Source organism: Cryptomeria japonica, chromosome 7, assembly GCF_030272615.1.
Source record: "Cryptomeria japonica chromosome 7, Sugi_1.0, whole genome shotgun sequence".
Classification (NCBI taxonomy): domain Eukaryota; kingdom Viridiplantae; phylum Streptophyta; class Pinopsida; order Cupressales; family Cupressaceae; genus Cryptomeria; species Cryptomeria japonica.
The window spans coordinates 21676538-21748626 of NC_081411.1; positions in this window are offsets into that span (position 1 = coordinate 21676538).

Genomic DNA, 72089 nt, shown 5'->3' on the forward strand with positions numbered 1-72089 from the left:
GTTTTTGTGGAATTTCACAAGAGCATCTACTGGCTAGATTCCTCCATCTTTGTAAAAATGATGAAAAAGACTCTCCATCCTTTTGCTTGGTGTTGCACAAAGTAGTGACTAATATGTCTGTCTCTATGTTGTATGAGAAATGTTGGATAAATGCCTTTGCTAATTCACCCCATGACTTGATTCCAGGTGGGAGTTGGGAGAACCATTCCATAGCTTGATCACCTAAGCTCTATGGGAATAATCTCATCAAATATGTCTCTTCAGCTGCTACCTCAATGCAAGCTGTGAAAAACTGTCTTATATTTGCCTTAGGATCTCCTTTGCCTCTGTACTTATCAAACTTAGGTGTCACAAAGTGTGTAGGAAATGGAGGCATTGTAATGCTTTTGTCAAATGGATAGGGACAAATGTCTCTCATTGTATAAGTTGGCTTCGGTGTATTTATGTCTTCCATTTTCTTTTGTAAGTCCTTAATTTGCTACTCCAAATTGTTCTTAGGTGGAGATCGACTTCTTAGACCATACCCCATGCCTGAACCAGCGGGTAGAGGAGGAGCATACTGCATATATGGATGATATTGATCATACACATGTTCATATGGAGGAGGTCTATAGTGATGTTGCATATAAGGACCACTTAGTATAGAGTCATGATGAGGAATGGAATATCTATTTTGTCCATGTATACCATACTCTATAGGCATTTCATGTGTTTGTTCTAATGTGTTGCCCCCAAATTTGACGTGGGGTTTCCTTGTGTCCAAATTTTGATCATGCCTTTGGATATCCAATCGCTTTGGTGGTTGGTCCTTAGCATTGGTAAATGATTGAGTATATTTTTCTGCATAAGGTCTCCATAATGGTCTGTGAAGGTTTGTATCATAATCTTGACCATGTGTATGGGGGACCTCAGGTTTCTGAAATAAAGATGATGGTGATTCAGGCACCATATGTGGTCCTCTATTGCCTCCACTATTAGGCCTCCTTTGATCCATGTTGAGGTGAGGTTGTTGCAAAGGTCGATTTTCCATTATTTGAGACATGTCAAAATCATGAGGAATCTTGGCTTCACCTTGTACCATCACTTGTAAGAAGTATTGTCTATCTTTCCTCATTATTTCCTCAACCAATCGATTGAAATGGGGATCCATAATAGAGTCTTCCACTTCTGCTGAATGTACTGAAATGTTGTCCATATTGTCATTGTGTGTATCATTGTTGTTTGTGGTGTCCATGTTCTCCACATTTGGAATGTTTCTATAGGCATCCATGTCAGGTAATGTGGTATGATCAAAATTGAAAACGAAATCATTGTCATACTCATAGGCACTCATGTTTGCAGACTCTTGAGCCTCTTTAGCTTCTCTCCTAGATTTTTGGGAACGGGTTTCAACCATGAACTAGGTCTTGACCAAGATGTGTGAGACTAGATGAAGATGGAAAGAGTATGGAAGACCAAGAGTTGGATGGAATGTAAATGAATCTGAGGTGTTCTTGCAATGTCCAAAGTGTAAGACCAAGTATGTATGTAGTAGAGTAGGTGTGGCTTCCAAAGAGATGATAGTTTCTCTTGATGAGGTAAGTTGACCTTGACTCTAAGTAAGACCAAATGAGACCCAAAGGTGATAGACCTTGATGAGGGACCACTTAGCAAAATGTTGTTTTATGTAATGTGTTGAAAAAGTATGATGAGGACAAGCAAGTGACCTTTTGACTCAAGTTTAGACAAATGTGAATGTAATGCAAGGTGTAAAGAAATGATGAACTTTGTGAGACCCAAAGGTAGGTTGAATGCTAGATGAAACCCTGGAGAAATAACCTAGGAAGCTCAAGAATTTTGAAACTGATTGTGTTATTTTTTTTGTTTTTTTGTTTGTTGGACTGTAGAGTTTCCAATTCTGAACACAGGGGTGCCTGTATACTTCACAAATGCGATTTCCTAACACAGACGTGGTTCTGTTAAACACAGACGTGATTCTGGGATTTTGTAAATGCAATGTTGCTCAAGAGAACATAGACGCGTTTTTGCCCTTCACAGATGCGGTTATATGACACAGACGCTATTCTGTCAAACACAGATGCATTTCTGAAAACTTTGTGCAATTTTTCCAATCTGTGAAGTTGCTTGTTGTGACCAAATCTAAATGTTTGACTTTTTTCCATGACAAGAGGACACAATATTGATGAAGACTCAATGTTTGCAAGTGTTTAGACTCAAAATGACTCAAAAAAGTGTGTTGCTTGATGTAAAATTGTTTTGTATACACTTGAAGACACAAAAGACACAATGTTTTGATGTTTGGTCTTGAATGTTTGATTGTTCAAAATAAGACAAGCATAATTCTTATGGCTAGCCAGGACAATAGTTGTCGATCCCACATGGAGTTTCCCCCGAGGCTACGCTATTTAGAATGGATACTTAGATACTTGACCCCATAGGATCCACCCTCGGCACTCACTTCTCGAGGCAGCCAAGCAATAGTCCCCATGAAAACTCCCCATGGCGAACTTTGTATCTCTACTAAGAATTGTATGTGTGGGCTGCTTCTAGAGGTCCGACCTCCTGCCCCGACAACTAGAAGGATTTTGGCTTCTAAAACAAAAAGGTGCTAGTAAGGGCATCCGCTCATGTGGCCATACATGTGGCACTTTCAGCTCTATACATACAGAAGGCTCCCAGCTGGTAGGGGTTACGCCCTACAAATGATTGAATAAATTTGATCAAACGGGTTTATGGGGAGACATAGTGTCGGTATGAACTAATCAACACACGTTATCCATAGTTTTCACCATGAATACAGTTGTTTATAGTGGTTCGGAAGAGGTGGGTTTTCCTCGCTACCACTTGGGTCATTCTCTCCTCACTAGTAGTCCTAATGACCACACGAGGAGACAGGCCCTCTAAAGATTAAACAAAAAGAGCCTATTGCTCAAGACACAAAAGACACTGGTTCAATTTTAGTGCACCAATTGAAGTGTTTGATAATCTATGAAAACAAGGCACACAATAAAGATCAAAAACCCTTGCCAAAATTCTGCAACAAAGATTTGTTAGTAGTTTTGTAATAATACCCCTCCTGCAAGCACACAAGTTAGGTAAATTTTAGATCCAAAAGACTTTGTGAAATAGGGGCCTTCGACAAAATGATTTTTCTTTCAAGACAAGCTACACCAATTTCATTAGCTAGATCTGAAAATGTTAGCTCAATATAAACCGGATCTGAAATCCAAATGATGAAAAACTGAATTAACGAAACCAAAATGCAACAAAGATGAACACAGACGCAGTTATCAGTGATACAAATGCTATATAAACATGCAAACGCGCCTAGATCTGACACAAACATAGCTCTCGAACATAGATGTGGCCCGCAAACACAGACGTGCTTGGAAGCCTCGCAAACGCGATTAGCAAACACAGACGAGTTTCCTAGAATCTGTAAAAAAATAAAATAATGTCGAGGGCGCAGATGGGATTCCAAATGTCACAGACGCGACAGAGAATCAAAAACATGATCCGAAAGTGCACAGACGCGAAAATGCCAAAATGTTATTGGAAATGTCAGATCTACAACTTCAAAAGCACAAAATCTACAACAAAAGATGTTGAATGCAAAAGGGACAAGGGTCCCACCGGGCGTGCCAAAATGTATATGGTGAAAAGTGGAACAACAATATTGAAAGACTAAATGAATTCAACCACAAAACCCTAGCCTAACAATCACTAAAGATCCACCATAACATATGAAGATTACCTAAGACAATGCAAATCAAATGAAATCACAAAGATTATACCATCACATGTCCAATAGGGTTTGAATCTCCATTCTTCTTATCTCCATTGATCTTGCTTGATATATTTGCTCTCAGATTTTATGTGTGCACAAGAGCTCAACAAAGAACAGAAATGTGGTTGCAAGTAGGCTTGATCACATATGAAAGTGAGTGTTAGAAGACTTGATTAGAATGCATAGGTGATTGGGGTTGATAATGAAGGAAGCATCTCCTTATATAGAAGACACTATAAGAAATGGAGGGATAGGATTGAGAGGTGTAAAAGAGGTCAGCTATGATTAGAAGGTAGGTAAAGAAAATAATAAAATAATGAAAGGGTAGGTAGTGTAGGAATTAAGAGATGAATGGCATGTGTCATGGGTAGAAAAGGCTAATGAATTAATTAAATAAATAAAGATTCATTTAATTAATAGAAGAAGTGGGATGATTAGATAAATAAAATATTTATTTAATTTAGGACAATGGGAATTTAAATAAATAAATGTATTTAATTAAATGAGAAATAAAGCTAGAAGAGGATAAAAGACTTAATTAAATAAATAAAGATTTATTTAACTAATAGAAGAATTAGGCTAAAATAATTAAATAAATAAAGATATTTATTTAATTAGATAAGACAATTATAGGTGTCTACAGTAACAGGTATCAAAATGGCTATAGAATGGAATATTACACAGCTTCAAGTCTTTGGAGACTCTCAGCTCGTGATCAATCAAATCAATGATGACTATCAAACAAAAGATGACAAACTCATGCCTTATAAAAAGATGGTTGATGATATCAAGAAGTACTTTGTAGAAATAACTTTTGAGCAGATTCCAAGAAATGATAATAAAGCAGTAGATGTCATGGCTACACTTGCTTCTCTATTGCAGACACAGGAAAATCAACAACGTTATGAATTTCTAGTTGAAGAGTTGTTTCATCTTGCCTTTGATTGTCCTGATTCCCAAACCATCTGTCAACTTATTGGACACGATTCCTCCCGCTATGGCCAAACCTATACATACCTAAAAGACAACATCTTACCTCCTGACTTATCAAAGAACCAAAAAAGAAACTTTATTCGCCAATCCTCCCATTATACTCTTGTCACAGATACTCTGTATAAACGAGGTCTAGACGGTACTCTCTTATGATGTCTCGAACAAGAAAAATCTAAGAAAGTCTTACATGAAGTCCATAATGGCATTTGTGGCACTCATTCAAGTGGTCTTACCCTTTTGAAAAAACTCATACGCTTGGGCTACTATTGGCCGACTATGGAACGAGATTCTTTCAAGATAGAAAGAACCTACAAACAATGTCAGATCCATGGGAATTTGATTCATGCACCAGCACAAGAACTTCATGCTTTAGCAACATCATGGCCTTTTTGTCAATGGAGTCTTGATCTTGTTACTACTTATCAAATTGCCATTAGTTTCATATCCAAAGTCATACTATATTCTGGTCGGTTAGTATTATTGAATCATGCAGTCGGTACACACAAAGAAGTCGGTATGAACAGTCTAGTCGGTTACTAAAGAAAGCAGTCACAAAACACAGTATTCACCGAGTTGTTTACCGAGTAAAGTTTCATGGCTAACGAGTGGTAAAGTTAACTCACCGAGTGAAACATTTTACCAGATACATTGAACCTAGACATGCACATGAAAACATGTTACAAGATCGAGGCACATCTAACTGTTTTTGCATTGGAAACTGCACTATGAGATTGTGTATGATTACAAGGCCAATCTAACCTATGAGATATTTTGTTTAGTTATTCATTTGAATAATCTTTTTGTAAGATTGAAGCAATGAATTAGATCACCACTGTAAGAGATCTTTATATACAACATGATTCTAGGGTTAGAAAGATGAGATGATATGATGTGATATGAGATGCAATGAGATAGCAGTGTGTATGCATGAAGGAAGACTGTTACAGAGACACAAAGAGGTCACTAAGAAGGTTATCAGTGAACAGTCGAAGAACAGAGTAAACAGAAGGGTTTACCGAGTTTCATTATGGGTTACCGAGGTAGGCTACAAGCTAGGTAATCTTATTCAGAGCACATAGAATCTGCTTTAGCATTTCAGATGTAAAGTTGCAAATATTTGTAATGATTGTATTGTAATATTTTGAAGTTGTAAGAGAAACCTTTAACAGGGTAAAAGACTCTAACCAAGTCTATAAATTGTAAATCCTTTAACCAAGTGCTACACTTATATTGTGTTGTAAAAATCCTTTAGTAAGGTAGATCTAACTGATCTTAATACTCCTAACAGGGTAAGGTATTAGAAATAGCTAAATGTAGCTCTAACCGAGCATTCTTTATTATTGCAGTAGTGAAGTTGTGGGTGCCATCCCCACCGCAGTTTTTCTCTCTAACCAAGAGTTTCTGCGTGACCAAAATATATGTGTTATGGAGTGAATCATGTATGATTGTTATCTGTTGATTATAGTTTTATTTTATGTTACTACACTATTTTGTTTATGCATAACAGTAAGGCTATTATCAAGGAAAAGTTTTGAAGTACTAATTCACCCCTCCCCTCTCAGTACATTAGCTTTCTATATTGGGCCTAACAGATCTGGTGGGAAAGATAAATCCTTCTTCATCTAATGGACACAAATTCATCCTTGTAGCTACAAAATATTTTACAAATGGATTGAGGCAGTACCTCTCATAAACATCACAGGAAAACAAATTGATGCATTTATCTTGAACTATATCATCTGTTGCTATGGAATACCAATGACCATTATCACTGATAATGGGTGACCATTCAAGAATCAAGATGTATAAGAACTATGTGAAAAATTCAAAATCCAGTACAGATTCTCCACACCATATTATCCACAAGGGAATGGGCAGGTAGAAGCATCTAACAAAACCATTCTAAAAATCCTCAAAAAGACAGTGAACGATGCTGGCAAAGATTGGCATATCCAACTAAACCCTACTCTCTGGGCCTACCACACTAGTATCTGCACACCGATAGGTGCCACACCTTTCTCTCTTGTATATGGATCAAAAGCCATATTGCCAATTGAAGTAGAGATACCCTCTCTACGTGTATCATTGAAAGGTCTCATCCTAGATGAAGAACAAAGAGTATCTAGACTGCAAGAGTTAGAACTAATCCATGAATGAAGACAAAATGTCTTTGATCATCTAAAGGTATATCAGCAAAGAATGTGTTGGAGCTACAATCATAAGGTTAAACCAAGAGTCTTTCAAGTTGGAGAACTAGTGCTGAAGGAAAATCCACACAACCAGGCAGATCGAGAAAAGAAAGGAAAATTTGAACCAAATTGGTTAGGTCCATTTGTGGTCACAGTGGTAATTGGGTCAGGAGCATATCAGCTATCAACATAGGATGGGGATTAGCTCAAGGAACCAATGAATAGCATACATCTAAAGAAGTTTTATGTCTGAAAAATATGAAAAATCAAAAACACTAAAAATCAAAAAAACATTAAAATATTTTAAAAAATCAAAAACAATGAAAAAGCAAAAACAAAAAAATCAAAAATCAGAAAAGGTGCAATAAAAATAGATGGTGAAAACCTAGCAAACAGGCGCTATCTGTTAGCTAGCTCTTCCATCTATTAGTTTTTTCGCTTGCATTCATGCATTCATTATCCATCAGCATCCATCATAAGAATTTGTACATACGTAAGCATCGCAACTGCTCTCTCACCATGGTTTGGATCACTAAGAATATCATAACAAATTTGTTTCTAGGCTTGGGGAAAAATCCTACACCTAGCTGTGGGCAAACCTTTCAATCATTTTGAGCTTAATCAAATAGGTAAACCAATCATTAGACAACACTTATCAAGCGAAAACACTAAAACACATCCAACGTTGAACATGACATCACATTGTTAAACTATCAAGCTATCACACGTCAGTCTAAGCACATCAAACAAATTTTAATGGATGATATCTCTTGGAGGTTGTTTTCAGCACTTTGATTCAACTTTATTATCTTGATTTTCGCTATCATGATTTCTGAGTACCTCCGGGATGTCTTTGACTAGAGGAACAAGGAAGGAACAGGATATTTTTCTTGTTTGTTTTCTGTAAATTAATCATTAGTAGGTGCAAATTTGTCTCAGGACATGATCATCAAAGTGTCATCAAAGACATTTCCGATTTGCATATACCAATGGTTAATACTGCCTGTTTTACTCAAACAACACTCAGGTCATCTTGATTCAATTATACCTCGATGCTTGTGTTAACTTGCAATATCAAAATCTAGGAAAGAAGTGCTCAGGTCATCATGGTTTAATTATACCATCGATGTTTGCACTCACTTCCCACATTTCAAAAGCTCAATGATGACAAAAACACAAAATAATCCAGTGACTGGTCGAGTCGTAGCTTTGCATTTCATTTGCATTTTAGCTTGCATTTCATTCTTACATGGGATCTTGCATGCTCCTTTTATCCAAGGTCAAATATATCGTAGGAATCATCAAAGTATCATCACAAGTGTATACGCAATCGGGGGAATGATTCAGATATTATCAACCCAGCAGAAATCTTATGCTATCTCTCTCAACGGAATCAACATCAGCATATCCGAATATTTCTACAGCTTGCTATCAACAAACTATCAATTCTTTATCTAATCAATCTTATCAAATCAAATCAATCAATCAAACCTAACCGATTTTATCATGTCTTATACAGGATGAATCCTTCCTAAAACTAGATGTTATGATCATGTCTTATACAGGATGAATCCTTCCTGAAACCAGACGCTTTGATCATCTTTGTCTTATACATGATGAATCCTTCCTGAAACCAGACAATTTGATTTTGATTCATGTCTTATACAGGATGTATCCTTCCTAAAACCAGACACTCTGATCATGTCTTATACAGGATGAATCCTTCCTGAAACCAAACGTTATGATCATCTCTTATATAGGATGAATCCTTCCTGAAACTAGACTGAATCTAATCAATCAAGATTTTTCAATCTTACCAATCTAGGCAATCAAGCTAATCAAAGAATTTGCATTTTCATCAAACAATAGTTGCAGAAATCAAATCAAATCTATCGGGACATCAATCTCGCAACACTCCAAAGATCAATTATCTCAATTGATCTCCCGAGGGGGCATCATCATACTGGGATTTAGCAATCAAGAGCTGGGGCATCCTATCAAACTAATATCATCAAAATGAGATTATTCTTTGAATCAATGCATCATCACACCTCGCTTCAAAGAGGGGCAAAATGTATACACCCAAAAATGGTCGGAAGATAATTAATTGAATAAGCAATTATTTAATTAATCTCCCTCCCCAATTTAATTGAATTCACTAAGCAATTTGATTAAATCCTCCATTTTCATCTACTTATTAATAAATCTAAGGATTTATTAAATAAGTTCATTTCAATAATCCTCTTTGATTAATTCATTCAAATTAACTAATTCTCCCCATCCAAATCATTATTCCAATCCCATAATTAATTAAAACAAATCAAATCAATGAGTTGTTGAATTAATTAGCCGTTTTCCTATTAATTGAATTTCTAAATTCAAATTCTCCTAACTTTAACCACCTAACCTAACCATTCCTAAACCTAACCCATTCTACCTACCCCCATGTCCCCTTTCATCTAACATCTTCTAGAACCTTTGTGACACTTGTCACTAAGTGTTCCCTTTAATCCAACCCCCTTTGCCAACCTCCTCCAATTTAACCATTGATATCTTCAGATCAATCTTAACTGTTGAATCTTGCCACCTCACCCCAAGCCTTGGATATCCTATAAATAGACCCCATTTTGGAGCACAAAGGGTCCCAATTTCATATCATTTTTTATTGTCCCAATTTGATTTCATCATTTGCATTGTTATTATAGGCATCTAGCTTATAGTTTATCATTCTTAGCAATGTTATCATGCTCAATTTAGCTTAAAACTTAGCTTAATCATGCTAGATCAATCATTCATATAGCTTAATCATGTTATTCTTGCTAGATCATGCATCTTAATCATTCAAATCCTCCATCTAGATGTAGTCAAGTCACTGGAATTTGCCTAATAAGATCTGAGAGCATTTTTCATACTCGCATTTACTAGGAGGCAATAAGTCGATTAGCTATGGTTTTTCATTTCATTGATTATATCTTCTAACCATGTTTGTAATGATTTATTGAGTGCATTGTGGTTGCAGGTACAGGTACACTTCATAGAGCATGACACATAGAAGCAATCAATGGTTCATATCTGCAGCCCCTGTCTCAAATACCATCTTCCTTCGACCCTAAATCATCGATAAATCAGAAGGCCCTTGAGCAAGGTATATGAAAATGCTCAATCGGTTATGAAGGAGTTGGAGACAGAAATCACAGATTGGAAAAAGGAGGAATATAAATGGGCAATCGTAGTAGTGCAGATGTAGGAGGTACAAACATATGGGGTGATGAAATTCTTGAATGAAAAACCTGTTCCAAGTCTTGATGATAATATTATTTATGTATGCAAAAAGAATATAGAATGGAGAAATTTTGTAATACAACGAGCATATGACAAATTAGCTAAATTAATGAATCATCTTATGGAACTGATTACATCAATGCAAATTGACCTTAAATGCATAGGGATTAAGTGTTTAAAAGAAGATGGGAAGACCATTGAAATTCTTTAAGTCATAACAGAATAATTTGAGGGTAAGATAAATTATATGAAGGATGCTAAAGCATTAGTTTCAAGTGATCTGTCAACCACAACTAAAATCGAATCACCATTTTTCCTCTGCATTGAACTCTTGGGCAACCACACTAATTAGGTGGAGCAGGTTTGCAGAGAGAAAGAAGTGTGGAAGCAGATGACTATTCACATCGGTATATACATTTTCATAAGACTTTGGAATGGTCTGGAAAACCTTTAGATGGATTAGTAGACTTTGTTTTCTTTTGGGCATGTTGTGGATTTTTAATGAAGACCTTTTATCTATGAATGAAATGATATAGTTTTTGTTGTTTTCAAATCTATGTGTTTGAATTTGAATAGTGAATCTCTGTTGGGATTTATGTTTATGTGTAGAAATTGTTACCTCCTTGATTATCCATTTATCTGTATGAACGAATAAGTCTATGAATGAATCTATTGAATAGAATCCGTTGTTAGCTCTTTGCTTGGATATTTCGATCCCCCTTGTCCTTTGAGGCATGAGAGAGACTCAATCAGAGTCCATGATATTTTGATTTCATTAGTAAGTGTACTTCCGTAAAAATGGAATTTATTTGATTGTAAGTCTGTGGGCTTTGCATATATAAGTATTTATCTTTGCAGCATTCATATGGTGTTGACAAATGAATGTGGAATGTATTTCTCTCTTTCTCGTTAAAAGTGAAATTAATGTTAGTTTGTGTTTAAAAATTCATTGAATATTATACGGGAAGTTGCACCCTTATGTAGAGGGTAAACCAATAACTGGTTCACCCAACTCTTGGTTTCATTTGCCTTTAAATAAGGGCATACATGAGTCATTCGCTGTAAAATTAAACAAGGGAAAAATCTATTAACCAACAGATTTTTGGCGACTCTGCTGGAGATTCGAACATCAAGAGTAGTCACCTAATCATAGGATATTTATAGATGTCATGTGAATTACCTCTGTTTTGTTCTGCTTTACAGGAATTGTGAATTGTGAATAGATTGGAGCCTAGAAGATACACTAGGTCCCAGAGGCATGAGAAAGTTGTTGACCCAGTCTTCTAGGAGTTGCAAAATCTGAACTTCCAATTTTCCTTTACACCCAAGAGACAAGCTAAAAGTATAATTCCTTTCCCATCTTCTCCATCACCTATATCTTTTATTTGTCAAGCCCTAATACTAGATGGTGTTACTTTACACAGTGTAATCAACCCCACACCTCTTAATATCATTTTTCCAATGGTTGCCAACAATCCTTTGGGACCTATAGTGGGACCACTAAATCTTGGTCTTGATTTGAATGCTTTACCTAAAGGAGCAAGGGATCATTTGCCTAAGTTTAGTGGTGATGAGAAGGTTTCAACTGATACGCATTTAAATGCACTTAATGTTGCATGTGGTGTGTTAGTCGTCTAGCATGAAGATGTGGTAGTGAGAATATTTGTGCAAACATTAACTGAGGCAACGGTTGATTGGTTCTACTATTTTCCAATTATTGCAATAACAAATTGGCAAGATTTGAAAACTAGGTTTGACGCTAGGTTTAAGGTGGCTAAGGATGAACATTCCCTTTTAGCCCAATTGGCTCAATTAAAGAAAGAGATTCCTAAATCTATGAGAGATTTTGTGGCTAAGTTTGATAAAATTATCAATAAAATTCCTAGAAATCAGAAGCTTTCAGATGACAACCTGAAATCTTTCTTCATAATTTCCATGCCCTCAGAAATAATCTTCTTAATTTGGAGACAAAGAGTAGCAACTCTAGCAGATGCCAAAATGTTGGTTGTTGAGTTAGAAGATGACCTAATTACTGCTGGAAAATGGAAGAGAGAAGTTCAAGTGGCTAGTACACAACCCTCTACCTCCTCAGACCCTATAATACAAACATATAGTACTTCCTACCCACAACCTTATCAAGATATTCCAAGGAGGATTACTAATCAGTCTATGAGAACTGGGAACAAAACCTTACAATTTCCTCTAGCTCGGCAGAGATTAGCAATTGAAGCTCCACCAACTAAGGGAAATATGTGTGTTTTCCACCTAATCGATGATCATGATGGTAGTTCTTGTCCAAAAATGGTGCGACATGCACAAATGATAAATACAAGAGAAGTAATAAGTAAGGTTGGTCGAGAAGAGGAAATCCCTAGGCAACCTAGCGACTCTAGAATACACTTTTTGGAGTACGAGTCAGATTCAAAAAGAGGAGGTGATATATTGGTGACCCTTGAATATCCCTCTTGCACAATCCTCACTAGGAATCAGTTCCAACACAAAAACATAGGTACCTCCACATTTCTTGAAACCTTGGCCAAAGGTAAAGAACTTGTGAACTGAAACTCAAAAAACAGTTCAAGAGGTTCAGATATTGAAGCATCCTGATCCTAATACTTCTTTTGATATTGTTGAATTTTGTAAGGCTTCTAAAATTTAGATATCTCTTGTTGAATACCTTAGGTGGAACCCTAAAGAGCTAGATAAGTTAATTAAATATGTACAAGGAGAAACTTCTCAGTCGCAATCCAATAAGCTATCATTGATCAATCTTGAGTCCTCACAGGTTGAAAAGGCTGTTGAATCTATAGAATCATCTGGAACTATTCTAGAGGTATTAGATAATGAATCAGATGAATTACCTTTAGTACCAAATCAAAAGCCTGAACCATTCTATGTATCTTTGTTCATTAATGGTTATAAACTCAATAATTGTATCATTGATTCAGGGGCCTCAGATAATATTATGCCTTCTGCAGTTGCTAAAGCATTAGGTATTTCTCTCACTAAAACCTTCGGTAAATGTTATTCAATGGACTCAAAGAAAATCCCTTTGCTAGGTCAAATCAAAGATTCTCAAGTTTCTCTGGCAGTACATCCTAGCAAAAGAGTGAAATTGACTATTTTGGTTGCTGATATTCCCACAAGCTATGGAATGTTGCTAAGTACAACTTTTTGTAAATATCTGGGAGGAGAGATTAAGATAGATTGGTCAGAGGCAATAGTTCCTATTGTTAGACAAAAAAATGCTCTCCAACCTGAACCAAAATCCAAATATACAGTTTTCCCCTCTGATGACGCAAAATCCCAAATATTGTATCAAGAATGCAATTTTGGCAATTACTTGTTTTTCTCTGACGACATGAGAGAAACACCAAAAGATGTGTTAGAACCTGTCGTTGGCCTATGGGTGATGGAATTTTATGGAAGTTGTGCATCAGATGGATCTAGTGCTGGAGTGGTGCTCATTTATCCAAAAGGTGAAAAGATTCATTTTTCATTCAAGTTAGAATTCAAAAACACTAATATCACTGTAGAATATGAGGCCTTATTATTGGGAATCCAACAAGCTAAGAAAAGAGGAATCAAGTTGTTGAGTGTCAAAGGTGATGCAGAATTGATTATTAATCGGGTGGTAAATCTCTTCTCAATAAAGAATGAAAGGCTTAAACATTATAGAAATAGAGTCTGGGATGAGATAGAATATTTTGATGCTTCCTCAATTGAGGCAATTCCCAAAGACTAGAATTCTCATGCAAAATCCTTGGCAGTTTTAGCGTCTCTATTACTCCCACATCCAGACTTTGGTGTAGATGTTTATAGGATTGAAGTGGTATATCACCCTAATTTTCCAGATAACTCAAATTTCTAGTAGGTGTTCAAGAATGACAAACACATCAATAATTTCTTGCAAAATGTTGAGATGTTTGTCTCCTTTCTTTGAAGGGTCTGAGAATGAATGTAATGAATTTTGCCTAGATTCAGGAGAAGGATCTAAAAAGGAAGTTATTCGTTTGAAGGGAAATTGAATTCCAAAAGGTCTAGTATCCTTAAAATGGCTCGTTGATCACAATGACAGGTATGTTGAAAAAAATAGTTCTTAGACTACCAGTAACTCAGGAGAGTATGAAAAGGTTAATATAGGTGATGAAACTAACCCAAAGTTGGTTAATTAAGGCAAGTGTTATACCCCAAAGGAAAGATGTTTGTTCATTAAATTTTTATAGAAGTTCCTAGATGTTTTTGTCTGATCTTATGAGGATTTGAAGGATTTTAGAAATGGCTAGTTTCAATATCATATTCCTCTCAAACCTGGGGTGGCTCCTTTTAGACAGAAGTTGAGAAACTATAATCCCAAGGTTGCAGATACAATTTTTCAAAGAAATAGATAAGATGCTTCAGGAAAGGATTATCTATCCCATTCACCATTCAACCTGGGTGGCAAACATTATTCTGATTCGCAAGAAAAATGGAGAGATAAGTGTGAGATTTTGCCAAGATCAAGAGCTCAATGAAAAGTACAATAGAGAGACAAAATATAGGACAAGAATAAACTGTATTCTCATCAATAGATAAATGATCAATTGTTCCATTTTCATACAATGTAGATGAGCCTGCTTATATAGGCAAGGCTTATGTATATGTGAGCACACAAACATGACATGTGGCTCAATAAGAAACAAGGGTAGGTAGGAGAAACAATATAATAGTCCACACGAGGTGGATCACCCACTGAATGTGGAGTGTAACAACAAAATCAACACCATAAAAGGTGGAAATTCTCCTACACATACTATCCCAATGTGGCACAAACACCCAAGTGTCTCATACCCAAACTACTATGAAATGCAATTCCTAAGTAAACTTAAGTAAAGTGTAATAATATCCATGATGAATAATTATTTACACCAACAATAAGGATCTGTGTGGATTTCTGGAACTTGAACCAGGCTAATTTAAAAGACAACTACCTGTTTCCAGCAATGGATCATATTCTCCAAACTGTTGCGGGATCAGAAATGATGTCAGTGCTCGACAGATTTTCTGGCTACAACCAGATAAGCGTGGTAGAAGCAAACCAGCACAAAATAGCCTTTACCACACCCTAGGGAACTTTTGCCTATAACTGCATGTCATTTGACCTAATAAACACAGGAGCAACTTTCCAAAGGGCAATGAACCTCTCATTTGTTCACCTCGTTGGTAAGATTATAGTTATTTATCTGGATGATTTGACAATTTTCTCCAAGAGGAGGAGGAATCACCTAAGATATTTGGAGACTATGGTACAATGGTTTAGAGATCATGGTATCTCCATAAATCCAAAAAAATATGTTTTTTGTGTCACAGAGGGGAAGCTATTAGGGCATATAGTCTCATAGGATGGGATTAAAATTGATCCTGATCGAGTAAAAGCTATTTAGCTATTGATTTTTCCATCAAACAGAAGCGGTGTCAAATCATTCTTTGGACAGGTGAGTTTTCTTAGGAGATTTGTGCCAGATTTTTCTTAAATCACCACACGCATTGTAGGTATGATGATTGAAAAGCATATTTTCAAATGGAAGGAAGAAACAAAGAAAGCTTTTGAGGAGGTGAAGGAGGCAATTTCTCGGGCTCCAACTCTAATTAATCTTGATTTCATAAAAAAATTCATTATGTATTAATATGCCTTGGAACATACAATGTTTGGCATTATTTTACAAAAGAATGAGTTGAATGAAGAAGTCCCTATCGCATTCATGAGTATCTCACTCAAGAAGCATGAATTGAATTATTCATTAGTTGAGAAGTAGGCCTTTGCAGTCGTTAAAGCGGTCAAACACTTTAGGTATTATATATGCATTCTCATTCAAATTTTTTTGTGTTGAATCCCATGGTGAAAAGTATTTTGACCCAACAGGAAGTAAGGATAAATAATAGAGCAGCCTAGGTTTCAAAGATTCAGGAATTTGATCTGGAAATTAGGCCAACCAAATTAGTCTGGGGGCAAGGATTATGTCGTTTGATAGCTAAAAATAAAGATGAAATAGAAGAACTGCCACTAACCCTGTTTGTCAGCTTGCAAGATGAATGGTTCACTGATGTGGCTTATTACCTGACTTATGGAGAATGCCTAGAGTGTTTAAGTCCTAAAGAAAAGATAAATCTTAGATTGAAGGTGGCTAATATGTGATCATTGATGATATTTTGTATAAGAAAGGCTTGAATGGAGCATTCCTAAGGTGTGTTGACAAGGAGCAATGGTAAATGTGGAGGACATTATTCATCAATAGTAACAGCTTTCAAAATCCTTGGGATTTTTTACTACTGTCCAGACATGTTTAAAGATGCATACAGATGGGTCGGAGGCTGTGAAAAATGTAAGTTGTTCTCAAAGAGGCCCTAATTAGTTGCATTACTATTAAGGTCGGTGGTCATAGATGAACCCTTTAAGCAGTGGAGTTTAGATTTTATTGGCCCATTGAACCCCCCATCAAGTGTTGGTCACACTCATATTCTCATAGCTACAGATTATTTTACGAAGTGGGTGGACGCAGTTCCCATTAAGAAGACTACTTCAGAAATTGTTTGCAACTTCCTTAAAGAGAATATCCTGACTAGGTTCGATATTCCCAAAAAAATTGTTACTGATAATGCCACAAAATTTCCCTTAGAAGAACTGAGCATGTTATGTTATGATCATAGTATTCTTTTGTCCCATTCTTCATATTACTATCTGCAGGGAAATGGCCAAGCCAAATCTAGCAATAAGAATTTGATCTTTATAATGCGAAAATTGGTGAAAGAGAATGAGAAGGATTGGTATAAAAGGCTATATGAAGCATTATGGGCAAATAAGACCTCACCAAAAAGGGCCATAGGTATGACACCATTTGAACTGGTATATGGGGTTGAAGCTTAGTTGTCTTTGCCTCTAGAACTATCTGTAGCCAGATTGCAGAAGGTGATTGAAGATAAAAAATTTCAGAGTGCTTTGGAAAAGAGAATTGTGTACCTTTCAAAAATTGAGGAAGAAAGGCAGGAGTTGGTTGAACACATCACTGCTCATCAAGCCAGGGTAAAGAAAATTTGTAATCATAGAGATAGACCACAAAAGATCATGTCGTGAGATCAGGTCGTGCTCTGGGATAGACGTAGAGAACCGAAGGGAGCTCACAAAAATTTTGATTCCTTTGGAAGGTACCATTCATGATTAATCGAGTATTGGGCCCTAACTCATTTAAACTTGAATATCATGATGGAACTGCACTACCCCTATCTTGTAATGGGCAAGATATAAAGATTTATCAGTTGTAAACAAGTGTCCTCTTGCTTTGTACATAGAATTTTGGTGTGTTGTTTGTTTGGTAGTGGCTTGTTGTAGTTTGGTCTTTGTTTTTTTAGTTGGTCTACGAAACCAAAGATACTAGGTTCATTCCCTAGTCCCTCATGGTCCTGGTCCCCAGTCAAATCAAATTGTTACTCTCCTATTTTGCATTCGTTTCTCCTTTGTACGCTTTTTTTTTGCATACTTTTATCGTTCTAAAAATCTCTCGCGTCATAGTCAAAATTGTCTTTGTCTTTTGGCCCCATTTTGTAAGTCATGTAATTGATAATTGAACATTTCTTTGTTGAACCAATCTGTCAAGTTTAGAGGTTCATAGGTACAGTGGTTCAACAAAGTCGTCAGTCAGTCAAGTCTATTTGGGGTTCGAATGTCTTAGTCCTTTGTGTTGTTTATTTGGACCTTGAACCAGTGAACCTGTATGGTTCAACGGTTCAATGGTTCCTTGGCTCGATGTTTTCATTCGATGAACTCAAAGATCAAGGAAGGTGTGATGTAAGAAGATGAGCATCATTATTCCATAAAGGAATATTCTAGGCAAATAAAGAACTTTTCCGTGCGGGCTATAACTTTTCAAGATGGAAAGTAATCATTACTTTGATAGGTAATCTTATGATGGTGATGTGTAATTAATGCATGTGTCAGGGATTGTCTTTTCAAAGTTATCTCGCATGCATGAGTAATATGAAGGTTGTGTCACCAAATTTCATGCTAATCATATCAAAGTACTTTAAATCAAGTTTGAGAAGCCAAATTAGTAAACAAACAACTCAATGAAGGAAAGGTTATTCTCTGCTTCTCAAGCTCAGAAATGGCGCAGTATATGATAGTTGAGTTCAGTCTTGGCCATTTCTTTCATTTTACAAAAGATGATTTCTTCAATTTCTTGTTGTGGTGGTTCAGGGTTTATTTGCTTGGCATAGTTTAGTGTTGAAGTGGCTAAATTGTCAAAATGAGGTCGGCACCTCCCAAAATGGTTGCCAAAGCTAGTCTCATTAGTTCTCTCCCAGAGTTTCATGATACATCTCTAGCTCATGCTAACCTTGAGGAGTTTATGGAAGGAGCTATAAACCCCACTAATTCTCCCATGATGTAGAGAATTGTGGATAGTGATCTTATAGAAGTTGTCATCTTCTCGCCTGCTCTACAATGTATGGAACTGGTTTTGGAGTGTATGAATTAGTATGATGCGGCAGGTAGGTGCATTAGGGATTCCAATGGTGGAGTATTATTAAATGTGAACAAAGAAACCATTGTGGTTGTGTTTAAAATTCATGTCTGAGAAGCCTATGAAAACTGGACAATCACCTCTTCTTATGGCTATTTTAGTGAAAAGAAACCCCGATATAGAAGTATTATAGCTAGGAATTGGCTATTAAAATTTCAAAAGGGCGGATTGAAGCTTTTGAAACCTTTAACCCGAGAACATATGATAAAGGAGGTTAGAGACATTGTGATTTTGTTACATAAAATTAAAGGTAGCCAACATACCTTCTTTTGGGAAGATTGGATGTATTTTATCATCAAAATAATTTTAGACCAGAATAGGTACATTGATTGGGCAAGTATGATTGCAGATGGGCTTCATGAAGGTTTGAGCAATATTCTGGGAAGGAAGAATTTTTACATGTCTTCATACGTGTTTTACTATTTAGCCTACATTAGGCCATGTACTGGACTTTATCATGAACCCTTAATTGATAGCATGATGATTTATAATTATTACCCACATTTACAGACAAAGAGATGCCATTAAAATTACAAGCGAGTTCATGATGTGTTTTTTGGTAAATATGTTGTAGAGTTGCAAGGGAATGTTAATCAACGAATGTTTAAGGAAGCAAAACAATTTGTTAGCTCCTATGGGAGTTACTTCTTTCAATTTCCTTGGTTCACATATGTTAGAGTCGATGGTTTCGAGGGCGAACCTATGAGACTTCCCATGTATGCGTTAGATTGCTTTGTATTGATAGAAATATGTCAACAGTTAGCTCATATTGACAAAAGGATTATGGGAAAGAAAGATTTTGGAGTTGTATTCCCAATGGAACTAGGCCATTATATTTGCAAAATTGTGTTAGACGCACTGAACTTGGAGATTAATTTTAAAAAGTTGAATCTCAAATACTATGTCCATCGATAGAACTTTGATAGTAAGTGTATATGGTGAAAATGGATAACAATAATAACAATATTGAAAGGCTAAATGAATCCAACCACAAAACCCTAGCCTAACAATCAACAAAGATCCACCATAACATATGAAGATTACCTAAGACAATGCAAATAAAACCAAATCACAAAGATTATACCATCACATGTCCAATAGGGTTTTGATCTCCATTCTTCCTATCTCCATTGATCTTGCTTGATATATTTTCTCTCAGATTTTATATGCACAAGAGCTCAACAAAGAACGAAATGTGGTTGCAAATGGAATCGTAAATGATCATTAGCATGAGTGATTAGGGTTTGATAATGAAGGAAGCATCTCCTTAAATAGAAGACACTATATGAAATGGAGGGATAAGATTGAGAGGTGTAAAAAAGGAGGTCGGCTAGGATTAGAGGGTAGGTAGAAGAAATAATAAAATAATGAAAGAGGTAGGTAGTGTAGGAATTAAGAGATGAATGACATGTGTCATGTGTAGAAAAAGCTAATGAATTAATTAAATAAATAAAGATTTATTTAATTAATAGAGGAAATGGGATAATTAAATAAATAAAATATTTATTTAATTTAGGAAAAGAATAATTTAAATAAATAAATGTATTTATTTAAATGAGAAATAAGGCTAGAAGAGGATAAATGAATTAATTAAATAAATAAAGATTTATTTAATTAATTGAAGAATTAGGTTTAGATAATTAAATAAATAAAATATTTATTTAATTAGACATGACAATTTTGAGTGTCTACATTTTGCCCCTCTTTGAGACAATGCGGCTTGTCGCGTTGTTTCAAAGAAGATAAGATGAACTGATACAGAGTTGCCCCAAGATGGGAATGATATGCCCCCTCGAGAGATTGGATGAAAAATGGCTGGAAAGATTGCAGACAATCTCTCGATAAGAAAGAAAGGCTAGAATGGGCTGACCGAATAAAGTGACAAAGTCACGGGATAAAGAAGACTGATTCGGGAAACGAGGGCAAGGGGTATGGCAGGCTATAAGATAGACCACAGGCAAAAGACATCCTCATTGTCATCTACACCTTCACGAGATCAAAGTGCAGAGCAAGAAAAGAGCAGCAGCAGTCAGCAGCGATGGCTTTCATTCACAGATTCGACCATGTTCGCCGATTTCAGAGGCCAGCAGAGGCAGGAGAGCCGGTAAGTACCACCAAACCTCCTCATACTTTGACGCATTTGCTTTTGTCATTAATGCATGCCAAATAGAGCAATAAATGCGCTTAGAAGTAGTGTACAAAAAATGCAAAAACTGGGAAACCGCGTCTGCGTCGATGTCAGGCGCGTCTGTGTCCGACAGGTGCGTCTGTGTCAGTGCCAGGCACGTCTGTGTCTGGAACTACGTTTGTGTCAAATGCGGGCGCGTCTACGTCCTTCAGGGGTGTTTATGTTGCAAAGTCGTGTTTGTGAACAATATAGGCACATTTATGTCAAACAGGCGCGTCTGTGTTGTTTAGGCGCTCTTGTGCAGTCTATAGGCGCGTTTGTGAGTTAGAAACGCGTTTATGTCTAAAAAATGCAAGGTTTTGTCTTCTAGGTCAAATCGGCAGTTCTGTGATGAACATACGTTGTCGATTGGATAAGCGGCTAAGAGGATACACTCAAGCAGGTCCTCTAGGAAGACTAGGATAGATCAAGGCACTTTGTGATGAACAGGGAGCACCAAGATAGAGTACTTTGTGATGAACAGGGAGTACGCAAAGTATGAGCAGCACTTTGTGATGAACAGGGAGTGCAAAATGTGAGTAACACTTTGTGATGAACAGGGAGTGTCACACACGTAGTACTTTGTGATGAACAGGGAGTACTACTAGGATAGAAGCAACACTTTGTGATGAACAGTGAGTGTCACTAAGATAGATAACCATATGCCTTTAGATAAAAGGTAGCATTTTGTGATGAACAGTGAATGCCACGATGACTGACATGATTTGATTTGTTTGACTGCAGGAGTATTTGCCTATGTTAGAGTCACGGGAGAGATTCCCATCGACACAAAGGTTGTGACCTGAGTTGTTGTTTCAGGATAGAGCTGCCATCGAGGAGATGGGTTTGAGACATGTGTTGTATGTGCCTAAGTTTCGGGCAAACATGGGTTTGCTGACTGCGCTGGCTGAGAGATGGCATTCAGAGACTTGCACATTTCATTTGCTGATGGGTGAGATGACAGTCACCCTGGAGGATGTATATAGGATTATGTGGATATCGATTTATGGGGAGCTGATTCCGTACGATCGAGATGGAGATAGAGAGGCTTTGAGACGGGTGTTTCAGGATCCCGGCCTAGAGATGAGAGCAAGACATGTGGCATGGGATACCATGACATGGACAGGATTAGCACTACCAACAGTGTTGGCAGGAGTTATCAGTGGGTTCCTTTGTATCAGTTTTTGTACCATTTTTGTATTGTAGACACCTGCGGGTGATTTTGTAGCCATATGATTTTTTTGACATCATTGTACCATGACACTTTATATATATATGAGATGATTCATTTTTTGCAGCAGCTATATGCATGTGTACCTATGTGATGAGATGTTCTTATGATGCTTGTTTTATGTGATGGATGCAAATATGTATATGATGCAATGCAATATATTTTTTCTTTTATGTTGTATATGTGATGCTTATGATATGGATGCAAATATGTATATGATGCAATGCAATATTTTTTTTTTGTTCGTTTATGTTTTATATGCGTATGCATGATGCACATGTGAATGTATGTAATGCAGATGAATATGATAATGCAAACGTAAATTGTGCTAACAGGTGTTGTGTGCAGGATGTGATGCAATTGTGATATCTATATGTATGTGTGAAATGCTTATATATGGTAATGTAGGTGCAGCTACATGAAATGCAAATGTTTTTGGTGTGTCATTATACTCAGTCATGTGATAGTAGGCTACGCGGACTCAAGAAGGATGATGGAAGTCAATCAAGAAAGGGGGATGAAAGATAGAAGATATGAAAGTGAAAGAGCTTTTTGTGCGTTATCATCATTGAGCTTTATTATGGCAAGTAGGTTATGACAATCGAGGCATATGTTTGACCCAGAAAGTCATTGTACCTGTTTGCATGGAGATAAGATGGTCACAAACAAGGAATGCCCCAGTTCATACTAGACTCACAGTGTCCTCATATCCTTGGACAAGTCATAGCACTACTAAGAGACAATCCACAGACAGCAAATGCAAATAGGTGACGATACCCCATCCTCGCCTTTCTAGTCAAAGACATCCTGGAGATAGAATCTCTAGTCAGAGACATCCTGGAAAAGATAAAAGACATGTCACCAAAAGATAAAATCAAAAGAAAACCAAGACTAGACACCAACATCCACTGTAGTCTTCAAGTTTAGTGTCTCTTGTCACTTGTATAAGTCGTATTTGATTGTGGTCACAATGTTTACTTTCACAAAAAGGATAGATAGCACTGAACCATAATGTTGTCTGAGTCTGTTGAAAGATTTGATTTGTTGAAGCCCATTGTTGTTGCTGTGTCTCATCTAAAACTGATTGAATCCCTGAAACTGATACTTTATTGCGGAGAAGATGAAACTTTATTGCGGATCTATGATGCGAATGTTGCTTTATTGCGTATTGTGTGCAAATAGACTGAAGGAAGCTGGAAGAAACTATACTCCTCAAAACATGTGATGTTCTTAGTTCCACACCCATCACTAGACGTAGGATTTGTCGTAGCCATAGATAGGATCTGATTTATTATGGATGGAAAGGGAGGTTTATTATGAATGGCTAACCAATCTTAGGTAGATCAATAACAAGCCATGATGGGAATGGGTAAGTTTATTATGAACGAATAGGTTGCGAGTGTGTGCAAAGTGAAGGATGAAAGTGAATCCTGAAGGAGGGAGGAGCAAAGTCTCTACGCATGGCGCTGGTGACCCAGTTTTCACCATGGTACTTGCCTAGGGTGCCACCGAAGTGGTTTTCACCGTTGGACGAAATTATTTCTCTTTACTTTTGTTCGATTTTTCAAATTTTTTTTTGTGTCACAAGGTGCCTGTTTGCCAGGTTTTCACCAAGTAACGATTTTTTGTTTTTTAATTTTTTTGTATTTTTGAAGTTTTTTGATTTTTTTGTATTTTTGAATTTTTTGATTTTTTTGTATTTTTGAATTTTTTTGATTTTTTTTTTTGTATTTTTGAATTAGGATATTCTAAAGAGCTATGTGTAGAACCTGCGAAGGTGCATGTTGTTGATAGGATCCTCTAAAGGTTCACCTTCTCTAGTTGAGAGCTGATATGCACCACATCCATAGACTACTGTAATAATGTAAGGACCAAGCCAGTTTGGTTCAAACTTGCCCTTCTTCTCTCTGTCTTGTAGATTCTTGGGATTTTCTCTGAGAACTAAGTCACCTACCTCAAATGTGCGAGGCTTGACTTTGTGATTGTAGCTGCGACTCATTCGTTGTTGGTAAGCCTTGAGATGATTAAAAGCAGTTTGTCTCCGTTCATCCAGCAGTTCTAGTTCTTGTAAGCGAGAGACTCTATAATCTTCATCGTTGATGATGTTTTGCAAAGAGACCTGTAAAGAAGGTAACTCGACCTCAATAGGCAAGATGGCTTCAGCGCCGTAGATAAGTGAGTAGGGTGTAGCTCCTGTAGGTGTGCAAACACTTGTGCGGTAGGCCCAAAGTGCAAGATTGAGTTAGATATGCCAGTTACGGCCAGCGTCGTCGACTGTCTTTTTGAGGATTTTAAGAATTATTTTATTAGATGCCTCGGCTTGGCCATTACCTTGGGGGTAATATGGTGTGGAGAAACGATGGGAAATATGGAAGCAGTCACAGAGTTTACAAACATCCTGATTTTTTAAGGCACGCTCGTTATCAGTAATAATGGAATCAAAAATACCATATCGGCAAATGATATAATTAAGGATGAAGGTAGCAATTTGTTTTCCAGTGACTTGTGTGAGAGGCACGGCTTCAATCCACTTTGTGAAATACTCTGTGGCTGTGATAATGAATTTATGACCATTGGAAGAAGGAGGGTGAATCTTGCCTATGAGATCAAGTCCCCACTGACAAAAGGGCCAAGGAGACGCGAGTGGTTGTAGTTCTTGTGTTGGTGCATGTATGAGGTCTCCATGAATTTGACATTGCTTACATTTCTTGACAAACTGATATGAGTCTTTTTCCATATTGGGCCAGTAATATCCAGTCCTGATGAGTTTCTTGGCCAAGGTAGGACCACTAGCATGCGGACCACATATCCCTCCATGCACTTCACGTAACGCAATCTGAGCTTCGTCGCTTTCTAAACATCTAAGAAGAGTGCCATCTAGACCTCATCGGTATAGGATATAAGCTAGAATGACATATCGAGAGGATTGGCGAATGAAAGTGCGGCGTTGGTTATTCGATAGATCAGGAGGTAAGGTATTGTCGCGAAGATATGTGAATATGGAACCATATAACTGGGATTCAGGACCAACAACGCATATCATTTTAGTAGGAGTGATCGCATATGAAGGAACCAAGAGGTTGTCTACCAGGAACTCATAGCAGGTCTCATTTTGAGGTAGATCAATTAGTGAAGCAATTGTAGCCATGGCATCTGCAGCACGATTCTGCTCTCTTGGTATCTGCTCAAAATCTATCTTTGTGAAGTGTTATTTCAAGTCATCCACCATTTGCTTGTAAGGCATTAATTTTTCATCTTTTGTTTGGTAATCATCAGTTGCCTGACGGATGACAAGTTGAGAATCCCCAAAAACATGAAGTTCTTGGATCTTCTACTGAACTGCAATTCGTAATCCAGTTGTTAATGCCTCATATTCCGCTATATTGTTAGTGCAAGGAAATGATAAGCGGTATGATTTTGGTATAGAATCGCCTTGAGGAGTTATAAAGAGAATACCAGCGCCTGCCCCATGCTGTGTGTATGAACCGTCAAAGTACAGTTGCCATGGCCTTGCCTGTGATATTGTTAAAATGAATTCATCTGGAAATTTTGAATTTAGAGGAACATCATCAATCATGGGGGCATCTGCTAATTGATCCACGATTGCTTGTCCTTTTATTGCTTTTCTGTCTACATACTCGATGTCGAATTCACTCAGGATCATTACCCACTTGGCCAGTCCCCCAGTAAGTGTTGCTTTATTGAGAAGATATTTTAATGGATCAATTCTTACAATCAACTTAGTCTTGTGAGTAAGCATATAATGACGTAATTTCTGTGAAGCAAAGACCACAGTGAGACATGCACACTTGATTGGTGTGTAGTTTAGCTCATATCCCACCAATGTGTGACTGATATAGTATACTGCTTTTTTCTTGCCGTCAGCAATTTGTTGTGCTAGGAGTGCCCCCAGTGCTGTTGGAGTAGCCGATATGTATAGTAGCAAAGGCTGATCTGGAATGGGTGGCATCAAAACTGGCGGATTCAAAAGATAATCTTTGAGCGTCTGAAAAGCTTGTTGACAGTTATCATCCCATTTGAATTTGATATTTTTATGTAGCAGGTGCTGAAAAGGATTACACTTATCTACAAGTTGAGCTATGAATCTTCGTATAGACTAGAGTCTCCCTTGTAAGGATCGAAGTTGACTGATATTTTTGGGTGGCGGCATGTCCAAGATAGCCTTGACTTTTGTTGGATCGGCTTCGATTCCTCTTTTGGACGCAATGAATCCTAGGAGCTTCCCGGAGGTTACTCCAAAGACACATTTCTTGGGGTTTAATCGTACCTTGTATTTTCCAACCGATCAAAGACGACTGAAAGTATGTCCAAATGTGTATCTCTGTCTATTGATTTACCCAAGAGATCATCAACATAATCTTCCACGGTTATGTGCATGAGATCATGAAAGATAGTGGTCATTGCTCTTTGATATGTAGCACCTGCATTTTTCAGCCCAAAGGGCATGACATTCCAACAGAAAGTTCCCCACGGACAAGTGAATGATGTTTTATGTTGATCCTTAGGTGCAATCCTGATTTGATTATAACCAGAAAATCCATCCATTAAAGATAACATTTCGTGACCTACTGTGAGATCAACGATCAAATCAATATTTGGTAATGGGAAGTCATCTTTCGGACAAGCTTTGTTGATGTCTCTGAAATCTATACATATTCTGATGTTGCGATCTGGTTTACTGATAGGTACTAAATTGGAGATCCATTCGGGATAATCAATTGGGCATATGAATCCGACATCCAATAACTTCTCCAGCTCTGCTTTGACTAGTAATGCCACTTGTGGATGCATTTTCCTTAATTTCTGTTTCACTGGCTTTGCCCCCAGTTTGACTGTCAAATGATGCATTACCAAATCCGGATCTAGTCCAGGCATATCAGCGTATGACCATGCAAAGTTGATTTGTCGTTCTTTGAAGAAGCTTATGAATTTTGACCTTTCGGACTCTATCAATGATTGAGCCAAGAATATATTGTGTGGAACCTCTTCTGTACCAATGTTTGTTTTGATAGTATCCTCTACCAACATGGATGACTTTTCCTCATACGATGCTGGGAGAATGTCAAGCCTTCCATCTTCGGGTGCCTCAGAGAGGTTTTCGCCCTCAGATACGTCCTTTCTTTTTACTTTTTTGGGATCAGATAGTGCCACAGTGTGGTTTTCGCTATAAGACCCTTGATTTGTTCTTATTTTTACATTTTTGCGACTGGAAGGTCCGACACCCTCACCAAAATATGCCATGTTGTTGAGTTCTATGGTGTATCCTGCTTTGTGATCCCCAGGGGGAAGATCATCTTGTATGCCAAGATAGTCAATAATAGCTTCATCATTTTGAAATGTGTCAAATTGTGCTGGTCCTTCATAATCCCAGTCAATGAGTTGGTGGTGAACAAGGGGAAGGCCTTTAATGTTTTCAGAGTTTGCAGGGCTAAGAGTGAAGATGTGGTTATATTCGGGTATATTGAGGCAATCGTCGAGGTCATCGATGGCACTCTCCTCATCAGTTTCGATCGCAAGCGAATCCAAATTGTCGTCACTAGTAGCACCTTCTAGGACAAGTGTTCTCATCCTATGTGATTTCGACCTAGAACCTTGAGACGAAGACTGCGTGCAATCCTTATGGGTTGTTTCTTGACCAATTCTGAACTTTTTATAAAATTCCTCTTCTTCTGTGGGTTCATCTGGCTCTCTGAATGTCTTGGTGAGCTCATAGTCACTGGAGGATTTGTCTGAACCCCATTCCCATTCGGTGGAATCTGTGGAATAGTAATCCTCCTGTTGAACTTTGGCAACTTTGATTTGTGATGCCTCTTCTGTTCTTTTTGTGTGAGTTTTGGTAGTCAGAAAACCAAGTCCCTTTGAGCGTTCCCTTTTTACAGTCAATTCAGGTTGTAAGGGCTCCATAACGCCTTCTTTGTGTAACCCAAGAGGGCTTTTTCCATCATACCTAAATTTTTGTAGAATCTTGAAGCCTTTGCCATATTTCTCACAGGGTATATTGATCTGATCTTGTGTGTCCTCTTCAATGTCTTTGTAAAGCATTTTGTATAAATCTTCCTCTTCTAGTTCACCCCATCTTTGAAAGGTAGTAGGATCCCATTTGAATACCATGATGGATATTTGTTTGTTAGGATGTGGTCTTCCATATTCTTTTGGAGAGCTCATGACTTGTCGTAAATACATGGTCTGATTTAAAGTGTATTCTCCCATGCCTTTGTCCTGAAATTTGCCTTTAAGTTCACCTTGTTTTGATGTCGAAGGTTTCAATGACTCAGGGTCAATGTATGCCGAAGAAGGAGCAGCCTCACGATTACTGGGAATGATGGTTTCAGTATGTGATCTCAGGTTATTGCAATATATGAACGGATTAGGATCACCGTTAACTGTTACCTTGACTCCATTATGAGGAAACTTAATGCATTGATGATATGTTGATGGGACTGCCCTCATCTCATGAATCTAAGGACGTCCTAGCAATATATTATAAGTGAGATCTAGATCTAGGACCTGACTAACCACATCCTTTGTGACTGGCCCAATTCTTAGAGGTAAGGTGACTGTGCCCCTGGATGAGCGCTCTTCATCATCATATGCCTTGATGGTGATTTGATTTGTAGAATTCACAGCTTTATCAGAATATCCCAATTGTTTAATTGTGCTCAATGTACAAATGTTTAGACCTACTCCTCCATCTATCAGGACTCGCTTTATTTGATGTTTGTGTATGAAGGCTTCAACATGTAAAGGTGCATTATGTGGCTGACTTACGGAGGCGTCATCGGCTTCTATGAATGTAAGGGAATGTGGAATGGAAAGGTATCCCACCATGGCTTGAAACTGGTCCACGTTCAGATCAGTAGGAACGGCAGTGTCTCTCAAGATTTTGTCAAGAATAGCTTTATGAGCGGGGGATATACGTAAGAGCTCAAGGATGGAGATGAGCGTGGGCGTCTTCCCTAACTGTTCTACAAGGTCATACTCAGGCTTGGTTGATGAAGAAGCAGTATTTTTAGTGGAGGCACCTGGCAACGTAATTTTACCTTGACGAGTTGTAACATGACATTCAGAGGTATGTTCAGAAGAAGATCCAACACCTCTTAGGACAATCTTGGGTCTCTGAGGAGAATTCTCAGGATTTTTGTTCTTGATGGTAATAGTAGAGATATGATTGTCCATCGAGATATGATTGATAGTTGAATCATAGTTGTAAGGTGCTCTAGTATAGTTGGCCTGATCATCTGTGACTTTGGCTTTTCCCTTGTCATGCTTTGGGAATGGTTCCTTAAACATCTCATGTTCTTGATTGGACGAGTGTCCCTCAATCTCAATATCACCTCTATCAATGAGATCTTGCACAATGTTCTTCAATCGATGGCAATTTCCTGTCTTGTGACCCTTGCTCTTATGAAATTCACAATACTCATCATCATTCCACCAATTTGGTTTGACCTTTGGTTCATATGGAGGAAAATCTGGAACTGTGATCACTTTGTTTGCCACAAGCTTTTTGAAGACTGATTCAAGTGGTTCTCCCAATGGGGTGTACTTCCTTCATGGTCTAGAAGTTGTTTGAGTATTCACTTGATTGTTTGTAGAACTTGATCCCGAAAAGATGAATTTGGGTCTCACTGTATTGGCATCAACAACACCATCATTGACTATGTTCTTGTTTTTATTCCAAAATCTTGGCTTTTCTTTTCCTTTAAAGTCATCTTTGTTTTCCTTGAATATCTTAATGACTCCTTGTTCAATTAGGACCTTCTCTGTTGCTAAGCCTTTTTCAATGACATCCTTGAAGGTGGACAAACAAGCTTTCCTTAGATCATAGCCAATGTCCTTGTTAACGTTTTGAGTGAACATTTCTACCATTTGTTTCTGTGGAATTTTGCAAGAACATCTACTGGCTAGATTTCTCCATCTTTGTAAAAATGATGCAAAAGATTCTCCTTCTTTTTGCTTAGTATTGCAAAAAGTAGTGACTGAGATATCTGTCTCTATATTGTAGGAGAAATGCTGAATAAATGCCTCTGCTAAGTCACCCCATGACTTAATACCAGGTGGTAGTTGAGAGAACCATTCCATAGCTTGATCGCCTAAGCTTTGTGGGAATAGTCTCATCAAATATGTTTCTTCTGCCGCTACCTCAATGCAAGCTGTGAAAAATTGTCTTATGTGTGCCTTGGGGTCTCCTTTTCCTCTATACTTGTCAAATTTTGGTGTCACAAAGTGTGCAGGAAATGGAGGCATTGGAATGCTCTTGTCAAATGGATAAGGACATATGTCTCTCATAGTGTATGTTGGTTTTGGTGTATTCATGTCCTCCATTTTCTTTTGTAAATCTCTGATTTGTTGCTCCAAATTGCTCTTAGGTGGAGATCGACTTCTTGTAGCATAGCCCATGTTTGAAGCACCAATTTGAGGAGGAGCTTGTTGCATGTATGGATGATATTGATCATACACATGTTCATATGGAGGAGGTCTATATTGATGCGGCATATATGGAGCACTTGGTATAGCTTCATGTTGTGGAACCCCATATCTATTTTGCGCATGTATACCATATTCTACAGGCATGTCATGTTCTATTGTGTTGCCCCCAAATTTGACACGGGGTTTCCTTGTGTCCAAATTTTGAGCATGCCTTTGAGTATCCACTTGTTTTGGTTGATCCATAGCTTGAGCATATCTATCTGCATAAGACTTCCATAATGGTCTTCGAAAGTACGTATCATACGTTTGAGCATGTGTATGTGGGACTTCTGGTTTTTGAAGCAAAGTTGATGGTGATTCAGGTACCATATGTGGTCCTCTATTTCCTCCACTATTAGGTCTCCTTTGATCCATGTTGGAGTGATTTTGTTGCAAGGGTCGATTTTCCATAAGTTGAGACATGTCAAAGTCATGAGGTATTTTAGCTCCACTTTGTGCCATCATGTGTAAGAAGTATTGTCTATCCCTCCTCATTATTTCTTCAACCAATCTATTAAAATGGGGATTCATAATGGATTCTTCTACATCAGCTGAATGTATTGAAAAGTTGTCCACATTGTCATTGTGTGTAGCATTGTTGTTTGTAGTGTCTGTGTTTTCCACATTTGGAATGTTTCTATAAACATCCATGTCAGGTAATGTAGTGTGCTCAGGATTGAAAAATAAATCGTTGTCATACTCATAGGAACTCATGTTTGAGGACTCTTGAGCTTCTTTAGCTTTTCTCCTAGATTTTTGAAGACGGGTTTCAACCATGAACTAGGTATTTGACCAAGATGTGAGAGACTAGATGAAAATGGAAAGAGTATGGAAGACCAAGAGTTGTATGGAGTGTAAATGAATCTGAGGTGTACTTGCAATGTCCAAAGTGTAAGACCAAGTATGTATGTAGTAGAGTAGGTGTGACTTCCAAAGAGAGGATAGTTTCTCTTGATGAGGTAAGCTGACCTTGACTCTAAGTAAGACCAAATGAGACCCAAATTTAAGAAACCTTAATGAGGGACCACTTAGCAAAGTGTAGTTGTATGTAGTGTTGACAAAGTATGATGAGGACAAGCAAGTGACCTTTTGACTCAAGTTTAGACAATTGTGAATGTAATGAGAGATGTAAAGCAATGATGGACTGTATGAGACCCAAAGACAGGTTGAATGCTAGATGAAACCTGAAGAAACAACCTAGGAAGCTCAAGTATTCTGAAACTGATTTCTTTTGTTTGCTGGACTGTGAAATTTTTCAATTATGGACACAGACGCTTCTGTATACTTCACAGATGCGATTCCCAGACACAGACATGTCTCTGTTCGACACAGACGCTGATATGAACACAGACGCTATTATGCCCTTCACAGACGCGCTTATATTACTAAGACGCGGTTAAAACAGACACAAACGCGTTTCTGTAAATTTCGTGCAATTTTTCGAATCTGTGAAGTTGTTTTGTTGTGACCAAACCCGACTGTTTGACTGTTTTTCATGACAAGAAGACACAATGTTGATGAGGACTCAATGTTTGCAAGTGTTTAGACTTCAAAATGACTCCAAGAAAAGTGTGTTGTTTGATGTAAAGTTGTTTTGCATACACTTGAAGACACAAAAGACACAATGTTTTGTTGTTTGGTCTTGAATGTTTGAATGTTTAACATAAGTCAAGCACAATTCTTATGGCTGGCCAAGACAATAGTTGTTGATCCCACATAGGGTTTTACCCCCAAGGCTACGCTATTCAGAGTGGATACTTAGATGCTTGACCTCACTGGCTCCACCCTCGGCACTCACTTCTCGAGTCAGCCAAGCATCAGTCTCCATGAAAACTCCCCATGGCGAACTTTGTATCTCTACTAAGAACCGTATGTGTGTGGGCCGCTACCAGAGGTCCGACCTCCTGCCCCAACAACTAGAAGGATTTGGGCTTCTAAAACAAAAAGGTGCTAGTAAAGGCATCTGCTCATGTGGCCATACATGCGGCACTTTCAGCTCTGTAAATACAGAAGGCTCCCAGCCGGTAGGGGTTACGCCCTACAAATGATCAAATAAATTTGATCAAATGGGTTTATAGGGAGACATAGTGTCGGTATGAACTAATCAGCACACGTTATTCATAGTTTTCACCATGAATACATTTATTTATAGTGGTTTGGAAGAAGATGGCTTTTCTTTTGCTACCACTTGGGTCGTTCTCTTCTCACTAGTAGTCCTAATGACCACACGGGAAGACAGGCCCTCTAAAGATTAAACAAAAAGAGCCTATTGCTCAAGACACAAAAGACAATGATTCAATTTTAGTGCACCAATGGAAGTGTTTGTTAATCTATGAAAACAAGGCACACAACAAAATTTCAAAACCCTAGCCAAGGACCTGCAACAAAATTTGTTAGTAGTTTGGGTTGTTTCAAATGATCACCCCTTCCTGCAAGCACACAAGTTAGTTAAATTTTAAAAACCCAAAAGACTTTGTGAAAGAGGGGCCTTCAACAAAAACATTTTTGCTTCCAAGACAAGCTGCACAAACTTAGTTAGCTAGATCTGAAAGGGTTAGTCTAAAAATAAACCAGATCTGAAACCCTAAGTGCAAAATCCGAAAATTGAATCAATGAAAATTTGAAAATTTCGAAACAGTAAATACACAGACGTTGTTACCCTCAACACAGACGCGTCTGGATTACACAGACGCGGTTCTGTGATTCACAGACACACTTTAAAATCACAAACGCCCTTCTCCACCACAGACGCGGGTAGAAACAACACAGACGCATTTCTGAAACACAGATGCTCCTATCTGAAACCTACAAAATAAAATTTGTCGAAAACACAGATGCGATTCCAGATTCCGCAGATGCTCCTGAAAATCAAAGACGCGATCCGAAAGTTCGCAGACGCGGAAAAACCTAAAATGTCATCGAAAAATGTCCGATCTGCAACTTCAAAAGCGCAAAATCTGCAACAAAAAGGTTAAATGCAAAGGGACAAGAGTCCCACCGGGCGTGCCAAAATGTATATGGTGAAAATGGATAACAATAATAACAATATTGAAAGGCTAAATGAATCCAACCACAAAACCCTAGCCTAACAATCAACAAAGATCCACCATAACATATGAAGATTACCTAAGACAATGCAAATAAAACCAAATCACAAAGATTATACCATCACATGTCCAATAGGGTTTTGATCTCCATTCTTCCTATCTCCATTGATCTTGCTTGATATATTTTCTCTCAGATTTTATATGCACAAGAGCTCAATAAAGAACGGAATGTGGTTGCAAATGGAATCGTAATGTAGTCAAAATGATCATTAGCATGAGTGATTAGGGTTTGATAATGAAGGAAGCATCTCCTTAAATAGAAGACACTATATGAAATGGAGGGATAAGATTGAGAGGTGTAAAAAAGGAGGTCGGCTAGGATTAGAGGGTAGGTAGAAGAAATAATAAAATAATGAAAGAGGTAGGTAGTGTAGGAATTAAGAGATGAATGACATGTGTCATGTGTAGAAAAAGCTAATGAATTAATTAAATAAATAAAGATTTATTTAATTAATAGAGGAAATGGGATAATTAAATAAATAAAATATTTATTTAATTTAGGAAAAGAATAATTTAAATAAATAAATGTATTTATTTAAATGAGAAATAAGGCTAGAAGAGGATAAATGAATTAATTAAATAAATAAAGATTTATTTAATTAATAGAAGAATTAGGTTTAGTAATTAAATAAATAAAATATTTATTTAATTAGACATGACAATTTTAAGTGTCTACAGTAAGGGATACGCACAAGAGAGATTGGTTCAGTCATGTACTTGAACTCGAGGATTTTTGGGCAGATTGCACCGATAAATTTGAAGTACATAGGAGATTATTCTCTCGATTCATTGTGCATCAGATAATTTATTTTGGATTACAGATGAACATCTCTCAAGTTGAAGATACAGGAGTAGACTTTGTAGACCCCCACTATACACAGGTTGTACCGGGAACTCTAATTCCTAAAATTGATTGAAATCAAGATGAGTAAGATCAAATAAGGGTCACATCCTTCCCAATCATACGTAGGACTGAACAATGGTTAAGGCAGCAAAGACTTGAAAAATTAACCGTCCTAAGAAACCCTGTTCCAGTTGGAAAAGTTTCATCTAACCAGCATATTGGGCTTTGTCTTGCAGATGATTCATAGGTTAAGCCTGAAGCTAGTAGTCCCAAGATCTCATTGGAAGAGTGGGAATCACCAAGTGTTACAAGATCTAGAACCAGAGGGAAAGGCAAGAAGGAACCTAAGGTGAGTGTGGACTTAGACTCGTCCCTTGAAATTGAGAACATAATGGCAGAGAAGGAGCTCAAGATAACTGATGTGGAAACATGTAATACAGAAAGCTTGAAAGAAGAAGAGATTAATATGTCTAGCTACATGATGGTACCCACTTTTGGTCCAATGAAAGATCTAATTGTAAAAGAAATTAGTAGTGAACATCCTCATTGGTTAGACACTACCCTGGCCAGAAAAAAGAGAAACATAGTTCCTATTTCAATACCGATAGATGATATGGTTAGCAAAATTATGGGAAGGACCCCAAAGGTGAAGAAATTGAAGACTATGTCTAAGATTGACTTTGACAAAGATACCAAGAATTGAACAAAAGAAATTGCTCGTCCTAGTGTGAATGCAGCTATGGGAACTCCATAAAAAGACTTTTCCATCGAAAAGGTAAACCTTGGAGCGGGAACGAGGCCAGCAGATGTCTACCATCTGGAGGCATCAATCAAAAGAATTGTCACTCGGACCTGGAAGGATGAGAAAGATAAGAAGGAATTGAAAGAGACATTGAGATATATGAAAGAGTATATAGAAGCAATCAATGGTTCATATTCACAACCCCTATCTCAAATACCATCTTCCTTCAACCCTAAATCATCGGCAAATCAAAAGGCACTTGAGCAGATTAAAAAATGCATAATGATTACCAAAGTTTTCATGGATTGGCTCGAGGGAATTCGTAAGTCAGGAACATAATATTTCATTAACCTAAGCAAGGTATATGAAAATGCTCAGTTGGTTATGAAGGAATTGGAGATAGAAATCACAAGTTGGAAAAAGGAGTTATCTAAATGGGTAGTTGTAGCAGTGCAGATGCAGGAGGTATAGACCTATGGGGTGATGAAATTCTTGAATGAGAAACCTATGCCAAGTCTTGATGATAATAATATTTATGTATGCAAAAAGAATATAGAATGGAGAAATTATGTAATACAACGAGCATATGGTGAATCAGTTAAATTAATGAATCATCTTGTGGAAATAATCACATCAATACAGAATGACCTTAAATGCATAGGGATTAAGTGTTTAAAATAAGATGGGAAGACCACTGAAAGTCTTGAAGTCATAATAGAATAATTTGAGGGTAAGATAAATTATATGGAGGCTAAAGCATTAGTTTCAAGTGATCTGTCAACCATAGCTAAAATCAAAACCTTATTGTTCCTCTACATTGAACACTTGGGTAACTACGCTAATCAGGTGGAGCAGGTTTGCAAAGAGAAGGAAGTGTGGAAGCAGAGGATTGTTCAAATTGGTCCCCCACATTTGTACTTGTTTAGAATTTCTTTGCGAGTCACGTGGATTGGAAGAAAGCCACTGTTGTCATGTCTTCTAAAGCCAATGAAACTACCTCTCAGCTCGGCTAGATGTCTTCTTAATGTGTGTTCTTGTCTTTTCTCATTTGGAAGTATAGGTTTAGTTTTTCTATTTTAAAAACTACTCTGAAACCGTGAGGTGGAAAGTAAAAAAAAATTGTGTTTCTCATATTAATTGTTGGCCAGGTTGTGGCTATATACATTTTCATAAGACTGTGGAATGGTCTGAAAAACCTTTAGAAGGATTAGCGGACTTTTTTTTCTTTTGGGCATGTTATGGATTTTCAATGAAGACATTTTATATGTGAATGAAATGATATAGTTTATGTTTTTTTCAAATATGTGTTTGAATTTGAAAATAGAATATCTATTAGGATTCATGTTTATGTGCAAGATTTGTTACCTACTTGATTATCCATTTATCTATATGAACGAATGAGTCTATGAATGAATCTATTGAATAGAATCTGATGTTATCTCTTTGCTTGGATATTTTCATCCCCCTTGTCCTTTGAGGCATGAGAGAGACTCTATCAGAGTCCATGATATTTTGATTTCATTAGTAAGGGTACTCCCGTAAAAATGGAATTGATTTGATTGTAAGTTTGTGGGCTTTTCATATATAAGTATTTATCTTTGTAGCATCCATATGGTGTTGGCGAATGAATATAGAATGTCTTTCTTGCTTTTTGGTTAAAAGTGAAATTAATGTTAGTTTGTGTTTAAAAATTCATTGAATATCATACGGGAAGATGCACCCTTATGTAGAGGGTAAACTAATAATTAGTTCACCCAACTATTGGTTTCATTTGCCTTTCAATAAGGGCATACATGATTCATTCCCTGCAAAATTGAAGAAGGGAAAAATCTGTTAACCAACACTAATAGGTGAGCCTCATCAGATGTAGGGAGTTAGGAGTTTTGAAGTGGATGGTGTGTAGGTGGTGGGTTTTGAAGTGGCTTAGGTTGGTAAAGTTGCAAGTGGCCATCTATTAAAAATTCATCATGTGGAGGTATTGAATATATTAGACTACTTGTATGTTTATAATTAAAAGAAAAATAAATTAATATATCTAATTACTCATATGTACATAGATCCATGTATTCAAAACTTACAAATTAATTTTTAAAGTAAATATCATGAGTTGATATAGAAAACTAGTATAGGAGGTCTTTTCTAAGGATCAACCTCAATGTAAGAATAATTAATTACCATATGAAGATTGGAATAAATATTGGACAATGAAACACATGTAGAATAAATAGTTTGACAATGATGAATATGGTCAATATGAACTTTAATCATGATATACCTTGAAAAATAAAATTTATTAACTAGTAGAGAATAGTTAAAGTAACATGGGACAATTCGCAAAGAGTAACGAATCAAATCTGCATCATCTCATCCTTAGCACAACTAGAGAGCATTCTTGATGCCATCTTCATGCGAGTTTTGTGTTCGTTAAGAATTTTGAAGAGGAAAATCAAACACACTATCCTGCTCATATGTGTTCATATCCAATGGCAGCTTTGATGGGACACTCCTCGAGGAATTTTTTGTACCTCTTTTGGCTTTGTTCTACACCCAATATTTGTTTATGTTACTAAGCCTACCATCTTCCCACATTCATAATTTTAGTATTCTATCCATCTTGGCTACTCGTGCCAATTTTTTCATTTCCCTATACAGTTCATTTATGCCTCAACCCTTTCCACCAACTTACATTTCTTCCCTATTCCATCCTTTCATCTGTTATCATGGAGACCCTTGAACTAAACAATAGGATTCTAATGTCTACATTAGGAATGAATACCTTGAGTCCTAGAATATAGACTCCAAACTCTTTGGCTTAGTATTTGTGTTCAATTGTAGTTAGGTTGGAAGCACCATTAGGATCATTGTGGGGAATGAAATTCTCCAAACCTTTTCCCTGAGGCTTCTCTTCCTCTCATAGTAAAGGATTGCAATCTTCATTTTTCTTCTGTTGATATTGGTGATCTCTTCACAAATTCTAATTTAAAGCATAAAACATGCTTATGTGCATCCTATATCTCTCTAAAAAAGGGCCCTCTTTGAACAAGATGAAAGGGTGTTACTCAAAGCACTAAGGGCTCACAAAGTTGAATTGGGTGACACATTTTGCAACAAATGCATTCATGTCTATCGGGCCTTCATCCTCCTTAACCACAATGTTCACTCACCTTTCCCTTGCCAACATTCAGCTGCAATGGATATTGAGGATGACATCTCTAGTGAAAGGAAGCCTAAGTGTAGAATAATGCTTCCAAATACTAAATCTAACAGGAGAGGTGATGTAAAAATTTCTTACAAACTTTTAAACAATTACAAATTAGATAAACACATCTAAAATTAGATTTAACAAATAAAACCATAACACCAAATATACATAGGAAAACCCTTTCAAGAAAAAACACACACTCTAAAAGCTAGACTCAATTGTATTATCAACAACAACAACAGTTACAATACAATGTATGGAGCCAATTCTCTTCAAGATTAGCTACAACGAAGATTTCAAAAACAATTTTGGTAGCATAACAATGCCTTCAACTTGTCTCATATCAAAACAACTAAGGCATCAACATATTAATAAAGCTCATCACAATGAGGTATGAGCCCATAGTTTCCAAAACCATCTTCAAATCCCAAGAGGTAACTTGTGCTACAAGAAACACCTTTCTAATACAATGGCATGTTGCACATAGCAACTTTTGAAGCAACAACACCTATCTCTTCCACAATGCTCATCTTGCCAAATATAATGTAAGTACAACATAGAAGTTACCATGACCAAATAGGTGCCTTCTTTACCTCACACCACTTGTCAAAAGTGAACTCAAACCATAAATGTAGAGTGCCAAAATATAACTCTCCATGACTCTTCCAACGAACTAGAAACCATCATAGTCATAATAGAAAATTGTCATATTCTCAACATAGAAACATATGATAGTAGTTCCCTAAAATATTATGACTTCCAAAGTGGGTGAAAAATAAAACAAATAATTAAATTATCAAGTTTAGACTATAGGGTTTAGACACATTAATCCCAGCATTCTGCCTCTTGTCGAAGACCTATCAAGAGTCAAAACACTCTATCATCTGTTCAAGGCCCAAGGCCCATAGAACTGACACACCATCTGAACTTCTCAGTGCTCACTGGCTTCATTAGAACATTTGCAACTTTTGCCAAACTATCAAATTTTAGCAACTTCACCTTTCCATCTTCCACCATATCATGAACAAAATGAAATTGTACATCAATATACTTTGTTTTGGCATGAAAACTAGGATTCTTCATTGAAAAAACAACACTTTGGTTGTTACAACAGATGGTAATTTGTCCTACTTCAAAACCAATATTTGAGCATAATCTCCTAAGCCAAATGGCTTCTTTAATTGAGCATGAGTAGCTAGTATGTACTCTTCTTCTATAGTGGATAAAGCAACCACAACTTATCGCTTGCTCATCCAACTCACTCTACCACCAAACACTATGAACACATATCCATTGGTGGACCTTCTATTATAATGTCACCTACCCAATCAGAGTCAACATACCAACTAATACTCAAGGAAATTTGACATCCAGTAGGATTACCATGAAAACATAGGGAATACTCGAAAGTACCTCACAAATATCTAGACACTCTTTTCACTGCATCCTAATGCACCCATCCAGGATTAGCTATAAACTGACTAAGGACTCCCATTGCTTGTACAATGTCTGGCCTTGTAAAAACCATAACATACATTAGTCTACCAACAACACTTGCATAAGGAACTCTAGTCATGTCCTCCATCTCAATATGAGACTTTGGATAGTCTTCCATAGAAAGCTTCATCCCTTGTAGAACAGGAACAACCAACTATCTGTAATTTGTCATGTTGAATCTTTCTAATACAAAGTTCACAATCTTTCTCCATTTGGCCTAAATCTTTCTATGAGCTCATCCCTTTATGATCTCCATTCTTAAAATGTATCGATCTGCACCTAGATCTTTCATCTCTAACTGTGTTGACAACTGAGACTTCAAATCTAAAATCATTCTCTTCTCATTAAGAGAATATGACCATTTTTATCTTTTTAATAAACACAATGGTGATATTTAGACCTCAAAGATCCCAATGACAACACATAGGTGTCAATTTTTTGGTACCACATTATAGGAGATTTCTTAAGACCATAAAGAGATTTCTTTATCTTGCATACCAAATTCTCTTTACCATTCTCCACAAAGTGCTCTAGTTGTGACATGTAAATCTCCTCCTCCAAGTCACCATGAAGGAAAGTTGTCTTCACATTCATTTTCTCAACTTCCAAATCATAAATTGTTGTGAGTAATAACAAAAGCCGAATGGATGTCAACTAAGCTACAAGAGAGAATATCTCCCCACAATCAATTTCCTCCACCTAGGAATATCCCTTCATGACCAACCATGTCTTGTGCTTCTCAACACTAGCATCTAAACCAAGTTTCTTCTTGAACACCCATTTACAACCAATAGTTTTTCATCCATCAGGCAAAGGTACTATGATGTAGGAAATTAGAAATAAGCATCAAAGCACATAAATTAGCTAACCACGAAAGCTAAAATGCAATGATAAGAAATCTTAATACACTCAATAAAAGAATGAAAGAAAAAACACTAAAACAAAAATGCAAACCATTGCAATGTTTTTCCTTCATTGACCTCCATTGTTCTTCTTTCTCCTTCAAATTGATGTTTGTGGATCTCACCTACAAAACAAGTGTGATGCAAGCAAGATAATGATAGCAAATTGACAACATAAGGATACTAGAAGCATGGTTCCTCCTGATGAGAAAATATTGACAAATTTATAGAAGATTGAAGACAAGATTGGAGAATCAAGATGGATTAAAAAAGATGGCATAAAGCGGCTTTTGACTATCTCCTTTTTCAAATTTTAAATTGAGATTAAAGAGATATTTTTCAAGAAGATAAATCAAGAAAATCAGAAGTTGACTGGTGACTACTTTTTTCAATTTTTAGGAAGATATGATAATGATTTTTGAAATCATATAAAGCAGATGATGACATACTTTCCATTTTTTAAAATTGGCAGAATATGAGAAAATAATTGATTTAAATTGGATAATGATTTATTTTAATTGTTAAAATCATTTTCTTGATTTATTGCCATTTTTTAATTTGGATGCTGATAATTAAAAAATAAATTAAAAAGAAATAAAGATTTGTTTCCATTCTTGATTTTTGGAAGAAGATAATTAAGATTTTATTAAATAAAAATTTATTTCATTATGATGAAACAATTAGCTAATTAAATAATTTAAAGAAATTATTCAATTATGAGAAAAAATAAATTGAATTTAATTAAATAATAAAGATTATTTAATTAAAGTAGGATTGAACTTAATCAAATAATAAATATTTTTCAATTAATGTTAGGAAATGAATGATTAATGATGAAATGATTTAAATGATTAGGAAAATAGAAAATTTAAATTAGAATAATGACACAATGTCAACATATTATGAAAATCAAATGCGACATGGAAGACATGTTAGAAATTAGGTTAGCGATGCAGGAGTGATGACCAATTTTGAGTGTCTACATTTTGCCCCTCTTTGAGACAATGCGATTATGAGCGTTGTTTCAAAGAAAATTGAAAAATAAAGTCATGCCCCAGCAAACTAAGGGATGGAGGTGGGATGCCCCCTCGAGAGATTGTTTATGTATGAAAGAAATGAATGATCTCTTGAAAGAAGAGAAGAATGTTAGTTAGAAGTGAAGAATGTTAATTGATTGTAGAAAAGGGGTGATTAATATCAAATGAATAAATTAGCAATTGATCAAATAGAATAGATAGCATGAGAATGATTGATTTGATGAATAAATAGAAGGATTGATAGGATAGAAGAAATGTTAGCCAAAAGAAATGCAAATGAGATGTAAGAATGATTGGTGTGATGAAATCTTGCTTTCACAAATGCAAATAGTAGGTGAGAACCTTTATTTGATATGGCAAAATGGATACGGCACACCATGGCAATGAAGGTCACGGCGATAATGCAATCCCTTTGTGTAAAATAGACATGTTCATAGACAAGGAATGTTTCAAAAATCCTAAGACATACTTGCCCCAGATTGTTATGAAACACTCCGCAAATAAAAGACAAAAACAATAAAGGACCATGATCCATCCCGACCACTCTAAATCACTTAGTGACATCATCGAGCAACATAGGAACATGGTTGAAGCCAAAAATAAATCAATAAAAAGATAAGACTCACAAATTCAAACAAGTCAAACAAACATTCTTATCTTCGTCGCCAAAGTGATAGTGTCATGATAAAAGGACGATCATGATGTATGGATTCAGGGAATGCAGTACCTCGTCAAAGACAAGACACAGTCTGGTTTCAAGTATACCACACCCTGTATAAGACCCATGATAATATTTGATAAGGACTAATAATAATGATAATGATTGATTGATAAGACAAGCTGACCAGTTTGAATGCTTGGTGGATTGAAAAGTTCATCTGTTAATGCATGATTTGTTAAGCACAATGTTTAATATGTTTATGTCTGACATCCGCTAAAATGTTTGTCTATGTACAAAGGGACAATTTATTGGTGGAATGAAAGTGATTGCTTTTGGATTTTAATGTTTACTGATTTTTATGGTTTTTGAAGTTTTTTTTACTTTTTTGTTCTTTTTTCAAGACATTTTACGATTTTTTGGATTATTTCAAGACATTTTTCAAATGTTTTTGACTTTTTTTTAGGACGTTTTTCAATTTTTTTGTAATAATTTCAAGACAATTTTTGAATATTTTTGGATTATTTCAAGAATTTTATTTTATTTTTGAATTTTTTAGGATATTATATGAATATTTTTGAATTATTTCAAAATGGTTTTACAATTTTTTTATTGATTTTTTTAGGACTTTATTTGATTTTTAGGATTTTTTCAAGACATTATTTGGTTGTTTTGAAATTTTATGATTTTAGCCCCAGTGTCTAGCAAGGCAAGGAATATGATAGGTGAATAAATAGGCTTGCTGAAATGTTGGTGAATAGATGGAAGATGAAGGCCATTTATTATGGAGACAAAACATATTCAATGTCCAAGGGCTATCACATTATGGGATAAGGAACTGGATATGATAATGTAAGGCAATGGCATGGCATGAGGGACATGTCAAGAGGTTTTTGAAGTTCCATGTTTAAATTTTGCATCCTTATGTCAGATCAAGTTCAAGGAACAAAAAAGAGTGTGATGCTCTGCAAAAAGGATTAGAAAATCTGTTTGATGGCAACACACACAAGAGCACAAGAAACAAACGTTAGTGTTAGCAACAAAAGATTATCCTAAACAGGCATATCAAGAGAGATATTAAGCATGAAATAGAAAGCATATAAACATAAAATGAAATAGCTAATCAAGATGCTCATAGTTGCTCCTCCCTTGTTCCTCTCCTCTCCAAGTCCCAAATGAGTGTAGCTCTCAGCAGCTTTTTGCACTATGGATGCTTATGGAGGATTGAGATTTAATACTAAGCTTCAAATATGAAATGAAAAGCTAAATACTATGCTAGAGTAGATAGTGATGCTATGAAAAAGCTCTATGCTAATGCCAGTATAACAACAATACTCTAAAATGCTTCTTTTTGCTTGAGGAGAAGGGTTCTATTTATAGAAGAAATGGGGAAATGAAGGGTTAAGATTAAATGGTTTAATCAAGGGCCAAGTTTGAAAGTTGGGGATCCATGTGCACAATTGGCACCAATAAAATGGTGACAAGTGTCAACATAGGATTGGGTTGAGAGAAGAGGTTGGAGGCATTAAAGGCCTGAGAAGACCTCATGGTTATCTAGAAGGTAAGGGTCAAGTCTAAATTAAGATTACCCATTGGATTAAGAGTTAATCCAAGGATAAACCTTTGTGCAAATGATTAAGAGATAATCATGGTCAAAGCATTAAAGGCTTGATGAGACCTTTGGGTTGGGTAGAGGTTGAGTCAAAAAAAATGTTTTAACCATGTGGGAGGGTTGAATTAACCATTAATGGTTATTGGAGACTTTGGGGATTAAGTGGTTGAAGGTTGAAAGCTTTCAAAGGTTATCCAAGACTTTGAGGGTTAATTTGTTGAACACACAAAGCATTAATTGCTTTTCAAAGACTTTGGAGTCTTTGAGAAGTGACTCCAATTTGCTTAGGAATGTGACAATATTTAGGGGATGGATTAGGCTAATTAGGAAGGGTTTAGAAGAATCTAGAAGGGGTTTAGGCATACAAGTGGATTTTGTAGGAAAATGCAAGTGGGAGAAATTTTGGTATTTTCAATTAAAATAAAATCATTTATTTCAATTAAATGGTGTAATTTGCATTTGGATAAATATTCAAATAAATATTAATTTATTTAAATGAGAAAAATGAAGATAAAGCATTTAAAATGCTTGAAGACTTTGAGGGAAACCATTAAAGGCTTGAAGACTTTAAGGAAAACCATTAAAGTCTTAAGAAGACTATAGAAGGAAGCCATCAAGTTTGAAGACTTTAAAGCCATCAAGTTTGACTACTTTAAGGGAAACCATTAAAGGTTTCAAGTGGGTGAGGATAAATAGGATTTTAAATAAATAATTTATTTAAAATAGTTGTGCAACTTGCTTTTGTAGGAAAATACAAGTGGGTGGAGGATAAAGGTGATTTAAATAAATTATTTATTTAAAATAATTGTGCAACTTGCATTTGTAGGAAAATACAAGTGGGTAGAGGATAAAGGTGATTTAAATAAATGTTTTATTTATTTAAATGTGAGAGGTGGGATTTTGGGGGATTTAAATAAATATTAATTTATTTAAATGTGAGAGAAGATTTAATTAAACAAATATGATTTATTTATTTAATTAATGGTCTGAATTTGGTTAAGTGAATTAAATCAAATAAATTGAATAATTTATTTAATTAATAGGAGAATAGGGTTAAGATGAATTAATTAAATATTAATTTAATTAATTATTAATTGATGGTTAAATAATCAAATAAATACTAAGTATTCATTTAATTAAGTGGACAGATTTATGTGACTACATTTGCCCCTCTTTGAGACGGTGCAGTTTATCGCGTCGTTTCAAAGAAAGAAAAATAGGTGTGAAGAAATGCCCCATAAAATGTAAATTTAATGGGTGGTATGCCCCCTCGAGGGATGGACCGAATTTTTTTGAAAAATCGGGTGATCTCTCGAAAAAGAATGAAAAGCGGAGGGGAGGTAGAATAGAAGAAATTAGAACTAATGATGAAAGAATGGGAGAAAATGGAGTGAATATGAAGAAACAACAAGCCAACGAATACCCTGAGGTCATGCAAGAGATACATAGCAGATGTAGTGTGGGGTTTGGATTGATGCTATACAATTGATCAAAATTGTTTGGACAATCTGGTGCAATCGGTTTAATTGCCCCGATCAAGTCAAAGCGTGACAGTTGATGTCAGTTGGTCGCTTGGACATGATAAAGTCTGAGTAAGTGAATCAAAGTGACCTGATGTGACTTAGACAATTGATGTAATTGCCCGATGAAGTCAAGGTATATGAAGCAAAATACTCGTTGAGACGTAGACAATTGATGTAATTGTCCATTGGATTGTGTTTGATTGGTTGATCAATTGATAGTGTGTGCGTGTGATGGATGGTTGTGGGGAATCATGGCAGCCCCGTTGAGACTAGGTCATTATGATAAATGCCTGATGTAGTCTAGGATTACCATAATCGATTACCTGTTGAGACCCGAAGATACTTGATCAGAGTATCTGTTGATAGTCTAGGTGTGTGGGAGTCGATGTATCTATGTAGACAGAGCAACTTGCTTGATTGTGTGGATGAATGAGGATGGGAAACACAATCCCTCCTATTAGAGATGGATGGTGATGAACGTGGCTTGATTGGGTTGATGGGAAACGATGAAGGATATGTGATGCTGATTATCGAGATGGGGAGGGTGGGGGGGTTCAATGTTAAATAGAAGAGATGGAGGACCTATTACATTCCTATGGAAGAAGAGGAAAATAGAGTATCCATTGTCATTACTATGTATGAATGATATGCAGCTATTTATGAATGTATGGATGGATGGAATGCAACGAAATGCAGTATATACAGATGAGATGGAATGACGATCCATAGTGCTCTATTTTCATCATTGAGCTTTAAAATGTTGGAAGAGAATACAAGCATCTTGACATAATGATTCAAGATGACCAGAGTATTTCTTACATGGATTTGATATAGCAAGTTAATACAAGCAACTTGATATAATGGATCAAGTTGACCTGAGTATTGCTTGCGGAACAGACAAGGATTATCTCCTTTCATGCATGACTTGGATCGTCCTCCTTGATCTTAGGCTGATCATATCCTGAGACAAGTTCATACCGTACTAAGAGATAAAAAACCTTTATCCAATTTGGATGAGGTAGGAGGAACCAAAGAATGAGCATTGTACCTGTAAACAAACAATATATACATAAAGAATAAAGAATATGGATCCTTGGTAATGGTTCATGCTCATATGGTCGAGATATACGCTGTAGTCAGCAAGCCGTAGTGATCTATGACTGCATTTGGCATAAGATCACGTAGCTTGGTGAACTTCCCACGTAGACACCATTAGTACATGCCCCAGAACTTCATCGGAAATAATGTGCAAATGATACAAAACAATGCTGCAAGATCCTGATATAGATAAACGAACGATTGTACTCACAAATCAACCAAGTATTTGATAGCTTAACATAATTTTCTTGTCAAAGAAAATGTCACTTTTGTCTTTGTTTTGGTAAGGAAGGATGCATCCTTGTTGAAGACAGTTTGATTGTTGATGTTGATTGTGAGGTTGATTAGTAAGTGGTCATTTTGTGAAGTATATCACAATGTTTGTTTGGTATCTGTGCGGATGAGTATGTACAATGTGTTGCCATGTTTTTGTGTGATTTTTGATGGTTTTTCTGATGTTTTTTGGATTTTGTGAAACAATTTTGAATGTTTTTGGTATTTTGAGAGTCATTTTTGAATGTTTTTGGATTTTTGATGATTGTTTGAATGAAGAACTTAATGAATCATAAGACAATGTAGAATCCACTTCCATCAATAGGTTAAAGGCATTGCCCCCAGTTTTAGACATGACTATGAAAAAGCGGGATGCAAGATGTATGGAGTACTATCATAATTGCAGAGGAATAACAAGCCATGGTTGATGGATGGATGGATGTATGTATGAAGTAGATGTGATCGCCACAAGTCTGAAAGATAATGGAGCCATAGCCTTTACGAGTGGCGCCTGTTTGCCAGGTTTTCACCATCGTTCTTACCCAAGGTGCCACCGGAGTGGTTGTTCACCGTTTGGATGCATGATTTTTCTTTACTTTTTTGAATGTTTTTATATTTTCTTCAGGACATTTTTCTGAATGTTTTTTGGTATTTTCTGATAGGCAGGGGAGCCTGATGCTCTGTACAGCTTATGTGTAAAACCGTTTGAGGTGCATGCTGTTGATTGGATCTGCGAGCGGTTCTCCGTCTGATGTAGCCAACTGATATGCCCCGGACCCAAATACAGCAGTGACAACATATGGGCCTAGCCAATTTGATTCAAACTTGCCTTGATGTTCTCTGTTTGGTTGGTTGCGAGGATTCTCTCGAAGAACAAGATCACCTACCTCAAATGTACGAGGTCTAACTCGGTGATTGTAGCTTCTACTCATGCGCTGCTGATAGGCTTTGAGGTGATTGTATGCAGCTTGTCGCTTTTCATCTAGTAACTCTAAGTCCTGAAGACGAGATACTCTGTATGCTTCATCATCGATGAGATTGTGCAATGAAACTCGTAAGGATGGTATCTCGACCTCAATAGGTAAGATAGCTTCAGCACCATAGACCAATGAATAAGGAGTTGCACCTGCAGGGGTCCGAATGCTAGTTCGATATGCCCATAGTGCTGGATTCAATTGAACATGCCAATCACGGCCGGCATCATTGACTGTCTTCTTTAGGATCCTCAATATGTTTTTATTGGATGCTTCGGCCTGACCATTGCCTTGTGGGTAATAGGGAGTGGAAAAGCGGTGTTGGATATGAAATTTCTCACAAAGTTCACGGACATCCTGATTTTTGAAAGGAAGACCGTTATCTGTGACAATGGACATGGGCACACCATACCGGCAGATGATGTAATTGAGGATGAATGAGGCGATCTGCTTGCCGGTGACTTGGGTAAGTGGAACAGCTTCGATCCACTTGGTGAAATATTCGGTGGCGGTAATAATGAATTTATGGCCATTGGATGAAGATGGATGGATTTTACCCACAAGATCAAGACCCCATTGACAAAAAGGCCATGGTGTTGTGATTGGTTGCAGTTCTTGAGCTGGTGCATGTATCAGGTCGCCATGAACTTGACATTTTTTGCACTTCCTGACAAAGTAGTAGGAATCCTTTTCCATAGATGGCCAATAGTATCCAGCTCGCATGATCTTCTTGGCTAGTGATGGACCACTTGAATGAGTCCCGCAAATTCCTTCATGTACCTCTTCCAAAGCCTTTGTTATCTCACCTTGTTCTAGACATCGAAGGAGAGTACCATCAAGACTGCGTCGGTATAGGGTTTCGGCAATAATGGTATATCGAGCAGTTTGGCGAATGAAGGTTTTACGTTGGTTATTTGATTGGTTGGGAGGAAGGGTGTGATCGCGGAGATAGGTGTAGAACTCACCGTACCATGGGGATTCAGAACCAACAAGGCAACATATCATTTCAGATTCGGGGATATCATAAGCGGGAATCCAAAGTTGTTCTACCAAGAACTCGTAGCGTGTTGAATTCTGTGGAAGATCTAGTAGAGATGCGATGGTAGACATAGCGTCAGCAGCTCGATTCTGATCTCTTGGTATCTGCTCAAAAGTTATAGTAGTAAATGATGTCTTTAGAGTGTCCACCATTTGCTTATATGGCATGAGTTTATCATCTTTGGTCTGATATTCATCTGTTGCTTGTCGAATGACCAGTTGCGAGTCGCCATATACTTGTAGTTCTTGTAATTTCCATTGTATGGCTAATCTGAGTCCTGTGATCAAAGCCTCATACTCTGCTATGTTGTTTGTGCATGGAAATGTGAGCCTGTAAGACTTCGGGATGCTATCACCTTGAGGTGTGATAAACAGAATGCCTACCCCCGAGCCATGCCTAGTGTATGAACCATCAAAATATAGTTTCCATGGCTGTGCTTCTGTGATCATGAATATCTCTTCGTCTGGAAAATTGGAAATGAGAGGATGATCACCTATGAGAGGTGCATCGGCCAACTGATCTGCAATAACCTGACCTTTGATAGCTTTACGGTCCACATACTCAATATCAAATTCACTTAGAATCATCACCCATTTGGCTAAGCGACCTGTCAATGCTGCTTTGCTAAGTAAATACTTGAGTGGATCAATCTTTGCAATGAGTTGCACCTTGTGTGTTAACAGATAGTGCCTCAGTTTAGTGGCTGCCAAGATTACTGCTAGGCAAGCTCGCTCAATAGGTGTGTAATTGAGTTCATAGCCCACCAGTGTGCGAGAGATGTAGTAAATAGCACACTCTTTTCCTTCTGCATTATGTTGTGCCAGTAGTACACCCAATGCTGTACTTGTTGCTGAGATATAGAGCAATAATGGTCTACTTGGATCTGGTGGCATCAGCAATGGTGGATTCATGAGATAGTCTTTAAGCGCCTGAAATGCTTGCTGGCATCTGTCATCCCACTGAAAGCGGATGTTCTTGTGTAGCAGGTGTGTGAATGGGTGACACTTATCAGCCAATTGTGCAATGAATCTGTGGATGGATTGAAGCCGTCCTTGTAGTGTTCTTAGCTGACTGATATTCCTTGGAGGTGGCATGTCCATGATTGCCTTAACCTTTGCTGGATCGACCTCAATACCTTTGCTTGAGACAATGTATCCTAGAAGCTTCCCGGAGGTCACTCCGAAGACACATTTCTTTGGGTTGAGTCGAACATGGTATTGTTCCAGTCTATCAAAGATTTTATCTAAGATGTGAAGATGTCCTTCTCTAGTAAGTGATTTTGCTAGTAAATCATCCACATAATCTTCCATCATAGTATGCATCATGTCATGGAAGATGGTGGTCATTGCTCTTTGATAGGTCGCTCCTGCATTCTTTAGACCAAAAGGCATTACATTCCAGCAGTATGTGCCCCATGGACATGTGAAGGCTGTCTTATGTTGGTCCTCTGGTGCGATCTTTATTTGATTGTATCCCGAAAAGCCATCCATGAGTGAAAGCATGGCATGTCCTGCTGTCAAATCTACTATGATGTCGATATTTGGTAGAGGGAAGTCATCCTTAGGACATGCCTTATTCAGATCTCTGAAGTCTGTACAAATGCGGATGCCCCCTTTTGGTTTGCCAACTGGTACAATGTTGGAGATCCATTCTGCATAATCAATTGGTCTAATGAAACCAACATCCAGGAGTTTCTTGAGTTCTGTTTTGACTAGCACGGCAATCTGAGGATGCATCTTACGAAGCTTCTGCTTGACAGGTTTGGCTCCTTTTGCTACTGTGAGATGATGCATGACTAAATCAGGATCAAGCCCAGGCATGTCTGCATATGACCATGCAAAGTTGATCTGACGCTGTTGGAAGAACTCTATAAATTGAGGCTGTTCCTCTGGAGTGAGAAGAGATGCCAGATGTATGATATGAGGGTTTTCAGGAGTCCCCACATTGTATTCTTTAGTCTCCTCAATGAGAATCGTCGATCGTTCCTGTTGTGTACTAGCAGGGAGAATGTCAAACCCTTCATCCTCAAGTGCCTCAGAGAGGTTTTCACCGTTGGATACGCTCTTTCTTTTTACTTTTGTTGGATCAAACAGTGCCACAGTGTGGTTTTCACTGGAAGATCCATGTTTTAATGTTATATTTTTGCAACTGAAGGGTTTGGCATCCGCCCCGAAGTATGTTGCGCTATTAAGTTCAATGGCGAATCCAGCTTTGTGATCCCCGCTTGGTAGATTATCCCTTAATTCCAAAAAGTCAATGATAGCCTCATCATTCTGGAAGAGGTCAAGACATGGGGGATTTGGTTGGTTCCATTCAATGAGTTCAGGGTGGATAATGGGCATTACTTCATCGATTAAGTTAAGTGCGGGAGATGTATCAGTGAGGGTTAAGACAGTGTGGTGAAGGTCGTTGATGGTACTCTCCCTGTCAGAATCAGGCGTAGGATGAGACGTAGGGTCTGTGGAAGATGTTTCCAGCTCAGGTACCCAAGTGGTCTTTATCTGTGCTTCTCCGTAAACAGGGATGTCTTTGCGTGGTGGAGGTGGTGATGTGTCTTCCTCATCTGAAGTATTAAGTTGCACTGAATCGAATTCCCACTCATGTGAGTCGGTCTCTGAATCACTCTCCAGCATCCGATTGCTATACCATACTGGGATGTCTTTGGAGTTAAATACGGCAGGTGTGATTGGTTTATGTATCTTTGTAGTGATCGGTGCTACATGAACCGTGATGGGATTTAAAGGATTTGTCACTGGAAGTATCGACAGTGTTGACTTAGTGGCTTCTGTTGGAATGGTTGGTGCCATAGATGCTGCTGCGGGTTCCAATATAGTTGCTGCTGCTATTGGTGTTATTGACGGGATTACTGGTTCGATTGGTGGTATGTTTGGCACTGGTGATGGTTGCGGTGGGGTTGTGAGCCTCGATGGGGCAATGGCAATATTGCTTGATGGTGCTTTGATTATGAAAGGTGTCCTCTTTACAGTAGGTGGGCAAAATGGTTTGCTAGGTTTTCCTTTAAATCTGAGTTTAGGAAGGATCTCTTTTTCAAAGCCTAGGCCTGTATTACCTTTGGGCTTGAACTCTGGCAGCAGTGGTTCATGTCGTCCTTGTTTGCAGTATCCCAAAGCACTCTGACCATCATATCCCATTCTTTGCATAATGAGGAGGCCTTTGCCATATTGTTCCGTAGGAAGTGTAACTTGTGGTTTGTCAGTGGTGATGGGATCTTTATAGATCCAGTCCGCTAGGTCCTCATCTTGTGTCTCTTCCTCTTGACTCTTTCCAAGAATGAAAGGCGTTAAGGCACATGCAGGCATGATTAGTGGTTGCTGGAGCAACTGCTGTGGTTTACCATGTGTTCTAGGAGAAGTGGGCATTTGTCCCACACAAAAGAGCTGACTCAAGTTGTATTCTCCAGGACCTTCCTCTGCGATTTTCATCTTAAGCTTTTCTTGCTTGGGTATAGGGGTGTTTGAACTAGCAAGAGAGGCGGGATTTACATATGATGTGGAGGAAATGGCTTCCCTATTATTAGGAACAGTAATTTCTGGTTGATGGCTGATATTATGGCAAAATGCAAAGGGATTTGCATCGCCCAGGATTGTGATCTCTGCACCATTATGTGGGAACTTGATACATTGATGGTAGGTAGATGGAACAGCTTGCATGGCATGTATCCAAGGTCTCCCTAATAATAGATTATATGGCAGAGGAAGGTCCAGAACCTGACAAATGATATGCTTTACCACAGGGCCCACTCGGATTGGTAGTACCACAGCTCCTTTGGATGAACGCTCTGCATCATCATAGGCTTTGATGGTGATCTTCTTACGAGGATCCACTGATTCTATTGCATATCCCAATGCTGTGACCAACTGTAGTGTGCAAATGTTTAGGCCTGCTCCATTATCGATCAAGACTCGCTTGATCCTGTGTTGGTTGACGAAGCCTTCAATGTGGAGTGAGGCGTTATGAGGTTGCTGGAAGGAAGAGTTGTCGCTTTCAGAAAAAGTGAGACAAGGTGATGACTTTAGATTTCCAACCATGGCTTGAAATTGGTCTGTATTTAGATTTGCAGGGACTGACGCCTCTTGGAGTGCTTGATCCAAGATTGTTTTATGAGAGGGTGACAGACGCAAAAGCTCCAAAATGGATATAAGTGCAGGGGTTTTGTCTAATTGTTCCACAAGATTGTACTGCTTTGGGACGGAGGTGGTGCCTTGTGGAGCTGCCTTGATGGTGACCTTGCCACGACGTGTAACAACATTGCAATTTGAGGTGGGATTTTTGAAGGTTATGGTTGCAATTTGTTCACTGGCATCATACAGGTGATTTACAGTGTAATTATACGCAGCTTGCGTATAATCAGTGGTATCAGGACCTCGACTGGACGTCGAAGGACCCCTTGGATCTTGCGATGGAAGTGGATTCTTGAACATCTGATGATCATTATTTGTCATTTTTGGATCATGTCCTTCAATCTCAATTTCTCCTCGATCAATAAGATCTTGAATGAGATCTTTCAATCGGTGACAATTACTTGTCTTGTGTCCTCTTCCTTGATGGAACTCACAGTGTTCAGTATCTTTCCACCATGCTGGTTTGACCTGAGGCTCATAGTTGGATAGTTTAGGTAGAGTGACCAAATTCTGAGAAAGGAGTTGTCGCAACACTGTTTCAATGGGTTCCCCTAAGGGAGTGTATGTGCGTTTTTGTTTTTGTGGATGAGGTCTTGGTTCATCATGAGATGTGATGCGACCTTGATTAAGAGGAACATTTGTGTTATTTTGAGGTGGAGGATTTTGTCCTGCAAACTGAACCACAGGTTGTGCATTTTGGACAGTCCGAGCATCCACAACTCCATCGTTGACGATGTTCTTATTCTTGTTCCAGAAGTTCGGTTTATCGCTATTGAAGCGCGGGCGAGGAGCATCTTTTGGTTCATTAAAGATTTTGATGAGTCCTTTTTTGATGAGTGCCCTTTCACATTTTATACCCTTGGTGATCATATTGTTAAAAGAGTCTGTGTCTTTGACATCCAGGTGAAATTCCATTTCTTCATTTAAGTTGGAAATGAAAATTTCCACTAGTTCTCGTTCAGGTAACTGAAGAGAACGTCTGCTAGACATTTGGCGCCATCGTTGCAGGAATACTGAGAATAATTCACCTGGTTTTTGTTTGGTGTTACATAGATCAGCCATGGTGATGTCGCGTTCAATATTATAAGAGTAATGAGATAGGAACTTCTGGATGAGTTCCTCAAATGTTCTTATGCCACCTGGTAGTCGGGAAAACCATGATGTGGTTGTTCCTCCCAAGCTTTGGGGAAAAAGGCGCATTAGGTATGTGTCCTCATAAGCGACTTCGAGACAAGCGGAATGAAATTCTCGGACATGATCACGGGGATCTCCCTTTCCTCTATATTTTTCGAATTTTGGTGTTTCGAACCCGCGTGGAAAGGGTGGCATATAAAGATTCCTATCAAACGGATAGGGACAGATGTCGTTAAGTGAGAATTGATTGGTCCTAACACCACTATGAAGTTGTTGGGCGAGATTCTCGACTTGTTGCTGCAACATCTCCATTTCATTTGGAGGAGGAGGTGGTGGGTTACCTCGAGGGATGTTATATCTGATGGGATCTCTACGCCTTTCCTCCTCATGGCGACTTTGTCTTTCTGATGCTTGTCTTAATTGGGCAAGATCAAAGTCAGAGGGGAGTTTGGCTCCTTCTTGAGCGAGTCTTAAAAAGTGAGCATCCGCATTGCTCCTTAGTATTTCATCAAATAATCTGTTAAAATGAGGGTTATGCTGAACCCTTTCGATTGTTGACGGAGTAGGAGTACTTGGGTTTTCATCATTTACATTTCCTCCAAGTGCTTCTTGAAATTCATTGAGATTGTCCTCTTCTTCCTCAATTTCTATTTCTCGTTGCCTTGATCGCGATCGGGTTTGAGCCATTTTGTTTGCAAGTTTGTTTTGAAGTTGATTGAAGATGATGATGAGTTGGTGATGAAATGAAAGATTGATGATTGGTGATTTGTGTTGTATGTGGATCTCTAGCACTTTAAGGTAGATGTAACCGAAATTCCTTCTTTGATTTGCTTGTTTGTTTGATAAGTTTGGATGTGATAAGGTGCAGAGAAATCTGAGATGTGTTACAGATTTAACTACCTAGCAATGAGAGGATTCACTCATGAACTAGTTTTAACCTGCGTAGATGTGTCTCTTAGGATGAGCTTATCCTAGATGTAGAAACAATCTAAAAGTGATGTGATGTGTTTGATTTCAAGCAATATCTAAAAAGGAATCGTGGGACAAGAACCTCTTAATGTTTTGAGAGTTGGGATGGATTGATGATGAAGTGATGATGTATGAGTGGGATGATGGATGAAAATGTTTTCAACTTTCAATAAAAACTTTGTGTCACAAATGGGACAAACTCTTCTTCTTCCCTTTCAGACGTTGGTGGCACTTCTCGAGCTGTGTTGTAGGTGATACAGATGTTTGGGAAGAAATTGGGATTAATCTTTCCTCCTTGATTTTTGTGATAACTCAGAGCTCTATATTGCATAAAAGCTCTGCGGTTCAATGATTCTGAATCAAACTCGTTTGTTTTACCTTGAAGGTATAGACGCATGCGATGTAGAAAGACTCTATGGGAGACAAAGATTTGTCGATTGATATAGAAGAATTTCCTCCTTTTGATTAAAGCCTTTGAGCTTAGTGGTCTCCTTTTCAAGGTGATACTCTGATGACACTTCTTCTTTCGCAAGATGTGAAGAATGGTCATAAATTTTTGATTCTTTGTTTGTTTGCACTTTGTTTTTGGTATTTTTGGTTGTGTTGACAGATGTTGGATGAATACTTTGTTTTTGGGATTGATTTTCTGATTTTTCTTTTGACAAGAAAACAAAGCAAGCACACAAACACAAGATTGTAGCCTCAAAGGCACAAATGAGTATGGGTCTAGATCAACCCAATCCTTGGACTTGTTTTTGACCCTTCCTTTAGATTTATTTTAAGGTGTATTTCCAAAGCCTGAAGTCGGCTCAATTCGCACTAGGTCTGTAAAACGAACACACTTCAAACACTTTTTATCCCTAAGGTCAAATGGCCAGTTGTGATAAATTTAGCCCACATCTTGATATTTCTTCGACTTTGGTACTACATACCTTATGAATCCCGCCATGGCAGGTAAGGATGTGATATACTAAGTCTTGCACGAGCATAACAAATAGATGATCCCTATGATGGGGGAGTCACCACTTTTATCAAGCCACAAGTGACTTTTCAAAAAGCTATGTTTCTACTCAAGGAAATATGTATGGTGAGTATCTTGGGAGCAAAACCATCTATGCTCTTGCACTAAATTATACCTCAAATATCCTCAATCAATAGAACAGGTGGGCTACTACTTAAAGGTGTTTAGTCATGTTCGATGGCTTTGGACATAAGTTCATTCTGCAGTGACTCACTTAAGAGCCTTGTAACTGGTGGTGGGGCCCATTTGTCCTTTCGGCCAGTTACACTGTAGGAACAGCTATACCCAAGGCTACAGCTTTCGCTCTCACCTGATTTCTATAGCGGCTCGAAGGATTTACCGCTCGAGGTCGTTCCCAAGAGTATCGATCCCTTGGCAGGCCTCTCTTAAAAAAATAAAATTTTGAGTGTTACTAACACTTTTCTCTTGCACCTAGGACCACGAGAGCCAAGGGAGAGGATAGTGTGTGTTAGAAGTAGGTCCACTCGACTGAATTTTGTGCACAAGCGTGCCAAACATGAAATTCACTTGTTCTTTTTAATCCATCATGGCAATATGATCTAACTATTTGGAGATGTTGCTCCAACAGTCATGGTGTTCTTTTTAACTTCAAAGGCAATGTGTTTTGTAATCTAGAATTTTGAAAATCCTGGTCAACTTAATGAAAAACACGTTTTGCTTTGAAGGAAAATTGCTTTGAAAATGAGACAAGTTGATTGTGAATTTTATTTGCACCAAAAATGGAAGTGTGGATTGTGAGTTTTATCTTGATGCAAGAAATAAAATTTGCCTTGTTGATTTTAAGCACCAAAACGAAGTTTGTTTCCTAACTTGCAAAAAAAATAAAGTTGTTTTTGTATAAGTTTGTGGTTCTTTTTACCTTTGAACAATGAAATTCTTTTTAAGAGCCCCAAACAAATGTGTGATTCTTTTTTAAAAGCCCAAATTTGAAATGTGAAGTTAATTTTAAACCAAAATAAAAAGTGAATTCATTTTTAAAACCAACTTCAAAAAACAAGTTAGTAAAAAATATAAATCTACTCTTTAATCTAATTTAAATCTGCACAAAAGAGAAAAATAGTTAGTAAAATCCGCCTATTTGGTGGGCTTCTACAAGCCTAAATTTTTTTATTTTTTTTGGTTTTTTATTTTTTTTGGTTTTTTATTTTTTTTGGTTACAAAGTGATTTGTACAACGTTTTGTTACAATAGCGCTAGTCTGCGTTTGAACAGAGGCACTATTTAACACAAACGTATTAAAAGAAAGGGAAAGACAGAGAAGGGAAAAGCACTGAAACAGGGGGAATAGCGCCAAAATAATGCCAAACGCACCAAAACAGTGTCAAAATCGCAACCTGTGTGACATTTTCAACATTCAAACATGTTATTGGTTAAAAAAAAAAAATTTGATCTTTTTGGTGTTTGGATTCACGTCGGGTTCACCAAATGATGCTCTGCAAAAAGGATTAGAAAATCTGTTTGATGGCAACACACACAAGAGCACAAGAAACAAACGTTAGTGTTAGCAACAAAAGATTATCCTAAACAGGCATATCAAGAGAGATATTAAGCATGAAATAGAAAGCATATAAACATAAAATGAAATAGCTAATCAAGATGCTCATAGTTGCTCCTCCCTTGTTCCTCTCCTCTCCAAGTCCCAAATGAGTGTAGCTCTCAGCAGCTTTTTGCACTATGGATGCTTATGGAGGATTGAGATTTAATACTAAGCTTCAAATATGAAATGAAAAGCTAAATACTATGCTAGAGTAGATAGTGATGCTATGAAAAAGCTCTATGCTAATGCCAGTATAACAACAATACTCTAAAATGCTTCTTTTTGCTTGAGGAGAAGGGTTCTATTTATAGAAGAAATGGGGAAATGAAGGGTTAAGATTAAATGGTTTAATCAAGGGCCAAGTTTGAAAGTTGGGGATCCATGTGCACAATTGGCACCAATAAAATGGTGACAAGTGTCAACATAGGATTGGGTTGAGAGAAGAGGTTGGAGGCATTAAAGGCCTGAGAAGACCTCATGGTTATCTAGAAGGTAAGGGTCAAGTCTAAATTAAGATTACCCATTGGATTAAGAGTTAATCCAAGGATAAACCTTTGTGCAAATGATTAAGAGATAATCATGGTCAAAGCATTAAAGGCTTGATGAGACCTTTGGGTTGGGTAGAGGTTGAGTCAAAACAAATGTTTTAACCATGTGGGAGGGTTGAATTAACCATTAATGGTTATTGGAGACTTTGGGGATTAAGTGGTTGAAGGTTGAAAGCTTTCAAAGGTTATCCAAGACTTTGAGGGTTAATTTGTTGAACACACAAAGCATTAATTGCTTTTCAAAGACTTTGGAGTCTTTGAGAAGTGACTCCAATTTGCTTAGGAATGTGACAATATTTAGGGGATGGATTAGGCTAATTAGGAAGGGTTTAGAAGAATCTAGAAGGGGTTTAGGCATACAAGTGGATTTTGTAGGAAAATGCAAGTGGGAGAAATTTTGGTATTTTCAATTAAAATAAAATCATTTATTTCAATTAAATGGTGTAATTTGCATTTGGATAAATATTCAAATAAATATTAATTTATTTAAATGAGAAAAATGAAGATAAAGCATTTAAAATGCTTGAAGACTTTGAGGGAAACCATTAAAGGCTTGAAGACTTTAAGGAAAACCATTAAAGTCTTAAGAAGACTATAGAAGGAAGCCATCAAGTTTGAAGACTTTAAAGCCATCAAGTTTGACTACTTTAAGGGAAACCATTAAAGGTTTCAAGTGGGTGAGGATAAATAGGATTTTAAATAAATAATTTATTTAAAATAGTTGTGCAACTTGCTTTTGTAGGAAAATACAAGTGGGTGGAGGATAAAGGTGATTTAAATAAATTATTTATTTAAAATAATTGTGCAACTTGCATTTGTAGGAAAATACAAGTGGGTAGAGGATAAAGGTGATTTAAATAAATGTTTTATTTATTTAAATGTGAGAGGTGGGATTTTGGGGGATTTAAATAAATATTAATTTATTTAAATGTGAGAGAAGATTTAATTAAACAAATATGATTTATTTATTTAATTAATGGTCTGAATTTGGTTAAGTGAATTAAATCAAATAAATTGAATAATTTATTTAATTAATAGGAGAATAGGGTTAAGATGAATTAATTAAATATTAATTTAATTAATTATTAATTGATGGTTAAATAATCAAATAAATACTAAGTATTCATTTAATTAAGTGGACAGATTTATGTGACTACAGAGTGTATGGATAGTGATAAGATATGAATAGGATAAGGGTAAGGGACATGGACTGAAGGTCAGGATAGGCTAAGGGATAGTGACAAAAAGTTGCAATAAGCTAAGGAATATGGACAAAAGGCTGTGATAATCCAATGGATAAAGACCAAAAGTTGTGATAGAAAGAAAGCTATGAATAGGATGCATGACATTCATAAAGATCATTAGCCTCGTCAAAATCAAACATGGAAAAGGGAATATGGACATGAGGGATGATAGGATAATGGAGACAGGGGTGTGATAGGATAATGGAGCAATGAAGGACAAAAGGATGTGATAGGATAAAACCTACCCCCAAGTATGGTATGTAAGAAGTTCATAGATTACACATGACGTCTGTTTGCCAGCTTTTCATCATGGTACTTGCCCAAGGTGCCTATTTGCCAGGTTTTCACCAGTGGGCGAATTATTTTTGCGTTACTTTTTTTCTTTTTTTCTCACTTTTTTTTTTGTATTTTGACTTTTTTAGTAGAAGATGGACACATGATAGGGGATAGAAGAAGGACTCAAGCATCTTTTTTTTTTTTGGATAGTAGCCTTAAAAAAATGGACCATTACCTTTAAAAGTATTCTCAAAGACGTTGGTAGGATAAGGACATGGAAAATGAGATGAAACTAAGGCAAGGATTTATGCAAAGGGTGGGATCGAAGGGATGGAAGGATGGAAAACATGCATTGGATAATAGATAGGGTATTGGAAGAATTGGGTTTCAATGGATGGAAATGAAGGAAAGATCAACATTAGCACACACCTTGAGGGGTGATGGACTGATGGAGGAAGAGTGGATCTCAGATTTTGAGATTTTGAAGGAGGAAAGGCTATGGATTTTGGGACATAAGGGCCCAAAATGGATGAAGAAGGTGATGGAGGAATAGACTTGGAAAGTTTAGATGGTGGAATTGCAATTTCAGATGCCAATCTGGGTTTTTCTTTTTGTGCTTCAAGGAGCCTCTTGGGAATCCACATGGTTTTTGATGTTTCATTTTTTTGTAGTTCCTTGGAGTGCATTGCTTGCATAAGGGATTTAGTAACCCATATATATTTTGACTTCACTTTATTTTGATCAGTGGGCCTTTGTGGACTTTTGGACATTTCTTTTTCTTTTTGGATCATATTTTTCTTTGTTTTGACATCTTGATTAAACTTGACATGTCAATCCTTGAATACACGTGGATTGTTGGACTTATGACTTTTATGATTGGCATCCAAATTTCTTGGAGGGGGAAAGGAATGTATGGATGGATAGGAATGATATGAAGGTCTTTTTTATGGATGGAAGGTTCTCGAAGATGTGTGCCTGTGTTGACCTTGACTAGGGGATGAAGGAATATAAGGACCTAAGATGGATGGAAGGGATAAAGGGGAAGGGATATGTTTGGATTTTGGAGGGATGTTGGATTTAGTAGGGGTACCAACGTCTTGAGGAATGTCACTGAGGTCATGACCATTACTATTTTCTTTAACATGAAGGGTTTTTTTCTTGAGAAGGTCTACCCCTTTGCATTTATGAATATCTTGACTTGTAGGATACTCTTTGCTTTGAGAAGAAGATGCGAGTCTATTATGAGGTGGATATGAAATGATAAGAATGGCGAGATCATGAAGTGGATCAAACTGGACCAAATTAGAAGAACCCATTGTGAATGTCAAGGGTTCATGAACATATTGCACCAACATGTTAGGATCATAAGGGGGATTAGGATCAATGATAGGCTCTACATGAGATGGAATGGGAGGACTATTGGGATCATCAAAGGAAATAAGATCTTGGAGCATATATGGAGGATTAGGACATGGAGATGGAGGAACAAAGGAATCTTGTGGAGGTTTTGAAGGAATGACAAGGTCTTGTGTTGTACATGAATATGAAAGGAGGCTTTGATCTTGACAAGGAGGAAGATCACTGGATTCCTCTTTAAAGGTGCTAATCTCTTGAATTTCAATGGGATCATCAGAAAGGATGGAGGGGATATCTTGATCTTGCTCAAGGATTGGAATGTCAATGGGATTTTGGATAGGATGGAGAGGAATAAGGGAATCATCATGAGTGTTTGGGGAAATGGGATCCTAGTCAATAATTGGATGGGATGATAAGGTTTCAGGATCTTGATCTTGATTTTCTTTAGGACTCATTTGTTCATGCTCTAAATTTTCCTCTTGACATGGGGTTAGACTTTGGATATGCATGGGGGATTTTGGCAAGGGATCAATGCTTTAACATGAGGGAAATGGAATTTGAATGGGACTCTCTAAAAGAGAAGAATCTAATAGCATTAAATCTTGCATTTCTAAATAGTACAAGGGATTTGTATAAATACATTGATTAGCATCTATGGCAGACAACCCTTGGGAGGATGCATTATTTGATGTATCATTTGGAGGTGATGGTGGAAATTGCTCTTGTGAAGCTTTAGGAGATGGCATGGGAGGTTCTTGCAAAGCTTCAAAAGGTGTAGGAATAGAGGCCACTAGAGAGTCAATATGTTTATGAGGGGATGAGCCATTGCTAGACATGAACATATGATTTTGATCTTTTTCAAAAAAATCACTTAGGACCCTCTTTAAGAGCTTTGTAATAGAGCCCTTTTTATTTGGAAAAGAATTTGAATCCTTGTGAGGTTTTGATGTAGTTGGATTTGGATTTTGAACTTGTTTGAAAGTGACCTGGTTCTGGTTCTGGTTCTGGTTATGGTTTGGTGTTACATATTAATTTTGAATTCAGTTTTGGTTGAATTGGTCTGACATGTTTGAAGTTTGGCTTGGTGTGCATTGCAACTTTTGTTTTTGAATGTTTGGTTGTAATTGTTGATACTATTGTCGATACTTGGTAGTTGGTTGGACCAATTGTTTAAATTGTGTGTTTGGTTGGACAAATTATTGAAATTGCACCATTGGTGTGTTGATTGAATATGTTGGACCATTGGTTGTGCATGTTGTGTTATTGGTTGCATTGGCTTGAAATTTTGGATGATTGCTTGTTGTTGGATCCTTAGTTGTTGTTACAAGATTTGATTGAATGGGGTTTGATTAAATGAAGTCTGACTTGGGATTTGGTCAAAATTTGTGCTTGTGGTTTGAAATTGTTTCATCGTGTCTATTTGTGCGAGGAGAGATGGTATGTCTAATCATTTGATAAGATATTTTACATCAATTGGCTCAATATTTGGATTTGGACTTGGAAATTTTCAAAACATTTTGGACATCTTTGATCTATTCTTCTCATGGTTTTTCACTTTTTGTTCCAAGATATCTTTTTCTCGAGCAAGTTTTTCCTCTAGTTGTCGTATTTGGACACTTGTTTCATCATAAAAAGTTTGATCAATGTTGCTTTGTTGTTGGGTTGGATAGAATTGTGATTTCCTTGGATCAGACCTTGATTTCATTGTGTTATTCATTGGACCAATCATTGGTTGATATGTCAAACTTTGTTTCATCATAGGGGATTGGAATCTTGTTTCAATAGACATGTCACTATGCAATGTTTGTGGGATTTTTGAATTTAGGAATGATGTATGCAACTTATGCAACCTAGGTGATTGAAAATGCAACTAAATCTTTTTGTACCTTTTGAATTTTTGGAGACAAACTTTTGAAATGCAAAGCCAAAGACACAACCTTGGGAAATTGAAATAAAGTCAAGACCTTAATTGACAAAGGAAAAAATGGCAATAGGACAAATTGACAATGTCTCACCTATGCTTGGATACTAAGCTAGGTTTGACGAAATGATAATGAAAAAAGGATAAATTTTGGACAAGGTCAAGACTCCCTAAAAACAACTTAGGGTTTAATCTAAAGTTTTGATTCTGCAAGTTTGGCAAACCTAATTTTGAGACAAAATGCAACAAGAAAATGATAATGACAATGATCTAAGGATATAATATGGATATGATATGGATATGATATGACAAAATCAAGCCAAGACAAGACTAGAGTTTATGACAATGCAATGATAAGGATATGTGAGGACCAATGACTTGAAATATGCAAAATGCAACCTAAGCCACGACCTAATTTTGGTATGACAATGATAATGCAATAGAAATGAAGGACCAAGACCTAAGAAAATGATTTTGAAACCTAGATGCAAAGGAAAATATGATAATGCAAAGGACTATTATGAAGGCAATGTGAATTTCCTAAGACCTAAGTTTGGACTATGCAAAACCTAATCATAGGTGACATAAATTTTGAAACAACTTGGGTATCCAATGTTTTGACAAGTCGTGTTCAAATGTTGGATGAATACTTAGACAAAATTTTGATTCCTGGTTTGAACTTTGTTTTGATTGGGAACTTGTGTTTGACTTGTTGGGAACTTATTTTAGAGTTGTTTGAAAATGACCTTTTTTATTTATTTTTGTGACAATGTGTATGATTCAACTTTTGACAATCATAAAAGATAAGATGTTTGGACTTAGACCCAAGAAAATCATGTTCATTCATAACATGTCCTATGGCTGGTCAGGGTGATATATGTTGAATCCTCTAACCATAAAATACAACACTCAGTCAAATAGCTAGACTCTTGGTAGCAATGGTGGTGTAGGAGCACCTAGGCTACAGGAGGTAAAAGGTTCTATTATGAACAATGTCATTGATATTTTAGCTTTAAAGGTCATTTTAATTTATTTCAATGTATTTTGAATCAATATGTAAGGCTGCATGAGCCACTTGTATCAAGTTGTTCAAAATGTCTATTAAAGTCCTAATAGGGTCACTCGGGTCAACATTGGTCTATATGGTCAAATTGTGCCAAATAACCCATGGGAGGGTAAATATGATGTAATATGTTTTGTTTAGTCTCTTGTGAAGTGTCAAGAATGTGTATGCAAAGGTTTCAGGTCATTTGGGTTAAAATGCAAAAATTGTCAAAAAGTTGCAAAGAGCAACATTGCAAAAAGTTGCAAAAATTGATGTAAAAGGTTTCCATTTGGTCCTAAAGGGGTAGTTAATCAGTTAAAGGGGGAAATATCTTATATATTTCATGTAATTGTTGAATTTGAGTCATGGTGGTGGGTTTGGAGGAAGGGTTTGTAAGGAGAGCAATTATTTGCCTCTAACTGCCACCCAATCTGCAGGTTGAAGGTGACAGTCATGGTGGTTGGCACCAATTTCAATGTAATTTCTCAGGGATGGATGAAATTATGTGCAAGGGAGGAAGTATAAACCATTAAGATCAAATATTTGTAATGGTTTTGGAAGAATTAATGAAGATGTATTATGTTTTGTGTAGCCCTCTATCTGTTGTTATGTTGACAGTCACATTATATTGTTGCTTTATGCATATTTTACTTGGAAAATGGTTTGGATATTCCCTCTAATAGATTTGAGAGTGTATAGTAGTGAGTTAGAAAACCTCTGGAACAAATTTGAACATCATCCGTTGAGTATGGTAAGAGATCCACTTGGTTTTATAAAATCTATTTTAAAACCCTCATTGATGGAGTCTCTGGTAAAGTTTTAATGATATCTTACTTTTCAACGATTGGAAATTTATGTTTCTTAGCTCATTATAAAGTATATTGAGAGAAATTTAACATTAATTTTGTTTGGGATTGAATGGTTTGGTATTTTATGATAAATTTGATGCCCTAGCAGGCTACTCAATGAAATTTTCTAAGTTGTTTATGATAGTAAACATGGGTCTCAGTACGGGAGGCATAACTTTAAAATTAGCCATTGGATCTGGTTATATTTTTTATATTTTTTTGTGAACCTAGTTATCTACATATCCACTAGAGAGATTGGAAAGATAATGTCTTCTCTGAAAGTTATTATTAATAGAGTTATGTACTATCCAAAGTTGCAGTTTTGATTGTTTAAACTTAATGAAGGACAATTTGTTGAATGAGTTGTTGATGGATAGCATGGTGACCTCTTAAAGTGTGTGAAGGTAATAGTGAATTATGGATATTTTAGGCCAATAGTATTTGAGGCCTAATTATAGTATTAAACATTGATCTACAAACAGGACCTTGAATCAGGAGAATGAGATAGTGATATGAAGCAAGTTGTTGACTGCATATATGTGTAATGCTTTGATAATAATATTGTTTTGGATTGTAGAATGATGATAATGACTAGATTATGCCTCTAATACAAGTGAATATTTTGTGTTGAGATTGGAACTCCATGGTTGATTTGGGGTTCTTGAAGGTTTTTTCATGATGCTCTACATCAACTGGCTCCCCCTTACAATGCACTCACCTCTCGAGTATACCAAGCTTCAAGTTCAAGGGGCATCACTTCCAAAGAACTTACTATCTCTAACTGAGGAGTACATGAGAGGTGTCTTCTACATGCACATATCACAATGCCTGAGCCAACAGATAGAAGGATTTTGGTCTCTACAAACAAAGGGTTCTAATTAGGCAATCTGTTCGGGTGGACGTAGATCCAACAAATGTAATCATCGCTACGCCATTCCAGCACCTGTTGTCTACAAATTTTGTTGCATCTACGGTTATTTATAGTGGTTCAGAAGAGGTTCATCTTCAACCCTGTCACCACTTTGGGTTGTTCCCTCTCACCAATGCTTGTGCAAAGTGCCAGGCAAATCGAGAGGCAGGCCCCCTTTTAAGGGTAAAAACACACAAACAAAAAAAAAACATGGTGTTCATTAACCTTAGAAAATCAAAGTGTGCAACTACTTTTAAAAATTACAAACATAGGGTTTTGATAAAATTCTTTGACTGCATCCTTCACCAAATCAATTTGTAGCTTCAATGAAATATTTTTCCCACAAATGCCCATATGTTGCACAAATCATCAATAAAATATCCAATTTGTACACCTACTTAGAAATCTAGATGAAAATTGTGGGGTTACTTTTAACAACTTATGAATTGAAATGAGAATTTATTGTTCATTCAATCCTTACTAATTAGACTATGTGCTGATTCATTTTGAAACCTTTAGTAGATTGTAATGAGAGATTGTTGTTGATTGACCTCCTAATTAAGCTATGTGAGGAATTGTTGTTCATTCAAACCTCCTAATTAGGCTATGTGAAGAATTGTTGTTCATTTAAACCTTCTAATTAGGCTATGTGAAGAATTGTTGTCCATTAAAACCTCCTAATTAAAGTATGTGAATAATTGTTGTTTATTGCATGTTAATAAATCCTACATAAATCATTGTTTAGAATCCTTAAATCCCACATGCAACATTAGATCCTCTCATATGACCTGCATACAACAACAAATTAGTGCAAAAAACCTGCATGAAACAACAGATGAGTCCCAAAAACCTACATGCAACAATAGATTATTGAAAAAAACCTTCATGCAACAAGCGATTAGTGAAGAAAACCTACATGCATAAATAGATCAACACATAAAACTTGCATGCAACAATAAATTAGTTCATAAGACCTGCATGCAACAATGGATTAGTACCAAAATCCTACATGCAAATATTAGACTCCCAAAATTATCAAATTAAACATGTTCACGTCAGGTTCACCAAAAAATGTGATGTAGGAAATTAGAAATAAGCATCAAAGCACATAAATTAGCTAGCCACGAAAGCTAAAATCCAATGATAAGAAATCCTAATACACTCGATAAAAGAATGAAAGCAAAAACACTAAAACAAAAATGCAAACCATTGCAATGTTTTGCCTTCATTGACCTCCATTGTTCTTCTTTCTCCTTCAAATTGATGTTTGTGGATCTCACCTACAAAACAAGTGTGATACAAGCAAGATAATGATAGCAAATTGACAGCATAAGGATACTAGAAGCGTGGTTCCTCCTGATGAGAAAAAATTGATAAATTTATAGAAGATTGAAGACAAGATTGGAGAATCAAGATGGATTAAAAAAGATGGCACAAAGCAGCTTTTGATTGGGCATATCTCCTTTTTCGAATTTTAAATTGAGATTAAAGAGATGTTTTTCAAGAAGATAAATCAAGAAAATCAGAAGTTGACTGGTTACTTCTTTTTTCAATTTTTAGGAAGATATGATAATGATTTTTGAAAATCATATAAAGCAGATGATGACATACTTTCTATTTTTTTAAATTGGGAGAATATGAGAAAATATTTGATTTAAATTGGATAATGATTTATCTTAATTGTTAAAATCATTTTCTTGATTTATTGCCATTTTTAAATTTGGATGATGATAATTAGAAATTAAATTAAAAAGAAATAAAGATTTGTTTCCATTCTTGATTTTTGGAAGAAGATAATTGAGATTTTATTAAATAAATAAAAATTTATTTAATTATGATGAAACAATTATCTAATTAAATAATTTAAAGAAATTATTCAATTATGAGAAAAATGATTGAATTTAATTAAATAATAAAGATTATTTAATTAAAGTAGGATTGAACTTAATCAAATAATAAAGATTATTCAATTAATGTTAGGAAATGAATGATTAATGATGAAATGATTTAAATGATTAGGAAAATAGAAAATTTAAATTAGAATAATGACATAATGTCAACATATTATGAAAATCAAATGCGACATGGAAGACATTAGAAATTAGGTTAGCAACATAGGAGTGATGACCAATTTTGAGTGTCTATAGGTACTAGATCTCATGTAGCATTCTTCTTTAATGTAACCATCTCTTCATTCATGGATTTCATCTAGGAATCTACATAATGCATGTACCCATTGCCTCTCTAATAGTCCTAGTCTCATCAGTATTAGCAATCAAAGAAAAAATACAACTAGAATCCAAAGTAGAATTTCCAAACCGTTTTGGTGAATAACCTTATCTGTTAGGTTGTCACCTATCACGTGTAGACCTCTTCAAAGAATGAGATTGAGGATCTTGTTTCTATTTTGAACTCTCTAAGCTACTAGAGATCTCCTCATTATTAGGTCCCACAAGAGTACCTAGTTCAACTCTCTTGGGAGTGTGTGGAATCTAAACTACCTCATTCTTTTGTTTATCTTCATTCTCTAGCTGCAAATCTACTATAGAAGGCTATAGCTCATGAAAGATAAAAAATTTTCTATAAAGAACCTTCTTTGTAACTAGATCCCAAAGATTGTACCCCTTCACACCAAAATTGTAGCTGATGAAGATACATTTCACCACATTATTCTCCAATTAGATCTCTTTCACTAGGCACATGAGCATATGCCTCATAACCAAAGACTATGAGATGTCCATAGAGTCTTTTCAGCAAGCGTCGAAGTAGGAGATCTATTTACCAAATAACATGCAATGGCTATCACCTCAGCCTAAAACTTGTGTTCAAGCCCAGCACCACTTAACATACTCATAGCCCTCTTCATCAACATTATCTTCATCCTATCTACAACTCCATTTTGTTGTGATGTATATAGATTTGTCTTATGTCTTTCAATCTCGTGGTCCTTACAGAACCTATCGAACTCAGTAGAACAAAACTCACCACTGTTATCTATCCTTAAACACTTAATTTTCCTACCAGTTTGATTTTCAACCAAGGACTTAAATTCCTTAAACCGACTAAAAACTTTAGAGTTACTTATAAGGAAATAAACAAATGCCCTTCTAGAATATTCATCTATGAAAGAAACAAAGTAAACTAATCTATTCAATAAAGGCACATTAACTGGACCAAATACATCACAATAAACATAGTCCAAAACCCCAAAAGACTTATGATGACTGGAATAAAAAGAAACACAGTGTTTCTTTCCATAAACACAATGTTCACAAAACTTGAACTCAAGATTACAATCATCAAGGCCTTCAACAAGGATCTTATTTTTCAAGGCTAGTGAGCCCTTTTCACCTATGTGGCCAAGTATTTGGTGCCACAATATTGTCTTCTCAGTTGCGAGCTTCATCTCCAAAGCATTAGCACCCTCGAGTACCTAGAAAGCACTACCATTAGATGTTGAAACAACAGTTTTCCTTTTTGCTTGATCTGATGGTGAGGATGAAGAATCCAAAGCCCTTTTCTTGGTCTTCACAAAAGCACTATTAAATTGAATTGTGCATGCATCCAACTTATATAGAGTGCCAATCTAAACACCCTTAGCAAGCACCATAGAACCTCTAGTCATCTTACATCCACCTTGCAAGAAAAAAACTCGCACACCCACATTGCTCAACTTGTTAACTGAAAGAAGATTTTGTGCCAAACTAGGAATGTGTAGTGCACCATCAATCCCCTTCACTTTTCCATCAAGGAATCATATCTTGACTCTTTCATGACCAACAACCTTCAGGTGAAATCATCACCTAAGTACACCTTCCCACCACCATATTATTCATACTTTGAGAACCAATCTTTGTGAGAGGTCATGTGGAAGGAAGCACCTGAGTCAATCAACCATACATATTCTAATGCATGGGTTGCCAAGGCAACAACAAAATAATCTACATCATCTTGAGAGGATTTGTCGAAATCAAAATCTGATGCTTTCTTGTTTTTCTTTTTCTCATCTTTACAATCTTTTCGGAAATGACCAGATTTGCTGCAATTCCAACATTTCTCCTTGGACCTTTTACTAGGAAACTTTGATCTCCCTGGAGACTTTGATTTACCCTTCTTGTTTCTTTTCTTTCCTCTCTCCATCATTCTACCACAAGCAACTAGGGCCTCCTTAGCCATCTCAGAAGATTTCCTTTGCATCTCTTCAAATAACAGTGAACCAACCACATCCTCCATCTTGAAAGTGGTTCTTGTGCTTCCAATGGCCATCACAAGGTCATCCCACGAGTCTGACAAAGAACATAATAGAAGCATGCATTTTTCTTGATGATCAATCTTATCACCGACATAATTCAATTGAGCAACAAGCATGTTGGATGCAGGCATATGATCTCCAATGAACCCTCCTTCCTTCATCCTTAGAGAATACAACTTCTTTCTTAAAAATAACTTATTTACCAAGGATTTCTCTTGATAAATATCACCAAGATTTTTCCAAAGTGTAGTTGCAGTCGTCCCCTCATGGGCATTCGAGAACACTGAATCAGCCAGATAGAGTCTTATCAAACCCATGGCTTTCTGATCCATTTTATCCCATTCATCTTGCAGTGTATTTTGGGGTTTTGTCAAAGAAACCGCAGCCCATAGATCTCCATCCACGAGCATGTCCTCCATTTTGAGTTTCCATAACTCAAAATTGCTGCCATTAAATTTATCTCTCTATTCTACTGGATGTGTTTTCCATATGAAACCTGTAACAAAGTTATGAAATTTTCCTTTGTAAAACTCCCACTGAAACTAGATCAATAGAAAAACCCATGAGCCTAACAACAATAACAAAGCTGGCTAGAATCTGATACCAATTGAAAGGAAGCCTATGTGCATAATAACACTTCCAAATGCTAAATCTAATAGGAGAGGTGATGCATAAATTTCTTACAAACTATTAAACACTTGAAAATTAAATAAACACATATAAAATCAGATTTAACAAATAAAACCACAACACCATATCTACGTGGGAAAACCCTTTCGGGGAAAAACCCACACTCCAAAAGCTTGACTCAATTGTATTATCAGCAACAATAATAGTTACAATACAATGCACAAAGCCAATGCTCTTCAGGAGTAGCTACAATAGAGATGTCTAAATAATTAATAGAATCTTCAAAGGTTGGTATGTGCCCATGGTTTCCAAAACAATCTTCAAATCCCAAGAGGGAAGTTGTGCTATAAGAAACACCTTGCTAATCCAATGACATGTTGCACATAGCAACTTCTGAAGCAACAACGCCTATCTCTTCCATAACGGTCATCTTACCAAATGTAATGTAAGTACAACATAGAAGTTACCATGACCAAATAGGTGCCTTCCTTACCTCACACCACTTGTCAAAAGTGAATTGAAACCATAAATGTAGACTGCTAAAATATAACTCTCCATGACTCCTCCACCAAACTAGAAACTGTCATAGTCATAATAGAAAATTGTCATAATCTCAACATAGCAACATACGACACTAGTTCCCTAAAATATTAGAACTTCCAAAGTGAGTGAAAAATAAAACAAATAATTAATTAGAATGTTTGTACTTTAAGGCTGAGCCAACATCTAGTCTTCAAGGTTAATTACTTCATAAACACTCTTGCATGGTTTTGGATCTATCTAGCTTGGCTCAAATGGTTTATATTCAAATTTCACACGGTTTTTAAATTTTTGTTCAATATAATGTTCAGATATCTATAATTATTAGCATCATAAGTTATAAATATTTACCTATTCAATATATTTTTTACCATAGAATTTTTGTACACTGTTGTAATCGATCATTTTTTGCAACACAAGTATAGGCTTATGCCCTTTATTTAACAAAAACAAAACAATTTAAACCTACAAGATACCATCCAAAACTATAAAAA